This window comes from Microtus pennsylvanicus, chromosome 3, assembly GCF_037038515.1.
Source record: "Microtus pennsylvanicus isolate mMicPen1 chromosome 3, mMicPen1.hap1, whole genome shotgun sequence".
Taxonomy (NCBI): domain Eukaryota; kingdom Metazoa; phylum Chordata; class Mammalia; order Rodentia; family Cricetidae; genus Microtus; species Microtus pennsylvanicus.
Window position 1 is genome coordinate 99,121,634 of NC_134581.1, and position 67,785 is coordinate 99,189,418.

At 51.3% G+C, this 67,785-nt stretch overlaps 5 protein-coding genes, 1 long non-coding RNA gene and 1 pseudogene across 11 annotated transcripts in view; 2 read left to right on the forward strand and 5 right to left on the reverse strand.

Annotated features, from left to right (window-relative positions):
- Positions 1 to 630: 630 nt before the first annotated feature.
- Icam5 (intercellular adhesion molecule 5) lies at positions 631 to 8,030 on the reverse strand. The gene is made up of 11 exons (XM_075966695.1): positions 7,644 to 8,030; positions 6,497 to 6,766; positions 6,037 to 6,357; positions 5,202 to 5,489; positions 4,718 to 4,972; positions 4,370 to 4,618; positions 3,290 to 3,532; positions 2,932 to 3,210; positions 2,598 to 2,837; positions 1,822 to 2,085; positions 631 to 1,023 (listed from the first exon to the last, which is right to left on the reverse strand). Exons 1-11 carry the CDS (start codon positions 7,723 to 7,725, stop codon positions 761 to 763), a joined length of 2,754 nt encoding a protein of 917 aa, XP_075822810.1. The 5' UTR covers positions 7,726 to 8,030; the 3' UTR covers positions 631 to 760.
- Positions 8,031 to 9,304: 1,274 nt separating this feature from the next.
- On the reverse strand, positions 9,305 to 10,447 carry Icam4 (intercellular adhesion molecule 4 (Landsteiner-Wiener blood group)). 2 transcript variants are annotated; one of them, XM_075966705.1, is made up of 3 exons: positions 10,081 to 10,447; positions 9,662 to 9,967; positions 9,305 to 9,518 (listed from the first exon to the last, which is right to left on the reverse strand). In XM_075966705.1, exons 1-3 carry the CDS (start codon positions 10,445 to 10,447, stop codon positions 9,400 to 9,402), a joined length of 792 nt encoding a protein of 263 aa, XP_075822820.1. In that variant the 3' UTR covers positions 9,305 to 9,399. The 2 variants fall into 2 exon arrangements, with proteins under 2 accessions (XP_075822820.1, XP_075822819.1); XM_075966704.1 differs by having other exon boundaries at positions 9,305 to 9,967.
- Positions 9,649 to 12,533, forward strand: LOC142846340 (uncharacterized). Its single transcript, XR_012910060.1, has 2 exons — positions 9,649 to 9,735; positions 9,861 to 12,533. It is a non-coding gene; the product is annotated as an uncharacterized LOC142846340 (long non-coding RNA).
- Positions 10,661 to 20,978, reverse strand: Icam1 (intercellular adhesion molecule 1). Of its 4 annotated transcripts, none has more exons than XM_075966696.1 (7): positions 20,846 to 20,978; positions 19,154 to 19,414; positions 14,056 to 14,370; positions 13,213 to 13,500; positions 12,444 to 12,749; positions 12,101 to 12,346; positions 10,661 to 12,010 (listed from the first exon to the last, which is right to left on the reverse strand). In XM_075966696.1, the coding sequence occupies exons 1-7, from the start codon at positions 20,895 to 20,897 to the stop codon at positions 11,838 to 11,840; spliced, it is 1,641 nt and encodes a 546-aa protein (XP_075822811.1). In that variant the 5' UTR covers positions 20,898 to 20,978; the 3' UTR covers positions 10,661 to 11,837. The 4 variants fall into 4 exon arrangements, with proteins under 4 accessions (XP_075822811.1, XP_075822813.1, XP_075822812.1 ...); XM_075966698.1 differs by having other exon boundaries at positions 11,845 to 12,004; positions 12,105 to 12,346; XM_075966697.1 differs by having other exon boundaries at positions 11,845 to 12,010; positions 12,105 to 12,346.
- Positions 17,337 to 18,057, reverse strand: LOC142846339 (biorientation of chromosomes in cell division protein 1 pseudogene; annotated as a pseudogene).
- A 5,144-nt stretch (positions 20,979 to 26,122) lies between the features above and the next one.
- Positions 26,123 to 33,184, reverse strand: Mrpl4 (mitochondrial ribosomal protein L4). Its single transcript, XM_075966681.1, has 9 exons — positions 33,046 to 33,184; positions 32,891 to 32,957; positions 32,640 to 32,790; positions 29,932 to 29,983; positions 28,727 to 28,844; positions 28,084 to 28,190; positions 27,873 to 27,982; positions 27,705 to 27,781; positions 26,123 to 27,117 (listed from the first exon to the last, which is right to left on the reverse strand). Exons 1-9 carry the CDS (start codon positions 33,100 to 33,102, stop codon positions 26,972 to 26,974), a joined length of 885 nt encoding a protein of 294 aa, XP_075822796.1. The 5' UTR covers positions 33,103 to 33,184; the 3' UTR covers positions 26,123 to 26,971.
- A 25,943-nt stretch (positions 33,185 to 59,127) lies between these two features.
- Positions 59,128 to 67,785, forward strand: part of S1pr2 (sphingosine-1-phosphate receptor 2) — a 10,060-nt gene continuing 1,402 nt past the window's right edge. Inside the window, exons 1-3 of one of the 2 annotated variants that reach the window (XM_075966684.1) lie at positions 59,128 to 59,304; positions 61,114 to 61,176; positions 66,573 to 67,785. The exon at positions 66,573 to 67,785 is cut by the window's right edge and continues 1,402 nt beyond it. In XM_075966684.1, the coding sequence (XP_075822799.1) occupies positions 66,613 to 67,671 (1,059 nt within the window). In that variant the 5' untranslated portion in view covers positions 59,128 to 59,304; positions 61,114 to 61,176; positions 66,573 to 66,612 and the 3' untranslated portion in view covers positions 67,672 to 67,785. The remainder of the gene's footprint in view (positions 59,305 to 61,113; positions 61,177 to 66,572) is intronic. The other variant, XM_075966683.1, reaches the window with a different exon arrangement.

Sequence of the window (67,785 nt, forward strand, 5' to 3'; positions counted from 1 at the left end):
CAGAGATCCCCTGTTTCTGCCTCCAGATGCTGGGATTAAAAGCGTGCGCCACCATGATTAGCTCAATGAATAACTCTTGAGGTCTGACTCAAGAGGTGGAGGCGAGAGAATGGGTTCAAGAGAGGATGGGTCATCCTCACCTACAGAGGGAGTTTCAGTCCAGCCTGGACCACATAGGACCCTGTCTTAAAAAAATACAAAACCTGGGGATGTGGCGGAGCTTGGTTGATAGAGCATGTCGGGAGCTAATGGTTCTGTTCCCAGGACTTCAAAAACCAAGTGTGGTGGTGCTCACTGGAATTACAGTCAGAAGGATCTCACAAAGACCTTCTCAGCCACATGGGAAATTTCAGGCCAACCTCAAAAAAATATACACACAGCCGGGTGATAGTGGTGCATGCCTTTAATCCTAGCACTCGGGAGGCAGAGGCAGGCGGATCTCTGTGAGTTCGAGACCAGCCTGGTCTACAGAGCTAGTTCCAGGACAGGCTCCAAAGCCACAGAGAAACCCTGTCTCGAAAAACCAATATATACACACACACACACACATATATATATAACATACATATATAGTCCCTTGAGATTGGAATTCAACCCCCATTGCTATACATTACAGACAGAGATCCAGAGTCCTTTATAAAAACTTTACTGAGGGGAATGGGTAGAAAATGGAGGTGATGCCCCCGGAGTTGAATAAATAGTTAAAGAGAGCAAACAATACATACGTCCGCCCTGGTGCTTGGGGAGGCCCCCCAGGGGCTCATGAGGCTGTCAGCTGGATGGCAAAGACCTCGCCATCTGCTGGTGACTCCGCAGTGCCTGGAGTCTCAGCTCCGCCTTCAGCTCCCGGTGTCCCGCCCGCGCCATTGAGACAAACTGCCTCGCCAGAGCTCTCGGCCTCCTGGACGTTGTACTCGCCCTTCTTGCAGGCCGTGGATTGCACGTAGAAGGCCAGGCCGGCCCCCACGGCCAGCAGCGCCGCGCCCCCTGCTGCACCGCCCACAGCGACCCACAGCCACGGACCTGTGGGCGCAGACCCTCGCCAGGGTGGGCAAGCCCTTATTCTCCCCCAGCCCCCATGCACCTGCTACTGCAGCCTGACAGAAGGGGCCCAGGAAGGCCTCTCCAGCATCGGGGAACCCCGAAATACCAATGTACACCCCTCTTAAGCCATATGATTATAAGCCCTAGGACCCCCTACACGGTCCTCATGTCCCAGCTCCTCCCATTTCCCTAAGGGGACAGCCTGGAGAGACCAGCTCAGCCTTCCTCTAGCTCTGATAGACCCCAGCCCCAGGACACACATGAATTGGGGTCACCATCAGCTACTCTGAGGACATCTCTGACCCCAGTTCCTCCACAGTGACATGGTGGGGAGTGAATTGGGTCAAGTGTTTCTTAACAACTACTACCCACTCTAAAGCGACTCCCTCCACCCCCAGGTCTGTCCTTAGAAGTCTTTTCTTTTGTGTGTTTGAAAGGTCTTTTGTGGCATAGGTTGACCTTACACTCCCTGTATGGCTAAGGATGACGAACTTAACCTCGGAATCATTCTGTCTCTACTTCCTGTATTTCCCTCCAGTATGGGACAGGACACACAGGTGGGCAGCATTGTCCTGCCTCCTGTCCATTCTCTGTCTCCACTTCTTTCCCCTAACCTGTCACCAACAGCCCCATCCATTAGCACCCTCGGCCTCCACATTTGGCCCCATTTGGTCTTGCATACCGAGAGGTAGAGTCGGAGCCAGCCACCCCAAAGCCTAGGTCACTCCGTGTTGCATGTCCCTTGCCCCACCTCCACCCCAGGAACCCTCCACTCACCGGCCACGCGCACAGTGATGCGTCGCGTGTGGCGCCCATGCGCATTGGTGGCTGCGCACTCATACTCGCCGCCGTGGCTGCCCATGGCGCTTGCCACGCTCAGCGTGCTGTTGTTGCTGGAGAGGCCGAGGTTGAGAGCCCCCGGGGGCGTGCGCCAGCTGATCTGTGCTGGGGGCCAGGCCTCTGCACGGCAGGTCAGAGTGAAGTTACCGCCAGGCCGCACGCTTGGGGGCGAGGCCGCCAGCTCTGCCACTACAGGCCGGTCTGCAGGGGCACAAAGAGACTGCTCAGCACTGGGCGTTAATCAAGCATCCTCGGGATGGGATATCCAGAATCAGTCTGAGACCACCCCTCCTGGGATGGGCGGGCAAAACCGCTGCCTCCTCTGAGAGTCCCACTCCCACCACCTACCTACCCTACTGTGGGACCAGAAGTGCTTGTTTCTTACTGAGGGGTACTGAAAACAGTCCCTCTGAATTCCCCTGGGTTTTGCCATTCTCCCCTCCCACGGCTGATGTGGAGAGGAGAGAGCGAGCTAGAGATAGATAGATAGATAGATAGATAGGGGCGGGGTTGTAGCCTCTACATAGACCAGGCTGTCCTGGAACAGACATCTGCCTCTGCCTCTCAAGTGTTAGAACTAAAGAGTACTGGGAATAGAACGCATAGCTTTGTGCGCGTTAGCTGAGCGTTCCATCCACTGGGCTATATCCCCAGCTCTCCGGGCACCTCGCTAGCGGTCTGAGTCGCCTCCATCCAGCGCTCTCTTCACTCACATTCCACACCCACGGTGACCGTCCGTGAATCCGTGCCATGCGTGTTGGTGGCCACACATTGGTAGGTCCCCGCATCCTCTCGGGACACACGCAGCCTCTCCAGCCTGGCGGCACCCTCCCTGGAGCAGCGCACCCTAGGAGCGGGGCGGCCCTTGGCACTGCAGGTCAGCGAGGTAGCCTCAGCTCCTTCCAGCCAAGTCTGATGACTTGGGCAGCTAGACTCATCCATCTGTGGCGGCGCTGCAGAGCAACCATCAAAAGGAGGGGCGTCAGGGAAGGGAGGGACCCTGGGATACCCCGTACTTCCCGCCCACCTGCCCCCCTCCCTGCTCACACTCCGCGCTCACGACGACAGTTTTGACTGTGGAGCCGTGCCGGTTGGTGGCGTTGCAGAGGTAGATGCCCGGTGACAGGTTACTAGAGGTCATAGAGTTTCTAGGACCGGGATTTGAGGACACCAGGGGTAATGCCACCCCTTCACTAGCACCCTCGGAGCCCAGGCACTCCACGCTTGGTTCTGGCTTCCCATCAACTACACAGGAAAACAGCTTTCCAGATCCTTCTACCCACGTCCAGTTGCTCGGGCAACCGAGCTCCTCAAAACTGGGACCGTCTAGGAAGCAGGGAAATAGGAGTTCACATTGAGGACAGAGGATACCCGTGTGCTCCTCTCTCCTGCCACCCCTACTCACATTCTACCGTAACAACAACATTTTTGGCCGCTGATCCTCTGGCGTTGATGGCTTCGCATCGGTAAATGCCGGCGTGCTCCCGAGCCACACGCAGCGGCCCTTCCATGACTTCCTCATTCTCAGAGCGCACACAACTCACGCTAGGCGGTGGGACCCCGTGTGCCACACAGCTAAGCGATGCCTCTGTTCCCTCCAGCCAAATAATATGTTCTGGGCAGCCAACACTATCCAGCGCTGGGGCATCTGGAAGGGATTTTGTTTTGTAAGGCAGGCTATCCTATAGCACAGGTTGGCCTCGAACTCATGGAACTGAGGACTATATTGAACTCCTGTTCCTCCAGCCTCCGATTTCCAAGTTCTGGGCTTTAATTATGCAATGCAGAGGGTGGAACCTCATACATGCTAAGAAAGCAATCTACCTATTGATTTAGAAACCCATCAAATTCCCCCAATGACCCTTCTTTCTGCCTTCTGCTTCCAGAAAGGATTTGGTAAGCTATATCCTGCATGGGAGATTGATTCCCCCCCCCCCCCCCCCGCCCTTCTCGCTCTCATTTTTGAAGGTAGGGTTTCTTTGTGTAGTCCTGGCTGTTCTGGAGCTCACTGTGTAGACCAGGCTGGCCTCTAACTCACAGAGATCTGTGCTGGGATCTGGGCCACTACTGCCCCCCCCCCCCGCCCGTGTCTCCTTAGTCCTGCCTGAACTGTTTTATTTATTTGTTTACTCTGTGTGATATTTGTATGGGAAAGCATTACCCAGCCATGCATGGAGGTGGGAGGCAGTTCTCTCTTTCCACCTTTACATGGGTTCTGGAGAGAAACTCAGTTGGTCAGGCCCTTTTCCTGAGGTCTCAGGGTGCAGTTGGACTGATTCCCACAAAGCGCCCATGGGACCTTCCCAGGTACACTTCCCAGTTTTGACCGCCAGACTGTGCCCAGACTCCACAACCAAGTTTATGAACATCCTCCCACTTCCCTTCAGTGTCCTCCCAAATCCCTGCTGGAGCTGGGTGGGCCTCTTTCCCTCTCTGTAGGCCAGCTTCCCAAAAGAGATGCAGATGCCAACTTCTCCCCACTCACACTCCACAGTCAGGGTCACATCCTTGACCGCCTGGCCTTGGCCATTCACGGCTGTGCAGCGGTAAGTGCCTGCGAGGGCGCGAGTCACTGGGCCCAGCAGGCCGAGCGCCAGCACGGCCCCGCCATCAGCCCTCGCACAGTGCACCGAGGGCTCTGGGTTCCCACGGGCTTCGCAGCGGAGGGTCTGCTCTGGACCCTCGGGCCATATCCAGCTCCTGGGACAATCCGAGTCATCCAGCCGGGGTGAATCTGCAAGCAGCAAGAGGCAGAGGAAATACAGTATGGTTAAAGATGGGGCCCGCGGTATTGTCCTTGGAGGTCACAAAGAAAGGGCGAATATCCACTCACACAGGACACGAAGCTCAGTGCTCTGGTTCTTTCTTAGGGTCTCCCCATCCACTTCGAGGGCAGCGTCGCAGAAGAAGCTCCGCCTGTCGTCGTTCTCTGTGGCATTTAACTGGAGCTCAGCGGGTTGCCCCGGGACCGCAGCAGAAATTCCCTCCAAGGTGACAAGGGCTCGAGCCCCAGCCCAGCAGCTTATGGTCACCACCTTCCCCTCCGGGATTTCTGGCTCGCTCAAATTCAGAAGTGGAGCAGGGAAGCCTGGGGGGGGGGGGGGGGGGAGGCGTGAAACATTGGGTGGAGTTCGCTGGCCACGCCCCCCTCAGGTAATTCAACACCACCCCATCCATTCCTTTCTAGCTTCCTACAGCTCCTGCCCTGGAACGCCTTGCCAATTCGGGAGTGGAAGCCCCGCCCACTTTAAGGCTCTGCCTTCGTGAGACTCTGGTCCCAGACCCGGTAGTTGAAGCCCATCCTCGACTCTCCTTACTGTAGACAGTCAGATTTTCCTGGGTCTCCCTGCTCTCGCCCCCGAGGGTCACGCTGCACAACAGCTGTGTGATGCCTTCTTGTTCTGCGCTTGGCGTAGCTGTGGCAGTGGCCACGAGGTTGTCGCCATCGAGGGTCACATCGGGATGCAGCCTCTGATCTCCCAGGGAGAGGTAAACCCCAGCCTCTGGGGCAGGAAACAGTCCATCCAAATTGCAGCTCACTGGCCTTTCTGAGCCCACTTCTAAGAATCGGGGAGCAACTAGGCTCGGGGGAATTGGAGGCAGGGCTGGGGGAGACAAAGAACCAGAGCTCGAGTATATATATTAAGCCTTCAGTGTGGACCAAGCAATTTGCATGCATTGTTTGGTTTCATCATAAAATACAAAAGGGCCAGCGATATGGCTCGGCGAATACAGACGCTGGCCGCCAAGCCTAACGACCTGATTAGATTCCTAGGATCCATATTGTGGAAGAGAACCAACTTTCACTAAAGTTGTCCTTTAATTTCCACACCTGCACCATGGGGAGTGCATTCTCTCTCTCTCTCTCTCTCTCTCTCTCTCTCTCTCTCTCTCTCTCTCTCTCTTTCAATAAATAAGTAAATATAAACACAAACGAAAGAGCCCACAGAGGTATACACTTAACCTAGTAATCGTGTTGAAGTAAGGGCTAGGCGCTAAACTTCAGGCAGCCTTGGCTGTGTAGTCCAGGCTGGGCTTAAATTCACAGAGATCCGACTTATCTCTTGTCTCCCAAGTGTTGGGACTGAAGGCATGCGACACTACACCTGGCTGCCCCTAAACTTCTTAAAACCTGTCAGAGTCCACACTCACCAAAGGTGCGGAGCTGTCTGAGGGCGGAGCTGTTTGCGAAGAGTCCCAGGCCGTGTGGTCGCAGGTCCAGCTCGGCGAGGCATGAAAAATTGACCCCGTGGTCCTCCCTGCGCGCCAGGACTGTGGCGGTGAGCACCGCGCCGCGCGCTCGGGGTGACTCGCCCGCGAAACTGCGGCGGGTCAGCTCTTGGGCGCCCCGCAGCAGAGTCAACGTGAGGCTCGCTCGGGGTCCGGCTCCCGGAACCCTGCAGCTCAAGGTGAAGTTCTCGCCCACGGGCTGCCAAGGAGGCAGCGGCACTAGCTCTACCCGATCCGGCCGCTCTGCAAGGGACCGAAACTTCGGCTCTAGTGAGCTGCAACGCTCACCCGGTTGCGCGTGGAAAGGAGGGAGTGAGGGCCGGTGGGCGGAGCTTGAAGGGGAGGTCCAGAGACCTAAGGGGCGTGACCACCCAGAACTCACGGAAAGTTCGAATGAGCCCACGCGCTTGTAGCGTGCGGCGCGCACAGCGGAAGAAGCAGACGGGTTGGGTCTCTGGCTCTCGGATGTCCACCAGCTGTCGAGCCAGCCAGCGAAGACCCCTCTGGGTCCCGTTCCGGCGTAGCGAGGTCTCCAGGCCACCGCGCTCCGGCCGCGGACAGTTAGTGCTGCAGTTGAGCCACAGCGAGCCCCCGCGCTCCACGAGCGCCACACGGGGCTGAAGGTCCGCCCAGAAAGGTTCTAGCGCGACCGCTGACCGGGAAAACGCGGGCTCAGCCTGGGGACCCCCTCTCTGAAATCTTAGCGCCCCTATATCCCAAATCAGGGGTCTCAGCAAAGACGAGGAGAGGCCACCGCCAAGAAACAGCACGGGAGTCCCGCATCCCACTCAAGCTTCGAGGCTGGCACACTCTGAGAGGGGCGTCTCTGGAAGCCTTGCTTTCTAAGGCACAGATGGGGAAACTCGGTGCGGGGAGAATGGGGTCTCGGATGCACACGTCAGTAGTGGGGAGGAGGAGACTCCAGTGGGGGGGGGGATGGGGAATCAAGTGAGTCTCAAGACTTTGGTGGATCGTCAGGAAATGGGGGGGGGGAGACACACTGAGGCTGGGGGCGAAAGCGTGGAGACAAGACTGAGTCAAAGGCTTAAAAGAGACTGTCCCCAAACTTGAGTAACTTGGACAGAAAGCCTCAAGGCTGGACTCCTGGAAGGAACCGCGGGAAAAGCCCCAGAAAAGCTGGTTGCCAGGGCTACAACTGGAGGGGGTACAGAGCCTCTGAGTCATAAGAGTTGAGGAGATGGGGGTCTTTGAGGATCACGAATAGGGATGATGCCAGTCCGTGAACCATAGGGCACGACAGAGCAGGAAAGACTAGGAAAGCCACAATGTCTCCTGAGCGGGGTTAGGTGCAAAACCCCGAATCCAGAAAAGGTGCTGGGTTCAGATCTGAAAGATCGATGTGTGTTGGGGTGGAGGAGGAATGGGGAGAAGCCCCGGGTTCCAGTGGTGGCAGAAGCGTGGGAAGCAAGAAGAGGGCGGAGCCTGGAGGAACACCCGAGCCGCCCTCTCGGGTCCTTCAAAACCGCCCCCGCCTTGTCCACCTGGCTCCGCGGGCCGGCTCTTCTTACCTGAGATGCCGAGGATCCCCAGGCCCAGGGCCGCCCAGAGGCCGAGAAGCGCTTGGCGCAGCCCTGGCGAAGGCCCCGGCATCGCCGCCGCTGCCGGGGAGGGGAGAACGCAGGAGGCAAGGGGAGCGCGAGTGATGGAGAGCCGAGCTGGGAGGACGGCGCAGCGCAGCGGGTGGAGTGTGGGGGTGGCAGAGTTGCGCCCAGGGATTGGTTTAAACGTTGGTAACTTGGTTTCCAAGGAGGGGGCGGTGGCAGAGGCGGTGATGGGGGGCGAACTGCCGGGAGGCGAGCACGCACCGGGCTGCTCTCGGCTTAGAGCAGACTAGCTGACCAGGCAGGAGCGGTCCCCCGTAGGGGGAGGGGGTCTACGTGGAGCGGTCTGATGGTATAAAGCCTTTTGGGGGTGACCACGCTCTCCCGCGTCATCTGTGGCGAAGGAGAGGAGGGATGCTATAAGGCCCTGCCCAAACTCCACCATCCTAGGTATAGATTCTGGGATAACGCTCTAGGGTTCCAGGCCACGCCCATCTTCGGCCTCCCGCTAGCGCCCCTTGGAGTAGGTGGATGGTGGGTTGCTTGTAGAATCTCGGGGAGTCGTAGTATGCTGAAAAGGTGGTTTTAAGAGGAGGGTGTGGGGAAGCCTCCCTTAACTGAGGCTTAGCTTTGACCTCCAGCAGATTGAACATGGGAGCCACGCCCCTAAGACCTCCTCCGTGCACGCGGCGACGGAGGAGGGGGATCAAGTGCCCGCGAATCGCAGACACGTGTGAGTGTGCGTGTGCGCCGCTTTCGCTGGCGTCTAAATTAGAGTCGGTTTCGGCACACGATCTGTATTTACCCAGCGTGCAGCGGGAATGTGTCTACAATGCTGTTGTGAACCGAGTCTCTCAGGAGAGCATCTGTGGGCGCCGCAGCCTCTGCTGGATAACCAGTACGAGATTCTGCAATCCTAGCTGAACCAGAAGATCAACTGGGGACACTTGTGACCTCGCATCTGTCTCGAAGCTTTGACACCCCTCCCCAGATGCAAGCCTGGCTCGGTGACAACAAACGTGTTGCCAGGATGGAAGTCTGTGACAGCCCATGTGGTCTGAGCAATCATCTCAAACTTGTTGCTATGCTAGATTTCCAATCTGGGTATCTGCTTCTACTCCGCGCAGGAGACCCCGCCCAATCATGTTTCCCCTCCCCCTTCATTAATGGTAACCCCGGGGACCGGTTCTAGCTCCACCCACTGGCCTCCGTTACGCGCAAGATCTGCTAGGGAGAAGAAGGTTAGAGAAGGGAAACTTAGCTTCCAATCAGAGCTATGGTGTGTATCCGCAGAGCCAATCAGAAAAGGCCATATTAAGAGCCTATCCTCCCCCAACTCAGGGCCTGGAGAAGAAGCCAGTTTAGCCCTTCTGCCCAGCAGGGATAAATCCAGCAAGACTGAACGCGGAGAGGAACTCGGGTTCTGGGACCTCAAGCCGGTCTTGAAGGAGAAACTTCAGGTGCCTTGAGGCACACGAGATGTTGTTTACTCCGTACCGGGTATTGAAACCAAGGCTAGGCAAACGTACTCCTGAGCTCCAAATCTTCAGCCAATAAACAAGGAGTTTGGAGACGTCAGGGTCCCCTAAAAATGAAACCACTTTCTCCAAGAACCGTAGGACAAAGACTGAGGAAAAAGGCTTTATTGATCCAACAAGAGTATGTAAATTAGTTGTTCTGGGCTTCTTTTTCCTCCCTCTTGTTTGGGGCATCGAACACCCGTCTATAACTGAGTCTGAACGGCCAGGTACTTGCGCACGAAGACAGTCCCCACAGCCAGGAGGATGCCCACCAGGGCTGCGATGGAGGCAGAAGCGAAGGCTTTGGAGACTGGACTCAAAGCTGGGAGCGGGAGTGAAAATCAGGAACGAGGAGGTCTGAGGACCTCCAAGCGTGGATGGAGCCCACCCCTGTTCTGCTGGCCCTCTTGGGGCGGCAACATCCCCTCCCCCTCACCAATTCCCCAAGTTTGCAGGGTGCCTCACCGAGGACCTTCAACATAACAGGTGCAGAACTGCTGCGCACGACTAGCCCGTCGAGATTGAGGCGTGCATGGCAGGTGAGTGGTTGCCAGAGGTCGTTGGGTCCTGCCCGCATCACGTAGGTCAAAGTGACATTAGCCAGACCTGAACCGGTGAAGCGCTCCAGACTTTCAAAATAAACCACCCGGCCACCTCTTCTCAGGCTCACCACCAAGAACCCCACGGGGAACACGTGTATCACATAGCAGCGTAGTGTGTACTTGTGGCCCATTAGGACCGGAGGCTCCATGATCACGCTTCTCGGCCGTTCTAAGGCAAGAAGGGTAAGACCCACAGGCACCTCCTAAAGTAACTGCCAACTATCCCATTCCTCCACCCTTCTCCCCTCTCCCCACCCCGGCCTGAACCCCGGTCTCCCTCACTGTAAGCGGTGATCATGGCGGTGGCCTCGCGCGTTTCTCCAGCGCAAGTGACGACGCAACGCACCTTGGAATTCCAGGCCCTCACATCCAGCAGCTGGTAAGATACCCAACCAGATCCACTGAGTGTCTTTCCCTGCCGCAGCTGCGTGCGCAGGCTGGAACGCACCGGCAGGGGGCAGCTGTGGCTGCAGTTAAGCCACACCGAGCCCCCGGGAGGCACAGCCTCCAGCTCAGGGCTTAAACGCACCAAGAAAGGCGTTGAGGGCCCGGAAGGCGCGGGAGGGCTTTGCCTCCACTCATGGTGGGAGCTCACACCCCTCGGATAGGCGGCCACCAGCAAAAGCGACGGGAGCAGGACAGACTCCATGGCACAAAGCCCGCGGTGCGGTACGGGAGACCAGGGTAGTTTCAGCTGGCCCTGGAGATAAGACTCCCTGGCCACGCCCCAGAGTGGGCCCAGCAGCCCTGTTGAAGACACCTCCTCCCAAATGACACATCAGACCCCACAGTTAACCAGAAGTCATTGCACTTTTCTGAACTGGGGCTTTAGTTTTCACTTAAGCTCTAAAAGGTCATTAAATAGATTTCAGTGGGTGTTGTAATGGCTCAGGCCTTTAATCCCAGCATTCAGGAGACAGGCAGGCAGATCTCTGTGAGTTAGAGGCCAGCACGGTCCACATAGCAGGTTCCAGGACATTCAGGCTACATAGAGATGCTGTCTCAAAAAACAAAAACGAAGAAAAAAAAACGAACAAAAAGCTAGTTTTTAGACTCAGGGTTGGGGTAACAGGTAACACTTTGAAGAAGTGGGGAGTCAGGAATACTTAGAGGGAGCTCAAGGTAACTGAAGTGACACCTGTCCTCAAACTCACAAGTGGCTAAGACCAACATAAAACTTCATCGCCACAAAGGAAAGGCTTCTGAGCTGGGAGGGATGCTTACTGCCCGCCCCAGCTTGCAGGACCCTCCTAAGTGGTTGCAGCATTTTCTTCCAGACTTTCCCTTTGAGATGGAGCCAGGTGGGACACGCAGGGATTGACCACAGTTTCATGAGCATGAGACTCCACTCACTGTTCAGCTGCCAAGGGTAGGCATCCATATTTAGGTATGGAGGCTGACATGGGGAGCAAAGACAGGAATGTATGTGGGTGGGCCTATGAGCAGGGAATCCCTGCTAGTCCACTTAGTATTTTTGTGACCGGTCCTTTGGGAAAAGCATCCTGACCAACAGAGGAGCCCTAGCCCCATGTGAGTCTTTCTCCAGGCTGTTGTGTGCACAGCCCCTGCAACAGGATCCAGACAAGAATCTATGTGATCACCTGCTCACTGCTCTAGTATCTGTGTAGGGTACTCAATAAATAGCAGGTAAAACTTCGAATTAATAAATACACCATCACGAAGAGTTCCTGTGTCAGAGGAAGTATGGTCTTATGTTTCAACTCCTGCTTGTCTATTGGAGATCACTCTTCCTTAGGCAGGGCCCTCAGCGTGGGCAGTAGAGATGAGGTCAGCATTTCCTTACTGGAGGCCTGCAAGGCTGTGGGTGTGTCCAGGTCACAGATCCACGCCCTTGATGTTGCTCCCTCCTCTCCAAGTGTGAGGCCAAGGAGGTCTGATTGGTGCACGTCCAGGCCACCATCTTGTCTTGTCACAACCAGAGGAGGTGGGTAAACACTATCTGTCTACCTTTCTGTTCAAAAGCAGCACCAGCTGCTACCTGCAGAGGGGGCCCAGGGAGGTGTTGGTGTCCTGGAGGCTCAGGGGGGCGGGGCTTGTGCCTTGAGTTTCATGGCCTCTTCCTGCGCCCTCTGTAGCTTGTATATCTTGATCTTTCTCTGGCGGTTATAGAAGTACATGGCTGCTGTGATTATAAGGACAATGACCAGCATTGTCACCAAAATGATGATCAGGGTAAGGTTGGTCTCTGTGTCTGTGTAGTAACAACAGAAGGGGATGATAAGGATTAGGCATCTGGCACCCTGCCCACCACTCACCCAGCCCTGTACCCCGGGACACTCACAGACCATCAGGAACACGTCTCTGGTGACATTTCCATGGGAGCTTTCAGCATGGCACACATAGGTGCCGTTCATTGCCCAAGTGACAGACTTCACCACCCCGATGGGCAGCGGGGCTCCATCTCCTTTCCGGCTGCACTTCAGTGTGGGGGGTGGGTTACCCCTGGCCTCACATTTTAGAGTCTGCTGAGTCCCCACTTCCCAGGGCCAGTTCGTCCGGCAGTCACTCTCGTCCAGGTATGGACCATCTGGAGAAATGATCGTGTGAGGACACAGGCCAGGAAGGGCTCAGAGGGCACCTGGGGCACTAGGGGACCACAGTTACCACCGGGCAGTCCCACTCACACAGCACTTGCAGTTCCAGGGTCCGGGTTTTAAACAGCACCTGCCCAGCCACGTTCAGGGCAGCAGAGCAAGAGAAGAGTCGCTCGTTATCCTCAGCTGTGGCCGTCAGCGTGCACTGGACCTTTGGGGACGGGGGCCTGGGCTGAACATCACTCAGCGGGCACTGGACCTTCGGGGACGAGGACCTGTGCTGAACATCAGTCAGATTCACCACCTGCGCTCCACCTCTGGCTTGACAACTCACAGTCACTTGGCTCCCTTCTGAGACGTTTGGCTGGCTCAGGGTCAAGGCTGGAGCTGGAAAGCCTGTGGGAAGGACACACCGTGAGCCCAATGCAAACCCAGCCCTTGATGGCTCAGCGGCCCCCTCTAGTGTCAGCCCCAACCTCCAGCATTGGACCGGGTTCCTCCTTTTGAAAGGCCTAGCATATTTTTGTTGTTTGTTTTTTGAGATAGGGTCTTACATGGTATAACCCTGGCTGGCCTCGAACTCATAACAATTCCACCTGCCTCTGCTACCCCTGTGCTGGGATTAAAGGAGTGTGTCACTACTCCCTGCCTCAGGTCTTTCTCTTGAAAATGCTTTCACCTGCGTTAGTTGTGCCCCTGGTCCCAGTCCTGGGCTAACCTATGCTAGGCCATGGCCCCTGGAAGTTCCACACCTGGGCACCTACACTGGGTCCGTCTTCTGCACTGGGCCCTACCCTTTGGTACACCTCCTTAGTATCAAGTCTCTAGCTATCTCTGGACTAAGCCCACCCCTTCTTACTGTAGATGCTCAAGATCCTCTCCGCCCTCAGGGTCTGGTCTGCCAGCTTCAAAACACAGAGCAGCTGCTGAGTTCCCTCCAGCTCCGAAGTCACCTCCACCAAGGCCATGGCCGACACCAAGTCTCTGTGGTTTGTGCTCTTGGAGGTCAGTGTATGGCCTCCCAGCTCTAGAGATATCTGGGCTTCAGAGGCAGGAAACAGGCCTTCCAGGGAGCAGTGCACTTTCTGCTTGGTGCCCACCTCCAGGAGGTCAGAGGTGTCGAGCTTCGGGATGGTCACAGGAAGATCTTAAGAGAGAACACAGGCATAAGGAAGAGCAATGGCCACCCACAACCCCATTTTTCTCCTTCCTTCCTTCCTTCCTTTCTTCCTTCCTTCCTTCCTTCCTTCCTTCCTTCCTTCCTTCCTTCCTTCCTTCCTTCAATGAACATTGGTGTGAAGGTGTCAGATCCCCTGGAACCTGAGTTTACAGACAGTTGTGAGCTGCCATGTAGGTGCTGAGAATTGAACCTGGGTCCTCTGGAAGAGCAGTGTTCTTACTGCTGAGCCATGTCTCCAGTTCACCCTTTTTTCTTTACTGTGTATACACGGACACGTCTCACTTGAGGAGGTCAAATGACAACTTTCGGGAGTCGGTTTTCTCCTTTGGAAGCTGGGAATTGAACTCATGTCATCTAGCTTGGATGCAAACCCTTTACCCAATGAGCCATCTCACCAGTCCCAAAACTGCCACTCAAAAGATCACCATTTTCTCAGCACCTCGCCCCTACTGCAGGGGTCGGCTTCTTCCCAAGGTCCCTCCTGCACCTTATGTAGGAATACCCTGGTTCCCAGAGCCTCACCGAAAGCCCGGAGCTGCCTGGTCATGGAGACATTCGTGAACAGTGCTAGTCCTTGTGACCTGAGGTCCAGCTCTGTGCGACATGAGAAATTGGCTTCGTGGTCGTCTCTGCTCACCAGCACCGTGGCTGTGATCTCTTTGGGGTTCTTGGGGTCCACATCCACTGGCTGCCGGTACAGCACCTCCTCCTCTCGGAGCAGCATGACTGAGAGTCGGTGCCGCGGTGTCCCACCATCCACCAAGCAGCGCAGGGTGAGGTTCTTACCCACCTGCTGCCAGGTGGGCAGAGGGTCCAGCTCCACACGCTCTGGGAATGCTGCAGGGAGACAGGGGGTTAGGGATCACCTGTCTGATGACCTCAGTCTCCCCAAAACACACCCTACCATCTAAGCAGCCAGGAATGCAGAGAGCTTTGGGGAAAGCTCGGGAGGAGGCCAGGAGTGTTTGCACAGGGACCATAACCATCCCAGCAATATCTGAGATAAATTCCAGTTTCTAGCATCAGAACCTTGGGCAAATAAATAGAAATCTAAGCACCTGGGTGTGTGATCAGACTCTTGGGGGGGGGGGCAGTGGCTCAGTCTTAGAGGGCTTGCCTACCAGGCAGGAGGCCCTGGGTCCCATGTGGAGGTGAACAGAAAGAATCAACTACACAGAGCTGACCTCTGACATCCACATGTGCACATGGCATACAGGTCTGCACTCACACATCATACGCACGCACGCGATAAGAATAACACGCCTTTAATCCCAGCACTCGGGAGACAGAGTCAGGTGGATCTCTGTGAGTTCCAGGACAGCCAGAGCAGTAACACAGAGAAACCCTGTCTCAAACAAACAAAACAAACAAACAAGAAATACAACAAATAAAAAGTTTAGGTCATCCAGCTACCTGTAAAGCCGGAGCCTAGCCTGGGCTATGTCATGTATTATCTCAAAGAGGAACGAACGGGCCAAGAAATTATTCAGAAGGTAATGGTTTTTTTTCCACCCAAGCGTGACGATTTGAATTCAATCTGAGGGATCCATATGGTGGAAGAGAAAATAGATTCCCAAACGCTGACTCTGAGGGCTGGAGAGGTGGCTCAGTGGTTAAGAGCACACACAGGCAGGCCTTGCAGGGAACCCAGCATCTATATGGTGGCTCACAAGCCCAGGGAATCTGGCAACCTCTTCTGGCCTCCTCAGGCACTCACTTGGTGTACAGACTTCCCTACGGGCAAAACATCCATACACATAAAGTAAAAATAAACCTTTTTGTAAAAGTTGACCTCTGACATCCACACACATACTGTGCCATCCCCTCCTATTCAAAATAAAAATTTAAAAAAAATACAACTTGTAGAATTTGAGTTCCTTGGACTGGTGGATGGCTCAGTGGTTAAGAGCACTGGCTGCTCTTCCTGAGGACCTAGGTTCAATTCCCAGCACCCACATGGCAGCTCACAGCTGTCTGTAACTCTTGTTCCAGGGGATCTGATTCCCGCATACAATCTTTAAGGCCAAGTATATAAAATAAAAATAAGTAAAATAAATAATAAAAAAAGAAGAAGAAGAAAAGAATTTGGGTCCTAAGTACCCAACCAGCGGCGGAGCCTGCTTCCCTGACTTAAAACACAGGCACGTGGGACGGCGTGGTACATTACTTCCTGACTCTGAGCTTTAGTCTCTCACCAAGTCCTAGTTGTTCCATTCTTCAAATATTTGTCTGCCCTTCCCATCTTGGATGCTGCAATCACAAGCAGCAAGAGCAGACGGGCTGAGGCTGGATGCCAACTGCTGCCCAGCTTCCGGTAATCCAGCTTTCCGCTAACCAGACTGCTCCACTCCATGTGGGAGTGCATGCTAGCTCCTGACAGCACCTAACTCCCCAACCCATGCACAGTCTTCTCTCCCCAACTCCAGCCTCGCTCTGGGCTCTTCCCTCTACCTGGTACACCCACCCCCAGTTGTTTGTTAGCGCCCCCACCCTGGCTGACCTGGAAATCACTATATAGACCAGGCTGCCCTTGAACTCTGCCTCCCAAGTACTGGGATTAAAGGTGTGCAACCACCACACTTGGCTCAAATTCATTGTGGTCACAGAGTAGAAATTAAGGCACAGTTGAACAGTCAAAGAAACAGATACAGAAAGGTCGCAGAGACAGAATTCCAGCCCCAGCCTTGGGTTCCCAAGACCAGATACCCTGGAAAAGCTCTTTAGAGGAACCTCCTAATGCCACCACCAGGAATGCCTGGGGACTTCCCCTCTTCCAGGGCAACACTGGCACATAAGCCCCCATCTCCCAAGCCACATGCTAAGATTTCCCAAAGGCTTCTGTCCTGATATTGCTAGGATTATGGCCTTTAGACTTCTTCATGTCAGAGCAATCTGAGGGAAACTGACAGGGTCAACAAATAAACCAAGACGCCAAGTGCCCAGTGGTCACCCAGTTCCTTGGTGCTAATTCCAAAGCCATCTGGGTAGAACTTCTGCCTGGAATTCCCCGGTTTAGGTAAAGAACCCCAGCCTAGAATACTCAGAGAAGCTGGGAGCTGGGTTGGTGGTTAGTGCTAGCCTAGCATGTGAACACTGAGTTCCATGTCTAAATACGGCCTCCGCCATTCTGCCCCCACTGCTCCTGAACACAGAAACCGCCACAGCATTCCTCCTCAGCACCCATTTCCTTCTGAGTTACAACATTCCTTCCAGCAGGAAGGTGCTTATGCATTTTTTTTTTGAAAGATCAAATGACTTTATTGCGAAAAGGTCTGCTATTTATTACTAATGGTTCTTCTGAAAACACAAACACAAGAACTGAGCACCACATCCAGAGTGACTCGCCCTGTAGCTAGGGAGAGGCCAGGACTGAGGCTGTGGGGCTTTCCTCGCTCACTCCAGGGCTCCAAGTTACATCTGATAAGAGAAAGGAAACCAATAAAATCCCCAAGTACAGGAAGTACAGGAAGGTCACAATAACCTTAGGGCTACTGACTGCACATCCCAGCCTATAACTCCAGCAGTGCTATCAAAACCCACTGTCAAAGAGCTGCTCCCATGGCCCTTTGCTGTCCTGACCGGCTAGCCCCAGCCTGGCTTCTGCATACTGCAGAGCACAAGCGTTAACATCCACATGCAGTGTCCAGGTTCAAGTATAAAGGTCTGATCAGGACAGCCCGAGTCACGTAGTGCTTAAACCTCTGTAGTGTCTATACTGGGGTCAGACCCCCGGACAGGCTGGCCAAAGGTGGCACAATTCATGAGGAAGTATGAGTAACGTCCCACCACCAAATTTGCTGTCCATCCAATATGGACACCACCCGAGTCAAGGTCAAAATCTTGACATCAGTAGTGACATCGGCGACTAAAGTTATATCCGTATGAAACTGGAATCTGTTTCATTTCTTCATTAAATGGAGTCTTCCAAAGGTATCAGGTATATTCTTAGGAGGTATCTTGGGATGGCGCTGGAGGATCCTGGCTTTCAGGTTCTAGAGGAGGAGCTGGCACAGCTTCTTTTTTCTGGGCTGCCAGGAACTCGTGGATTGCTCGCTCTATCTGTGGCCTGAAGATGTGATTTAGTTTGGGGTCCACCACCTGAGAAATGACCCTGTCCACTCCTGCTTCCAACATGCCTGACTGAACCACGCTCTGCCTCAGCCCATTTCACAGCTGGTTCTTGTTCATTGCAGGATCCCTTTCCTGTTTGTCCAGGTGTGTTGACACAAAATTATCCACTTTCTGCCTCAGGTTCTGGTAAACTGGCCTGGTGTTCACGTCAGCCAGGCAGTCCCGGCGGAAGCTGTCGAACAGGCCGCGGCTCTTGAGCTGTTCCACTATGAAAGCAATGAGCTGCGGGTCTCCCGGAGGTAGCGAAGCAGGGTTGATCGGGCCCCCTGCCCCACTAGAGCCCGCCGCCTCCCGCGCCTGCGCCGAGCCCCGCGCTCGGATGCTCCTCCGGGAGCCGCGGGCCGCGCTGTGCAGACACGGAGGGCCCCACGGAGGCGGCGGCGGGCCCACCGCTTATGCATTCTTTTATACAGTTGCATACTCTTCCACGGAATGTCTAAACCAAACTTAATCTCACCATCTCTGTGAATGTTTGACCTTCAAATACAGCTGCACTGCAGACTGGGTGTAGAGCTGAGCGACAAAGTGAATACTTGGCCGAGTGCCAAGCCCTGATGATTCCATCCTCAGCCCAAAGGGACAGAACAACCCTAGAGCCTGACTTGTTTGTTCCCTGTAGGAGGGATCCATGCATCAAGGAGTTCCAAGACTGTGGAGGTCACAGGACACATACAGATCTTGTGTAAAGAACTTACATTCAACCTATGATCTGGGTGCCTGGGAGGCACATACATGAAGAGCAAGTGGTTAACAACACTGGCTGCTTTTCCAGAGGACCCGGGTTCAATTCCCAGCACTCACATGACAGCTCACAACTGTCTGTAACTCCAGTTCTAGGGAATCTGACATTCTCACACAGATATACATGCAGGGAAAACACCAATGGACATAAATAATACTGTTTTGTTTTGTTTTTTGAGACAGGATTTCTCTATGTAACAGACCTGACTGTCCTGGAACTCGTTTTGTAGACCAACTGGCCTCGAACTCACAGAGATCAGCCTGTCTCTGCCTCCCTAGTGCTGGGATTAAAGGCATGCACCACCGGCTACCACCACCTGGCTTAAAAAAATATTTTTTAAAACCCAAAATATTAGAAATAATTAAAAATAAAGACAAAACAATAAAGTTTTTTTTGGGGGGTTTTCGAGACAGGGTTTCTCTGTGGCTTTGGAGCCTGTCCTGGAACTAGCTCTGTAGACCAGGCTGGTCTCGAACTCACAGAGATCCGCCTACCTCTGCCTCCCGAGTGCTGGGATTAAAGGCGTGCGCCACCATCGCCCGGCAACAATAAAGTTTTTAAAAAAGCAGAACAATCCAGACATCAAATGGTGGCATTTTGGAATGTGCTAAATTCCTGTGGTACATTCTCCTTGAAGTTTACAAAGGTCTCTAAGTGTCAGTGGGACTTTCCAAGGCTGTCTGCTGGTGCCAGTTGCCATGTCCCCACTGGGTCTCCCTCTACTCCGCCCCGGGCCCTGTCACTCACAGTATAAGTTGATGGTGGCAGAGGCTGAGGACTGGATGGAGCCACAGGTCTCAAAGCACAGGGGCTTGCTGTCTTCTTCAATGTCACTCAGTTCAAACAGCTTCCACCTGGGTCCACTCTCTACCTCTCTTTTGGGCCACTGAGTCTCCAAGCCCAGGTCGAGGTCCTCAGTGCAGGAGGAAGAGCAGTTCACCTGCATGGATGCACCCATCAGCAGGGAGGCTTCTATGGGGTGGATGGATACTTGAGCGCCACCAGGCCCTGGAACAAAAAGGAGAGATGATAGGCTGATTCGGCCGTGTAACTTCAGAGCTAAGGGCTGGGTATGCAGCCTTGAGACAGGCAGGATTTTGCCCTCGATGCAGCCATGCTTGAGTACACAAGGTAACTAATTGTGGGTGTTGAGGGGCTGGGTGCAGTGGGCAGAGGGCCTTCCTGGCATGCCTGAAGCCCGAGTTCCATCCTCAGCACCCATAACATGGGTGTAATTCAGCACTCAGGAAGCAGAGGCAGGAGGATCAGGAGTTGAACACCATCCTGGGCTACAGATGGAGCTCAAGGGTAGCCTTGGCTACAGAAAATCCCCTCTCCCAACACCAAGTACTGGGTTTTCTTTCTTTGAAAAGTGGTGGTATATGCCTTTAATCCTAGTACTTGGGAGGCAGAGGCAGGAAGATCTCTCTGAGTTTGAGGCCAGTCTGGTCTATGGAGTGAGTTCCAGGACAGCCAGTGCTACACAGAGAAACCCTGCCTGGGGGAGGGGAATTAAAACAAAAGTGTCTGAGCTCATGTTTTTCCTCCGCCCCAAAGATTCCAGTGCTGTGATTAGCAGTCTGGGGTGGCGGTAGTCCAGTTGGAGATTCTCTCAGGCACCTCTGGAATTATTCTGGTTCCATGGAGAGTCCTGAGGCTGAAAGGATCCAGCTAGGAGTAACGGATTCTGGGAGTGAGCCGCAGAGCAAGTCTGAATCTTCCTCTCATTGGAGGAGGCAGGTGCTGCCCCCAGGCAGCAGCAGGGGAGGGCAGCAGTGGGGAGTCCTGAGCCACCTCACTTCGCAGTCTCTGCCTCCTGAGTATACAAACCCTGGAATTCCCCAGCGCAGAAGCAGCCTGTACTTCCCCCAGGGGTGAGGATGAGGAACAGAGTATCTGTGGGGAGCAAAACGGGACCTCAAGGCTCAGCTTGGTATCGGTGGTTCCACACACTATTTGTTCCCCACTTGGGCCACATTCTAACTGCCCCATGACAAGGGCGGGGACCACAGTTCCCATTGCACAGATCAGGATCCCAGGTTCTAAAAGGACAAGTTTATGGAGGAGTGGTGTGTCTCGAGCCTGTGATCCCAGAGTGAAGAGGGGAAAACGGGAGGGGGGGGGAGGAGCGTGAAGACTGAGAGTTCAAGGCCAGCCTAGGCTAAGTGTCTTGGCGGCTTTCTCAAAGGAAAGAAGGGAAGGGGAGGGGAGGAGAGGGAGAAGAGAAGAAAGAGACGGAGAGATAGACAGAATTGTGTTCTGTAACCCATTCGCGGGATTCGACTCCAAGCTGTTAGTTTTCAACCCTTCACTTCCACTCCCACTTCCCGTTAATAGCCACCTAATTACTACCAGTTTGCTGTTCCGCTGGCCAGGGAGAGCAGATTCCACCCGGAGTCCAGAGACTTGTCCCTAAAAGCGACCCCACCTTGGACTCACCTGGAATCACAAGGGCTACCAGGGCCAGGAGCAGAGGCAGGGTGGGAGCCATAGCAAGGCCAAGGCAGAGCAGATAGCAGCGTCTGGGTCACAAGCACTGGGTGCAGACTGAGGCTCTGCATCGCGTCCGGTCCTTTATAGTCGCTGGCCACGGGGGACCGAGGGGCGGTGCTGGCGGGGCCACTTTCCCGGAAACCTCGCGCCTTCCCCTCTTGAACGAGGACTTCGGTATTTCCGGATGGAGACAGTGCCCTGGCCGAGAGGGGTGGTCCTGCCTCGCTGGCTCTCGTGGCTCAGGAATTTCCAAACTGAAGCAATAGACATGTTGGGGGCGGGGTGTGTGAGAGAGAGGGTGTCAGCGAACTGAAGGTGCGTTCAGAAGAGAAGGCTCCGGGCCTCCTGGAGTCATGCCTCCAGGTTAACTGGTTAACTAATGTGTAATTCCTTGGACGACTATCCCCTCGAGGGGTAAACTGAGGCTCGGTGCCGGGCAGGTAAACGAAATCAAATCCCTAACCTCCAGCTCCTACAGGTCCCTTTAACCCATCAGACATCCTTAGCCAAGGGTAAGAGCTTCCTGGAATCACACCGTCTACCCAGAGGCGCCCCTCTCCTTAGGGCCACGCCCCACCTAGTTGGCACTAGAGATTTTCGGAGCAACGGTCCAAGCAGGACCGGACAGATCCGGCGTGGTGAGTCCTGCCAGAGAGGCGGAGTGCAGTCCTCGCGTCCCTCCTCCCACCCACGGGCGCTCCCGCCCCCAAGGCCTCGCTTCCCCTTTCTACTTTGACCTCTGAGGCGTCTTGACAGCTCCCCAAGAAGGAAGGAAGAAGTCTGGTCCTGTGGCTTAGAGCCCTGCGCCGCCCTTTCCCAGGCTGGATGAGAAACTGATAGCAACTGAAGGGGAGAGGTGGCCCCTCCCAGAGAGAAGGACCTGGCCTCCCCTTCATCCCTGACCCCCAAACCCCCACTGAGTCTTCTCTCCCCTCTTCCTCTCCCCCTCCTTTTCTCTTCAATCTCTCTCTCTTTCTCTCTCTCCCTCTCCTCTTTCTCTCTCCCTCCTCCCCTCTCATCTCTCCCCCACAAAACCATTTCTTTTCTTGAGGCTGGGCGTCAAATAGCCCAGGCTGGCCTCAAACACTCCGTGGCTGAGAATGACCTTGAACTCCGGATCCTGCCTCGTGCTTCACCACGCTTGGTTATTTTAACTTTTGTTTTCTTCAGCGAAACTGAGACGGACCCTGAACTCCAAGGCTGACAAAGAGAGGCCTCTTGAACCCCAGTCTTCCAACTCAGGGGCTTGCGTTGGACCTCAGGCGCCCAAGGAGGCTTCCTGTTGTGGGACTCCGGTACAGTTGCCGTGGAGACCTGCGCTAGGCCAGGAGGTCGTGCTGCAGATGCGGAAGGGAGAGGTCTAGATGAGCGTGCTCTTCCTCCCGCGCCACAGCTCCCGGGACACTCCGCAACCCACGCCCCGCTGCCTGGGCATTCCTAAGGAATTTCCACGGGGATCTTTTGATCTTAGGGGGCTGGAGAGGAGGCATTCAGTCTCCGCCCCGGAACAACCGTGGCAGAGTTGCCAGGGTGACCTCAGGGAGGTCTGGGAAAAACCCTCGGAGTGGATCTTTCTCTGGGTATCACTAAAGTCTTTTGGCCCCTACTTCATGTGCATGAGCCTCCAGCTCCCTACGGTACCATCTGCAGCCCTAAGAGTATGGTTGTTTAAGTGATGCCTATTGTGTGCAGGACACCATTGTTCCCTGAGCAGAATATTGGAAAATCCTGCTGGGATGCTCAGCTGAGCGGTAACAAGCAGAACACAACTCTACTGTGACAGAAACGTTCAACAGTGTAGAGCAGCCTGTAACTGTGATACTCAGGGGCAAGAAAGCTGATTGAGGTCAGCCTCAATCATGAGCTCAAGGCCAGTTCCACAGAGTCTGTTTTTTAAACGTCATCACCTGGGGACTGGAGTGGTGGTTTAGCAGTTAAGAGCAAGTGCTCTTGTAGAGCACCCTAGTTCAATTCCTATCACCCATACAGCAGCTTACAACCATCTGTAATGCCAGCTGTAGGGGTCCATCTGATGTTCTCATCTGACCGCCCCGGGCACTGGCAGGAACACACACACACACACACACACACACACACACACACACACACACACACATCTTAGGGCTGAAGAGATGGCTCAACAGTTGATGATCTAAGCTCAGTTCCCAGTGCGTCAAGCAGCAAGCATGCATGTGGCACACATGCAGGCAAAGCATTCACATATGAAATACAATTAATCAAATACAATAATCTTCCTGGGGCTGTAGCTCAGTAGAGTGACTGTTTAACCATCACAAAGCCTTGGGTCTGTGTGGTGGCACAGACATATCAGTCCCAGCACTCAAGAGGCAGAGGCAGGCAGACCTCTGAATTTGAGACCAGCCTGGTCTATAAAGCAAGTTCCAGAATATCCAGGGCTACACAGAGAAACCCTGTAATGAAAAAAGAAAAACAGGTGTGAGTGTGGAGAGACAGTGCAGCTGTTAAGAGCACTGGCTGCTCTTCCAGAGGTCCTATGTTCAATTCCCTGCAACCACACAGTAGCTCACAACCATGTATGAAATCTGGTGCCCTCTTTTGGTAGGTCTGTGCACATGCAGACAAGAGCACTCATTAAAGAAAAACAAAAAAATCCAGGGCGATAGTGGCATATGCCTTTAATCCCAGCACTGGGGAGGCAGAGACAGGCGGATTTCTATGACTTCAAAGTCAGCCTGGTCTACAAGAGTGAGTACCAGGATAGCCGAGGCTAAAAGAAACCCTATCTCGGTGTAGGGGGCACGGTTAGAGGCTAATCTGGTATATATGTGACCTTGCCTGTGTGGTCCACTGAACATCTCTTGGGTTTAGATCTATTCCCAGGCTAGACCCATTGGATTTGTTGAGGCTTGTGGGTAGGGCCAAGGGCAATTCCTGGGTCCTGGTCTGAAATCCTGGGAGGGCCATTTGCCGAGGTGGGGACGGGAACGTACTTCAGAGTAGCGCATTCTACAATTACATTCTTTTGTAGTTTCCTTCCCTGTGCTGTGCCTCAGTCTGCAGGAAGGGCATGACTTCCTCCCTGGTGCCAATGGTCTCGCACAAACTAAGGAATGTACTGAAGCTTCCAGCCTTAGTCGAGTTCTGCTGGGGACACCTTGCAGTTCCCTCAGCCTGCCGTGCTTTCCCAGTCACCCCAACTCAGCTTGTCCTCCTACCTGGAGCCTGAGCCACCCCAGCTTCTTTTCCCCAGCTCTGGTGCTTGTTTTTTTTAAGACAGTCTCATGTAGCTCCTGCTAGACTCAGACTATGTAGTACATGGTGACCTTAAACTCCTGGTCCTCCTGCCTTAGCTTCCCAAGGGCATCCAGCAGCTTGTCTGGCTCCATCCTAATGACTTGAAAGTACATTCTAGGGACAGCACTGCTTTCTTAGGATGCCTTTTGTCTCCAGTGTGGCGTGACTGGTTCTGGCCTTGTGGAAACCCTGTGGGTGGTGGTGGGTTTTACTGCTTCCTTAAAGTTCTAACATAGGAACTGCATCTGTGTCAAAGTAAAACTGTCCCCTTAGGCTGGAACACTCCAGCTCAGACCCTCTAACTGTAGTAGTGGCCAGTACACACTGGGTGAACATCAGCACACCTATAACTTATTCCAGTGGCTTGTTCAGTGGGATTGGGGCACGTGATGTTGTTTGAGACATAGTTTCTCTGTGTAACAAGCCCTGGCTGTCCTAGAACTTGCTCTGTAGACCAGGCTGTCTCTGTGTCCTGAGTGCTGGGATTAAAGGCGTGTACCACCACGTCCCAGCATTGTTTAGTGTTTTTGAAATAGGGTCTGTGGTAGCCCTTCAAGTTATGTAGCCAAGGGTGACTTTTCCAACCTTCCCTCCTGTTTCTGCCTCAAGTGCTGGACACTTAACAGGTGTGTGCCACCATGTCTGCCTGCCCTTACTATGTAGCCCAAGCTATCCTTAAAATTGTAGTCCTCAACCCTCAGCCTCTCAAAAGTGCTACACTGCAGCATACCACACAGGCTTCTATTTTTCTAGTAACATCAACACATCCCATGGTTACTTTCAGCCAGAAAAGGGCTGGCAGTCTCAGTGTGTACATACACCAACAGAAAGAAGTCCTAGTCAACGTTGGTCCTAGTTTAGAGACAGTGCTGACCATTCTTTGTGGGAACCTGCTCACTCTCTGGGAGTTCTCATTTTTCCTTTTTAGATGATTTGTGTGAACTGGTGTTTTGCCTGCATGTGTGTGAGGGTGTGTGACCCCTTGCAACTCGAGTTATCATGTCATGTGGGTGCTGAGAATTGAACCCGGTCCTCTGCAAGAACAGCCAGTGCTGTTAACAGCTGAACCACCTCTCCAGTCCTCATTTTTCCTTTATAAACCTATGTTCAGGGGCTGGAGAGATGGCTGCTCTTCCAGAGGTCCCAAGTTCAATTCCCAGCAACCACATGGTGGCTCACAACCATCTATAATGAGACCTGGTGTCTTCCTTGCCAGCAGTACATTGTATGCTTAATAAATAAATATTTTAAAAAATAAACCTGTTTATTGGGTGGTGGCACACGGCTTTAATCCCAGCACTTGGGAGGCAGAGGCAGGCAGATCTCTGTGAGTTTGAGGCCAGCCTGGTCTACAGAGCTAGTTCCAGGACAGCCAGGTCTGTTACACAGAGAAACCCCGTCTTGAAAACCAAAAAATAAAAAAATAAACCTATGTTCTCTGCTAAAAATAAGTAAAAAACAAAATAATCAGGCATAGTCATGTGTACCTGGAGTCTTTATACTTGGGATATACAGCCCTGCCTGGAAACTCAGTGAGGGGCCGAGGGTTAGCTTAGAGCACCCATCTAGACACAAGACCATAGGGAAAATTTTTTTTCAAGCCCTTTTAATTTTTCTTAACTTACTTTATGTCCTCTGTCTACATGTCTATGTATTGTTTGTGCCTTGTGCCAGCTCCTTCTGGAACTGGAGTTGAAGATGGCTGTGAGCTGCCACGTGGGTATTAGGACTCCAAGTCTGGTCTTCTGGGAGAGCAGCCAGTGCTCCTCACTGCCAAGCCACTGATCTCTTCAGCCCACAATTTTTAAACAAAAACAAAAAACTGAGAATATATCCGAGTGGTGGCACATGCCTTTAATCCCAGCACTTGGAAGGCAGAGGCAGGAAGATCTCTGAATTCAAGGTCAGCCTGATCTAGAGCCAGGGTTTATACAGAGAAACGCTGTCTTTTTTTTTTAAGATTTATTTATTAGATATACTGTATTCTGCACCAGATCTCATTACATATGGTTGTGAGCCACCATATGGTTGCTGGGAATTGAACTCAGGACCTTCGGAAGAACAGGCAGTGCTCCTAACCTCTGAGCCATCTCTCCAGCCTCCAAGAGAAACCCTGTCTTGACAAACAAAAATAAAAAGCAAAACTGGGAATACCGGCGTGTTGTCTTTAAACAGATTTTTTGTTTTATCACAAGAACACACGACACTGGTTTGTCTGATTCTGTGCCTGAGGAAAGCTGTCAGAGGAAGCCCGCATGGCACACAGCTGGCAGACCCTCCAGAGGTGAATGCAGGCTGCTGGCTTGGCACCCATGCATGTTCCCAGCATCTGCCTCAGCAGGAAGAAGCTCCTCCTGACATTGTACTGTAATATACTGGCAGCAGGAAGAAGCTCCTTCTGACATTGTACTGTAATATACGGGCAGCAGGAAGAAGCTCCTCCTGACATTGTACTGTAATATACATTACATAGGATGTATCCATATATGCTGGGCATCCATAGGAGCAGGTTGTGAGCCCTGGAGGAGGCTCCTAGGATGCCCAGCACTGGATTAACAGCCTAAGCGCTGACAGACCCCACACGCAGTGACAGCTCCATTCCCAAGTCTTGTCAACAATAGAGTTTACTTTTAATGTGGCAAGAGATCCCCAGGAGGCACTCGTCTTGGCTTCTGGCACCAGGACCCAGCAGCTTCCAGGGACCCAGCAGCTTCCAGGGAACAGCCTTTTTGCAGGACAGATGATGCGCTGACCTGGTCCCCAAGTAGGGTGGGCCTCTAGGTGCCCAGGGCAGGGTCAGGGGAAGTCATTGTAGGGCAAGCGGAAGGGGTAGAGCGGAGTGTATCTTGAATCCTGCCAGAGTAGCTTGTCCTCCAGAAAGGCGATGGAAGGCAGGGTAAGGACCAGAGTCTGGTGTTTGAGCATGCTGTACACATTCAGGCCTGGGATGTGAGCACACAGTCAGGGTGTGGCTGTCCTCTAGTTCAGACCAAGTTCCTCTTCTCTGAAGCCTGAGCCCCTGCCCTCCTCTAGGGTATACTGCTAGTCTTTAGGTCCCACTGAAAAAGGAACTGAGGAACTACCTGCCTTTACATCAGCCCAGTATTTGACTGTGACCCCCCCCCCCATGCCACATTCCAATGAGGAGGACCCAGGAAGTGGATGAACATACTGTATCACTGGAAGACCAGGATGAGGAAAAGAAAAGGACAGGGGAAACCAGCTCTCACCCAGGTGCTCATGCTTGCCCCCTGCAGGCTATGTGTGGAAGAGACTTTAGCAGATAATGACCTCCCAGGGCTTCTTTCAGTTGGGGCAGCTGAAGGATGGAGGAGTGGCACAGGAGGCCCTGGGCCCTGGCTTCCACCCCAGCACCAAAGCTAAATGGTAAATTCTTAGGCATGACACTCGGTCATGGTGTGACTGTACAGGGTTTGAACTGCCCAAGAATAACAGTGGAATCTGTGCTAGTTTGCTCCAAGGTTCCCAGGTGAGGGCTTGTGGGGTGAGGGCTGGGCCCATCACTCACCAACTGCAGGGATCAAGTTGAAGCTCTTGAGCCTGGAGGTGGCTGCCACAACATTCTTGGGCATCTCTTCATGTGTCCTGGAACACATGGATGCTAAGAAGGTAAGTCTGGCAAGGCAGAACACAAGAGACTTGGCCCCTACTTCCCCACCCTGCCCTGTGCCCTCACAAGTCTACAAGGAGCACGGAACTCCCCCAGTGGCGGTACTGGGCCAGCTCTGTCAGGTACTGAGGGTCTGCAGTGGGCAGTTCCAGAGAATCCACGATGTGAAGGTCATCCTATGGAGAGAGAGAGAGAGAGAGAGAGAGAGAGAATCTTGGGCTCTGTCCTAGGACCGCCAGGCGCAGCTGTTTTCCTGCCCAGCTGTACTGGATCATACCTGCATCAGCTTGACAGTCAAGGCCACCTTGAGGCCCAGTGCCCTCACTTTCATGGGCAACATGTAGTAGTAACTTGTAGGGCCCCGGGGACCATGGGCTACGCCTCCTGCAGGGACAGTGTGGCATGTGAACAGGTGCTGGTCACTGCTGGGCTGGGAGGTCAGAAATCAGCCTGATGCTTGAGACAGAGTGGTGGAGTGGGCAATAAACAGGAGCTGGAGGAGCTGGGAAGGACAAGAAAGACTGGAGAGTGGGGAGGAGGCCTGTGGATATGCACGAAGATAGTCATCCAACTCTAGTACAAGAAACTGAAGGAGAGTAAGAGTTCAATACCAGGACCAGCTTGGGATACACAGCAAGACCCAGCCTCAAAAGAAAAAAATACACAACCACATTATCAAAGGAGGTGAGGGCTGTAGCTCAGAGAGGGCCTGCCTAGTGTGCACACAACCTTGGGTTCCACCCCCAGCACTGCATCAACAGGCTTGGTGGTGCAGGGCTCTCAGATCTCTGTGCCTCATGCTCAGCATGCCTGAGTCCAGTGTCACCTGTCCCAGTGGGCTAAGAAGCTGGGGACTCAGGTGTCCCTTGTCATGGGAGTTGTGGGCATCTGGGACTCCCTCCCAACTGGGTTCCACTCACCTCCCCGCCATATGGGGGAACGGATGCTGCCATGCCGGGCACGGCCACTGCCTTTCTGCTGCCAGGGCTTGCGGCCACCACCACTCACCTCAGCCCTGGTCTTGGTCTTAGCATAGCTCTGTGAGTATAAGAGTGGGTGAGGTTCAGACAAACGGCAGCAAATACTGTCTCAGGGAGGCAACGGGGGACGTTCAGACAAACGGCAGCAAAGACTGTCTCAGGGAGGCAACAGGGGGGGGGGTTCAGACAAACGGCAGCAAAGACTGTCTCAGGGAGGCAAGGGGGGGGGTTCAGACAAACGGCAGCAAAGACTGTCTCAGGGAGGCAAGGGGGGGGGGTTCAGACAAATGGCAGCAAAGACTGTCTCAGGGAGGCAACGGGGGGGGTTCAGACAAATGGCAGCAAAGACTGTCTCAGGGAGGCAACGGGGGGGGGGTCAGACAAACGGCAGCAGAGACTGTCTCAGGGAGGCAGCGGGGGAGGAGAGGGACTTGTTCACAGAGCACCTGACGTTTCTGTGTGTCCCCACACAGCCCAGACTCTGTATGTTCAATTTCCCTCCTCGGCTGCGGCAGTGCTGCAATTACAGGCTCGGGCCATCACATCTGACTCCCTGTTGACTCCTGAATGTTCTCGGCACAAAACTCTTTCCTCTCACCGACAAAGTGGTAATACTAGGCTGTGTGGTTCTTTCCAGAGTATTCAGGCATGCCGTCCCCACTAACCTCGCTCCAGCTGCACTGCCTGTCAGGTTAGTCAGACTATAGGTAGAGTACATAAATGTCCCTTTATGGCTGGAGCATGGCTCAGCAGGAGAGTACCTGTCTAGAAACTCTAATGAGGGGCTGGTGACGTAGCAAATGAGGCGGTGGTGGCTTATTAACAGAGAAACTGCCCACCCAACCTTTGAGGCTCTAGGTCCATCACCCAGTACACAGCACCTCTCTCTAGAGAGGTGATGTGCACCCAGTCTAACTAATGATTCTGTTCACCTCTCCCACTAGCCTGAGTCCTCAGGGCAGGAGTCTGCTGCGCTGCAGACCCGCTAACGTAACACCCACAATGATGGGTACTGAGATATGACCTGAGAAGTGACCTCCTCTGAATGGCACAGGCAGACAAGGCCTGAGCCAGGCTGTTTCCAGAGTTCACACTCGCACACCTCTGAGTCCAGTGGGCTCTGCCCAGCTACTCAGGACACTTACGATTCTCTTGAAGTTCTTCTGCCAGATGGCAACCTGGTGCAGAACATCCAGCCTGGAAAAAGGGAAGGGAGACCTAAGAGGGACACCCCAATTGAGACTCTCCCACACCTGCACCCCAGTAAAGGAATCCTAGGTGTTCCTTTGGGTGTTCAGGACTTTATGTCTTCTACTCTGTGATAACCACAGCTGACACCGCCTCAACTCAAGCCCATCTATGTACCATGGAGCCCAGTCAGGCTTGGTGGCTATGCCTTACCTCCTGGTACTCAAGAGGCTAAGGCAACAAGATGGAAAGCTAAAGGCCTGGCTGTGCTTGATGGTAAGACTCCATCTCCCGCCGGGCAGTGGTGGCGCATGCCTTTAATCCCAGCACTCGGGAGGCAGAGGCAGGCGGCTCTCTGTGGGTTCGAAACCAGCCTGGTCTACAAGAGCTAGTTCAGGACAGGCTCCAAAGCTACAGAGAAACCCTGTCTCAAAAAAACAAAAAACAAAAAAAAGACAGTAGAGTTGAGGGCAGGGTGGTGGCGCACACCTTGAATCTCAGCACTCGGGAAGCAGAGGCAGGTGGATCTCTGTGAGTTCGAGGCCAGCCTGGTGCACAGAGCAAGTTCCAGGAAAGCTAAGGCTACAAAAACAAACAAAAAGAGTGGAGCTGAACATCAGAACCTCTGTACCTGCTCTCTCACTCCAGCAGGCTCAAGCTCAAGGTATCCAACCTTGTGAGGGGAGGGAGGCTGGAGAGATGGCTCAGTGGTTAAGAGTACTTGCTGCACTTGTAGAGACCCAGGTCCAATTCCCAGCACCCAAAACAGCCCACAACTGATTTTAACTCCAGTCCTGACCCCTTCCTTCTTTGGGCTTCTGAGGGCACTGCACACATGTGGTCCACATACACATTCAGAGAAACACTATATATAAAATAAAAATCTCAATTTTTTTTCCCTTCAAGACGGTGTCTCTGTGTAGTCCTGGCTGTCTTGAAACTCCCTTTGTAGACCAGGCTGGCCTCCCCAACTCAGAGATCCACCTGCCGCTGCCTCCTGAGTGCTGAGATTAAAGGCATGCACTACTACCACCCGACTCAAATATTTTTTAAGCAAACAAAACCAACATATAATACAGAAACCTGAAATACAGGTGAGATTTACTGGCATTATATATAGACGTCTCTGTGTGTGTGCACGCGTGCGCGCACACGCATAGTAAGAGGACAATCCTAGGTATTGGTCTCCTTGTTTGCTGATGTTAATGCCAGGCTACTGGCCTTGGAGCTTCCGGGCACACTCCTGTGTCCACCTTCCATATGCGAGCAGGAGTGCTGGATTACACACATATTCCACCACACTTGACTTTGAGTGGGTTCTAAGGGTTAAACTCGGACTCCTGTGCAGGCGCTCTGCCTACTGACCCGGCTCCCCAGCCCTGTAGTAAGCCTGGTAAGTCACTAAGCATCCATCACTGACTGTGCTTCCAGCCACATGCTACTAGTGTCCACTGAGGGCAATGTGGTGGGAAGAGCAATCTGTGGGCAACTGATCCGGCTCAGTGGACAGAGGCACTTGCAGCGAAGCCAGACACACGATGAAAAGAGAAAATCAATTCCCGTAAGTTGTCCCCTCAGTGCCACACATGCACTGTGGCACACGTCTGTCGTCCCCCCAAAAAGGGAAAAAAATGAAAAGCCCCAAGTTCATCATGGAGATGGTAGGAAGTTGCAGCCTGGCCTGACAGTACACACCTTTAATCCCAGCACGAGGGAGGCAGACAGGAGGGTCTCCGGGTTCACAGTCATCTTGGTCTACCTGGTAAATTCCAGGACAGCCAGAATATACAGACCCAGGAAAACAACAATAGGAGAAGCCAGTGGTGGGGGAGGCAGCTCTTCCTACAGCATCTCACCTAGATATCTCTCTATGATCTTAAGATTTACTTTATACATGCGTCTCCTGCCTGCATATATAAGTATATATGTACATCACATGATTGTCTGCCTGACGCGCACATATCCAGGAGTGAGCACTGCTTCAAACTACAGTTAGACGGTGCAAAAATTCTGTTTCAGCCTTTCCCATACTGGTATTACAGGCACATGCCAACAAATCCGGCCTTTTTTCGGGACATGGATCCTCTGTAGTATTAGCTGTCCTGGAGCTCGATCTGTTGAGCAGGCTGGCCTCAAACTCACAGAGATCCCCTTGCCTCTGCCTCCCGAATGCTGGATTAAAGGCGTGCACCACCACCCGGCTAAGTCTGGCCTCCTTCTCAGCCATTTTTAAAACGTTAATTCATGTCAACGATACTTAGCATTTTTATTTTTACTTATGGTGTCACATAGCTCAGGCTGGCCCGGGACTCATCCTGACTATTAATTTCTCTATGCTCCTATCTCCACCTCCACAGTGCTGGGATTAGAGGTGTGGGTTCCTATGACGGCTGTGTAGAATAGTGGAAGAGAGCCCAGGGCCTTGTGCCCAGCTGGAGCACTTGCTGCTCTAAAGTCAACGTTTCTAGAGAACTTCGTGTGTGCAAAATTAATCTACCCAGTCATCACCCCACTTCCTGAGTTCTGAGAAATGGGGGACCCAGCACCAGAGAGTACGGCAGGATGTAACAGCCCAAGGTGTTGGTTGGGTTATGTACGTCCTTTGTCCTCCCGCCCTGTGGCAGTTAAACCGAGGCAAAACCCTCCCACGGCAGCCCGCACTCACCGGGGCGCCGTGGCAAACACATCCGGGTGCAGCTCCGCCAGGCCGACCCGCTCCTGCTCGAAGCCACGCAGGGACTCGACCCAGGCCTGCACGGGGCGCTGGTGCGCGGGGATCCGGAGCTCGCACTTGCGCAACACGGGACTTAGGAGACCTAGGGGTCGGGGAATGAGTGAACACGGGTCAGGAACAAAAATCAACACTTCCGCTGCATCCTCCCAACTACAGCCAAGCTGTGATCCCGGCCGCCTCACCCGCGCTATCCCCCGGCTCCGAGCTCTCGGCTGGCCGTGCCGAGTGCTCCGCTAGCGAGGTGAGGACCTGGAAAACAAGGGGCGTTTATTTAGAGATGCTCCCTGAGAGTTCACAACCTTGCACCTCCGACCCTGACCTCAGCTGGGCGCCCTACCCGAGAGCCAGAGGGTCGATGCCAGGCCTGCGAAACGGCCCGAAACAATCGCAGCATCGCGGCTCAAATCGCAGAGCGGAGATCCCGAACCCCCGGAGGCTCGCGGCCAGTATTGATGACGTCAGGCCGCGCCGCCAGACGTCACGAGTGCGACTCCGCGGCCCTCGGCTCTAGAACGCGCAGTTTTGCTGATGCCCGCGAGCGCCACTGACGCCAGAAGCCCCGCCCCTCCGGAGCTCAGCGCCCGGAGTTAGTTAATGAGGTTCACTTGAATGTTAATCTTTTGACTGACTTTGGACTTTTCCTGCCACGCTCCTTATTTTTTGACTACAACTTTTTCAGCGTCTAACTTAACCCCGTCTTACCGTTACCGTTGTTGGTATAAACTGATGTTTGTCTTTCAGAGTAAGGCTCACTACGTAGCCCAGGGTGGCCTCGAACGCAGAGAGCCACCTGATTTTGCTTCCTAAACGCTAAGATTAAAGATGTGTGCCAGACTGGGTGTAGTGTTGCACGCCTTTAATCCAGGCAGATTTTTGTGAGTTCGAGGCCAGCCGGTCTGTGTCGTGAATTCCAGGACCGTGAGAATGAGAAAATTAGACAAAATAAAATTTCTGGAAAATTAGACAAAATAAAACAAACAAAAAGAGCGTGTGCCTCAACGTCTACGTCTATTATTTCCTTTTCCGAGTACATTTTAACTTTTTAAATTTCTTTTTTGGGGAGTATATGTGTGTAGGTCAGGATTACTAAGAGAGTTGGAGCTTTCCTTCTACCTTGTGGATTGAATTTAGGTCCTTGGCAGCAAGACATCTAACCTGTTGAGCTATCTGAAAAGCATCTTTTTTCCTCCCTTAAACAAGGCTCCTCTGTGTAGCCCAGGCCGACCTTGAGTTGAGAGTCTAGCTCTCTCACTCTCTGTAGCGCTGGATTGCCAATGCTAATGCTAATTTTATATGTCCACCCCGCACCTTTTGGGTGTGATAGGGTCTGACGTTGCCCAGGCTGGCTTTGAATTCTGGGTAGTCAAGGATAACCTGGAGCTCCTGATTCTCTTGCCTCCACCTCCAGTGTCTCCTCTTTCCAAACTGAAAGACTCCAGGCAGAAAGCTTTCAGTATTTCTTTTTCTTCCTCTTTCTTTAGTTTTTATTTTATGTGTGTGGGTGTTTTGCTTGCAAGTATGTCAGTATTTGTTTGGTTATTACCCTTGAAGGCTAGAAGAAGGTATCAGATCCCCTGGATCTGAAGCTATGATATGGACATCTCTGTCATGTGGGTGCTGGGAACTGAACCCAGGTCCTCTAAAAGAAGCCAGTGCTCTTAACTGCTGAGCCAGCCCTTCCGCCCACTTTCAGTATTTCTTAGGCCTACTTAGATTCCAGGGCTCCCCCGATATCTAATCCTGCCCCTCCACCTTCCAGGACTCTCCCACGACAGAAACGAGTCACTGGATGAACAGATCTGAATCGCTTCACTAAGGTCCTCTCCAAGCTTACGTATTGGCTCTGTTCCGCACTTGACCTGCAGAGGGCGCTAAGAGCTCACACATGGCTCACTGCCAGCCACTGTGAGGTCTGGACGGAATTTAGAAGTGGAACAAGTGATCTCTGGGCCAAACACCTTTCCATCTCCTGAATAATGGGGAAATGCTGAGACTTTAGTGAAATGAGGGATACCAAGGGTGGAATCCTTTTTTTTTTATCTTTTTATCTTTTTTTTTTGCTTTTTTTTCCATGATATTTATTGAGCTCTACATTTTTCTCTGCTACCCTCCTTGCCTCTCCCCTCCTCCCTTCAGCATTCCCCCAAGGTCCCCATGCTCCCAATTTACTCAGGAGATCTTGTCTTTTTATACTTAGTGTCCGCATGGTTGTCTAAGTTCTCTGGGATTGTGATTTGTAGGCTGGCTTTCTTTGCTTTATGTTTAAAAACCACCTATGAGTGAGTACATGTGATAACTGTCTTTCTGTGTCTGGCTTACCTCACTCAATGTTTTCAAGTTCCATCCATTTTCCTGCAAAATTCAAGCTGTCATTATTTTTTTCTGCTGTGTAGTACTCCATTGTGTACCACATTTTCCTTATCCAGTCTTCGCTCGGGGGGCATTTAGGTTGTTTCCAGGTTCTGGCTATGACAAACAAAGCTGCTATGAACATAGTTGAGCACATGTCCTTGTGGCACGATTGAGCATCCTTTGGATATATACCCAAAAGTGGTATTACTGGGTCTTGAGGAAGGTTGTTTTCTAATTTTCTGAGAAATCGCCACACTGACATCCAGAGGGGTTGTACCAGCTTACATTCCCACCAGCAATGCAGAAGTGTTCCCTTTTCCCCACAACCTCTCCAGCATAAGTTGTCATCAGTGTTTTTGATCTTGGCCATTCTTGCAGATACAAGATGAAATCTCAGAGTTGTTTTGATTTGCATTTCTCTGATGAGTAAGGATGTTGAACATTTCCTTAAGTGTCTTTCAGCCATTTTAGATTCCTCTATTGAGAGTTCTCTGTTTAGGTCTGTACCCCATTTTTTTAAATTGGATTATGTGATCTTTTGGTGTCCAATTTCTTGAGTTCTTTATATATTTTGGAGATCAGACCTCTGTCTGATGTCGGGTTAGTGAAGATCTTTTCCCATTCTGTAGGCTGTCGTTTTGTCTTGCTGACCGTGTCCTTTGCTTTACAGAAGATTTTCAGTTTCAGGAGGTCCCATTTATTAATTGTTTCTCTCAGTGTCTGTGCTGCTGGGATTATATCTAGGAAATAGTTCCCTGTGCCAAAGCGTTCAAGTGTGCTTCCCAAGGGTGGAATTCTTGGGATGAGATGAAAACTCAGTAACCAGCATTAGTGATTCTAATACTTAGAGGCCTTGTGATCAGAGACAAAAGATCAAGGCAGAGGCAGGTGGATCTCAGTGTGTTCAAGCCACCTTGGTCTACTTAGCGAATTCCAGGCCAGTCAGGGCTACACACAGAGACTCTGTCTCAAACAATACAAATCAAAGCAAAATCCCAAATCCGACCACCCACATAACAAAACAAACAAATATCAACAAACGAGAGCCAGGACACATTGGTGGGGAAGCCTTTGGAGAACTTAATTATTGAGCTAAATATGTGGTGGTTTGTGGTTGCTCTTTCTGCATCTATTATTAATTTATTTCTTAGGAGACTGGTTTCATGTAGCCCAGGCTGGCCTGGAACTCACTATGTAGCTGAGAACAACTGTGAACTGATCTGTCTCCACCTCCCCAGGACTGGAAGGGCTGTCTTGGGTTACTGTGCCCTGTGTATGTGGTGCTGAGGCTGGACTCTAGGGTCCCCTGCTTGTTAGGCAAGCACCCTACCCAGGCTCACTAATATATTTAATGGACATTCCTAGGATATACTATTAAATTTCCTAATTGACTATTACGCAGTGGTGAGTTAGTATGCATGGGGTCCTTGACTCAAACCCTAGCACTACAAAGAGAAGAATGATTGGTTCTAGCCAGGAAGTTTGGTGTGTGTGTGTGCCAAACAACACATATGGAGGTAGGAGGACAACTTTGGTTTTTAGTTCTTTCCTTTCACCATGTAGGTTCTAGGGATCAAACTCAGGCTGTGAGATTTGGCAGCAAGCTCCTTCATCCATTGAGCCATCTCATTGGCCCCGGAACCCAGTGTTTTGGGGGTTTGCTTTTATTGTTATTTATTTGAGTTTGGGACATACGTGTGGGTGGAAGTCAAAACACAACTGTGAGAATTGGTTCTCTCCCTCTATCACGGCGGGGGTCCTAGGTCTTGAACTCAGATGTCAAACTTGGCAGTAAGCACCTTTATTTGTGGAGCCCTCTTGACAGCCTGAATCCAGGTTTTTGCATGTGCAAAAACTGAGTATCACTATGTAAGATCTGGCTGTCCTAGAACTCACTATGTAGAACAGGCTGGCCTCGCACTCACAGAGATCCGCCTGTCTCTGGCTCCCAAGTGCTGGGATTAAAGGTGTGAGCCACCACCGCCCAACTCTTGACCTTAGTTTTTTTTTTTTTTTTTTTTTTTTTTTTTGTTTCTCGTGACAGGGTTTCTCTGTGGCTTTGGAGCCTGTCCTGGAACTAGTTCTTGTAGACCAGGCTGGTCTTGAACTCACAGAGATCCGCCTGTCTCTGGCTCCCAAATGCTGGGATTAAAGGCGTGCGCCACCATCACCGGGCTCCTTCACCTTAGTTTTTTTTTTTTTTTTTTTTTTTTTTTTTTTTTTTAGTTTTTCGAGACAGGGTTTCTCTGTAGTTTTGGAGCCTGTCCTGGCACTAGTAGACCAGGCTGGCCTCGAACTCACAGAGATCCGCCTGCCGCTGCCTCCCGAGTGCTGGGATTAAAGGCGTGCGCCACCACCGCCCGGCTTCACCTTAGTTTTTGAGACATGATTTGAGGCTGACTGGCCAGTGCGCCTGAGGCTCTCCTTGTCTCAGCCTGCCCAATGCTGGGACTACAAGCATTACCACTGTACCTGGCTTTTATTATTATTATTATTTATTCTTTATTGAGCTATGCATTTTTCTCCACTCCACTCCCTTCCTCCCCCATCTCCTTCTACCCTCTCCTGTGACCCCAACGCTCCCAATTTACTCAGAAGATCTTGTCTTTTTCTCCTTCTTATGTAGATACATGTATGTCTCTCTTAGGGTCCTCTTTGTTATCTAGGTTCTCTGGGATTGTGAACTGTAGGTTGGCTTTTCTTTGCTTTATGTATAGAAGCCACTTATGAGTGAGTTCATAGTATATTTGTCTTTCTGGGTCTGGATTACCTCACTTAATATGTTTTTTTTTCTAGATCCATCTATTTGTCTGCAAATTTCAAGATGCCATTTTTTTTTAACCGCTGTAGTACTCTTATGTAAATGTACCACATCTTCTTTATGCACCTGTCTTTTTTTTTTTTTCGAGACAGAGTTTCTCTGTGGTTTTGGAGCCTGTCCTGGAACTAGCTCTTGTAGACCAGGCTGGTCTCGAACTCCCAGAGATCCGCCTGCCTCTGCCTCCCGAGTGCTGGGATTAAAGGCGTGCACCACCACCGCCCGGCTTGCACCTGTCTTCTTATGTGGGTGTTGGGATCTGAACTCAGGTCCTCACGCCTGCACAGCAAGCATTTTACTGCCTGAACCACCTCCCAGTTTCTCAGTCCTTTTTACTGTCTACTTTGAGAAGAGCTTTGCAAAGTTTAAGTCTCTCAGGCTGGCCTTGTGCTTACTATACAGCCCAGGCTGGCCTCCTGGTTGTATTGCTCCTGTGTCACCTGCTGGCATAACTGAGACTGCAGGCTTGTGCCACCATACCCTATGCCCACATTTTCTTTATTCATTCATCTGTCAAAGGAAGAAACAGGGGGCTGGAGAGATGGCTCAGTGGTTAAGAGCATTGCCTGCTCTTCCAAAGGTCCTGAGTTCAATTCCCAGCAACCACATGGTGGCTCACAACCATCTGTAATGAGATCTGGTGCCCTCTTCTGGCCAGCAGGCATACACACAGACAGAATATTGTATACATAATAAATAAATATTAAAAAAAATAAATAAAAACAAAAAAGAAAAAAGGGAAGAAACAGCTCAGTTGGCACAGTGCTTGTGGGTCAGTTGGTAGAGTACTTGTGGGTCAGTTGATGTAGCGCTCATAGCTCAGTTGGCATAGTGCTTATAGTTCGTTGCTACAGTGCCTACCTAGCATACACGAAGGGAAGGCTCTGGGTTCAATGCCCAGCACTGCATAAACTGGGTGAAATGCAAGCCTGATAATTCCAGAGGTGGAGGAAAGATGACCAGACTTGGCTGCATAGTGAATCCCGGGCCAGGCTTGGCTACATGACACCTTGTTCCCCCATCCCCAGAAAAAAAGAGGACACCAGCAAATGGCTCAGGGGGTAAAGGCACTTGCTATACCAGCCTGACAAACAGCCATCAGAAAGCACATAAAAATGGAAGGAGAAGCTGGGAGGTGGTGGCTCATGCCTTTATCCCAGCACTCTGAAGGCAGAGGCAGGAGAATCTCTGTGAGTTTGAGGTCAGCCTGGGCTACAAAGTGAGTTCCAGGACAGGTTCCAAAGCTACATAGAGAAATCCTGTCTTGAAAAAAAAAAGCATTTTAGGATAAGGAATAAGGATAAATAGACGTCGAAGTTCGGAGATCTCCTTGACACAGCCAGCTGTCTTTGGTTGCTCATGTACCCAGTGTGAGATAGCACAGTCATATGTTAATGCTATTTTTAGTGTTTTGAGGAACCTTCCCTCTGTTTTCCATAGAAGCCCTGCTCCTTTGCATTTTCCCCACTGGTGAGTTCCCCTTTCTCTGCATCCTCAGCAGCTCCCTTGATCTCTAAAGTCTTCTCCTCCAGCCCCGCTATCTGAGCAGTGATGCTTTCCGCTTGTGGTTTAGATTTGCATCTGACTACCAACAGTGAGCACACTTTCAGATAGTTTTTTTGCCAGCTTATCTTGTGGTTTTTATTTTGTTTTATGTATTTTTAGTTTCTTTTCTTCTTTTCTTCCTGTGTAGACCAGTCTGGTCTCAGACTCAGTAATCTGTCTGCCTCTGCCTCCCAAGTGCTGGGATTAAAGGTGTGCACTACCAACACCCAGCTCTAAAAATGTTTTTCAAAAAGCCTTTAATTCTTCATTTTGTGGGATTTCACTTGTTTTGTCTGTTTCTCTCTGTCTCTCTGTCCCTCGGTCTATCTCTCTCACTCTCTCTCTGTCTCTCTCTCTCTGTAGTTATCTGTTTGTCTGTTTGGACAGTCTCTTGTTAAGCTCAGGTTGGCTATGAACTCCAAAGGCTCCTGCCTTTGCTTCCCTAGTCCTGGAATACAGTCATGTACTAGCATGCCTTGCTTGTTTTGTGTGTTCATTGGTTATTTCCACACCTTGTTATAATTTAGAAAAAGTGAGAGAGAGAAGATGCCATGCGACAGAACTCACATGGAGGGGATTTTTTATTGGGGGAAAGGAAATGAAAAAAAAAGTGAAGGGGAGGTGCTTCTGGGGACAGGAGAGGCAGAAGAGAAGAAAAGAGAGAGAGACAGACAGACAGACCGAGAATGGGAGAGCAATGGGAGATGGGCAGGGTCCTTTTAGAAGTGAGCACAGTGAATGTGCACAGGAGGTGCTCTTAGCGGCTATAACTGAGGATGTAGCCTGTTAGAACCACAACGGCGGGCCAGTGCAGATGCCTGAATACTAACACACCTGATAAAGAACACTACTGACAAGTACAAAAAGAACTGTCTGCGACGGTGCCCACCTGTCACCCCACCACTTGGTAGACAGAGGCAGGAGCATTGCCTCAAGTTCGAGGCCAGCACGGTGTCAATAATAAGTACTATGTCCACCTGACCTGCAGCCTGAAAACCTGTCTCAAAAATCAGAAGCAAGGGCAGGTAAGAAGGCTCAGCAGGTCCAGGAACTAGCTGCTAAGCCTGATGATCTGAGCTTGATCCCTTAGACTCATAGGAAGGAAAGAACCGACTCCTGCAGGTTGTCCTCTGACCTCCTTGTGTGGACTTTCCCATACATAAATAAATAAAGAACAGACACAAAAAAACATAGAAAGGACATGAGTTGGGCTGGAGAGATGGCTCAGAGGTTAAGAGCACTGGCTGCACTTCCAAAGGTCCTGAGTTCAATTCCCAGCAGCCACATGGTGGCTCACAACCATCTATAATGAGATATGGTGCCCTCTTCTGGCCTGCAGGGACATATGCAGGCAGACCACTGTAAATTTAATAAAAATAAAAAAAGAAAAAAGAAAAAACAAACAAAGATTTAAAAAACAAAAAAAGAAAGAAAGAACATGAGTTCAGAATGCGGGAAGCCCTGGCCCTGGGGTTCAAGCCCAGCACCACAGACATAAAATGAAAACTCTCTCTTTTTTCTAGTATGCTCGTGATTGCACTACAAACAGCCACAAGTCTTTCCTCCCAACCACTGTATGAACCATGTATGTGGTTGTGTAGGTGTGTACCTTCAGATGCACTTGTGTGTTTAGAGGTGTGCACACACAGCGGTGTGTGGAGGCAGAGGTTGACATCCAGTATCTTCCTCAGTCACCCTCCAGCTATTTTGTTTATATTTGAGACAGGATTTCACATGAATGCTCATGTGCGTACATCAAGTCAGACCACATACACACATATACAGATAGACACACATAAACACATACACACACATATACACACATACATACACATATACACACACATACACGCATATACACACACATACACACACATATACATATACACACATACACACACCATACAGATAAATGTATGGAATGAAATAAAGACAGGTGTGGTGACACAGGTCTGCATGGCATTTCCCTCAAAGGCAAAAGGCAGACCAATTTCTTTTTCTTTTTTTTTTTGGTTTTTAAGACAGGGTTTCTCTGTAGCTTTGGAGCCTGTCCTGGAACTCACTCTGTAGACCAGGCTGGCCTCAAATTCAGAGATCTGCCTGTCTCTGCCTCCTGAGTGCTGGGATTAAAGGAGTGTGTCACCACCGCCCCGCCGGCAGGCTAATTTCTATGAGCCAGAGGACAGCTTGCAGGAGACAGTTCTTTCCTTCCACCATGTTGGTCTGGGACTCTAACTCAGGTCGTGCTTTGGTGACAAGCACCTCACTCAAATGAACTTTGACACAACTCTAAAGTTTTTCAAAACCATTCTTTTTTTCTGTATAGCCCTGGCTCTCACTCTTTAGACCAGGCTGCCCTAGAACTCACAGAAATCTGTCTGCCTCTGCTTTACAAGTCCTGGGATTAAAGCTGTGCCCTACCATGTCCAGCCTGATGTCCTATACAAAGAGACAAATGGGGCTGGGGAGGGCGGAAGCTGTCACTTGTTGGCTGGGGGCCTCTACAAAACTGGCAAGCTTGAGCTTGTTTTTTTTTTTATTTTAATGTGTTTATGCATGGTGACATGTGTGTGGGTACTTGAAAGTATGTGTGGGTGGGTGGGCGGGGTGTATGTCTGTGGATGCAGAGTTGGCTCTTCTACCTTAGAGAGGCAGGATCTGTCCTTCAAGGCCAGAGCTCCTGGATAGGTCTAATCTCCCGGGCCAGCTTGCTCTGGGAATGCTCTGTCGCTGCTTTCTGAGGTCTCCATGCCCACTTCACGTTCAGGTGGGTCCTGGGGGTTCAAATCAGGTCCTCACCTTTGCTTGGCACTCTACTCTGAGCCATAGCCCCAGCCCCTGGCTTCCTAATCTACACCAGGTGCCCTCACAAAGCCTCCCCTGCTGAGCCTCGCTGAGACCAGAGTCCTCCCTCCCCCTCTCTCCCCACTCTGAACCTCCCTTTCCCTCAAGGACTCCACAAAAGCTCAAGATCACTCAGGGCTCCTTGCTGCAACCCCAGGGCTCTGCCCTCACCTCTTCCCACTTTCTAGCCCATTATCCAGTGCTGAAGCCGCACCTTCCTCTGCCATTAACATTCCGACCTCACTGTTTACACTGGTCATGAGTTCCTTCCACCTGGAGCAGTTCCACGCCAAATCTCACTAATGGACAGAAATCCCTTCTCTTCCTGCTACGCCCTCATTGGCATCCATACTTCATTTCTCTCTGGGATTTCCATTACGTTTTATCCAATGATGTCTTGAATTTCTTTTTTTCTTTTTGGCCGATTTGATGGTTTTTTGTTTGTTTGTTTGTTTGTTTGTTTTTGTTTTTGGTCTTTCAAGGCAGAGTTTGGTACCTGTCCTGGAACTCCCTCTGTAGACCAAGCTGGCCTCAAACTCACAGAGATCCGCCTGTCTCTGTCTCCTGAGTGCTGGGATTAAAGGTGTGCACCACCACTGCCTGGCTGATTTTAATATTAAATTTGCTTAGTTGTTGTTTTTGTTGTTGTTTTTGTTTCTGTTTTTTGTTTGTTTTGTTTTGAGACAGTGGTCTCTATTCCTGTCTGTTCTGGAACTTTCTATGTAGACCAGGCCTCCTTAGAACTCACAGAGGTTCTCCTACCTCTGTCTCCTGAGTGGTGGGATTAGAGGTGTGTGCCAGGAGAACAGACAGGAATTTTCTGTGTAAAATTCCTAGAACTCAGAGATCTGCCTTCCTCTGTGTCCCAGCGCAGGGATTAAAGGCATGCACCACCACTGGCTCCACTGCCCCATTCCTTGTTCCTTTTTCTGTTTTTTTATGGGGTTTTTTTCGTGTCGCTAGGGAATTAGCTTCTCCAAGATGGGACTTTTGTTTCTTCTAAGACTGTGCCCGTTGGTGGGTAAGGCAGGTGCATGGCATCCACTGGTGCTCAGTACAGAACAAGGGTGTTGATGCACACCTGTAACCACAAGCTTGTGGCTTAGGAGATGAAGACAGGAGGATGAGAAGTTCCAGGCCTGGCCTAGAACCCTGGCTACCCAGTGAGTTTGAGGCCAGCCAGGACTACCTGAGACATCTCAAAACACCAAAATAAGGACCAGAAGATGGCTTGGAGTGTTAGGGAGCCTAGCGAGCAAGTTAGGTGACCGGAGTTTGATCCCTGTGACCCACGGAGAAGGGAAGGAGCAGCACTGCCAGGCATCCTCTGAGCTCTGTACCTGCACAGTGACGCACACATCAAGTGATAAATACATTCAGAACAGAACAAGATGAGAAATGCCACTTAAAAATACATTGGTAAGGGCTGGAGAGATGGCTCAGAGGTTAAGAGCATTGCCTGCTCTACTAAAGGTCCTGAGTTCAATTCCCAGCAACCACATGGTGGCTCGCAACCATCTGTAATGGGGTCTGGTGCCTTCTGCAGGCATAGACACAGACAGAATATTGTATACATAATAAATAAACATAAAAGAATACATTGATAATGCTGGTCAAGAGTGGTTCCCACCTTTAATTCCATCTCTCAGGAGGCTGAGTTCTGGAGTCTGTGAGTTCTCCGTGAGTTCAAGGCCAGCCTGGTCTACAAAGCGAGCGACTGGACAGCCAGGACTGTTACGCAGAGAAACCCTGTCTCGGAAAACCAAAGCAAACCAGATAAAGATGCGATGATAACAGTGAGTGTTGCGGATGTGTCCTAGCTGACAGAGTGCAGGCCTTGTGGCATGAGTGAGCACTGAGCTCATCCTCAGCCACAGCCTTATAACCCCAGCACATGGGAGTGGAGGCAGGAAGACCAAGAGCTCCAAGCTCTCCTTGGCTATAGTGATTTTTGTGGCCAACCTGGGCTGCACAAGACCCTGTCTCAAAAATATATAAATATGGCTAGGTGTGGTGGCTTATGCCCTTCACACCAGCACTTGGGAGCCAGAGGCGGGTGGATCTCCATAAGTTTGAGGCCAGCCTCATCATATAAAGTTCTAGCACAGGTAGGAAACAAAACAGAACAACAACAAAACCACGAAGTATTAAATAGGGGCAGAGGCAATGGTTCTGCAGGTAAAATGCCTGGTCCCAAGCATGAGGACCTGAGTTTTGATCCCCGGAATCCGCATAAAAAGCCTGGTGTGTTAGTACATGATTGGAATCCCAATGTTGGTAAAGAGTGGAGACAGGAAGATCCCAGGACTCACTAACCAGTCGGCCTAGCAGAATGGATAGATGGATGGATCAATAGATAAACACACAAAAAACAAGAGGTGGTGAGAGAGAGACTTTCTCAAAGTTTGACCACTTTGTTCCAAGCCTGGTAGAGCAGAAGGGGGTTAAAGGTAGCGGCAAGCAGACCCGTCCTGCAGGTGAAAGGCTCAAACACAGATGGCCTCTGTTCAGTGGGTGTGAGCCAAGAACCTACTTGACTTCACAAAAAGTGTCCATCTGTGTTGTCTGGGGGCATCACAGCAATCTAGGGGTGCTAGGTGGAAGCTTGAGGCACCCCCTTCCCCAGGTCTGGTCTCTCCCAGCTCCCTGTATCCTGCCTTCAAGAAAACCAGAGATCAGAAATGAGACCCTGGGGAGTTAGGATTAGATAGGAGGGGTGAGTCTGATGGATGGGAGGCAGTTTAGCCTGAAAGCTCCCCTCCCCCATCAACCACAGGGAACACCTGCTGCGGGTTTGATCTGGGCTCCTCTGTGGGTGACTTGCCAAACCTGGGGAGGAGGAGCTCCCTCAGACCAAGAAGCGAAGATGGTGGAGAGGGTACTTATTTGCATAATCGTTTCCATTAGCTGCGGTTGTCTGAGCAACTGGCAAGGTTGCTTAAAAGGCTCTGAGCTTTCGGGAAGCCAGGTGTTCCTGTGATGGCAAGATGATGCTGCGGGTAAAGGCGCTTGCCTGCCAGCCCGGTGACCCATTGGTGGAAAGAGAACCAACTCCAGCCAAGTTGTTCTGTGGTACGAGTGCCCACACACATAGGAAAACCACATAAATAAAATTTGAAAATGCATTAACTTTTTTTATTTTTTTTTTTTTGAGACAGGGTCTCATTGTGTAGTTCTGGCTGGTTTTGAAGTCACTATATAGCCATAGCCCAGGCTGGCCTCGAACCCACAGAGATAACTCTGCTTCTGTTTCCTAAGTGTAGGAATTAAAGGTGTATACCAGCAAGCTCAATTTCTGCCTTTTTTTTTTCCTCTTCAATTTTTGAGGCAAGGTCTGAACGTGAACTCTGTAGGTAGCTCAGGCTGGCCTCAGCCTCACAACCCTTCTTCCTCAGTCTCCTCAGTCCTGGGATCACAGAGTGCCAGCTATTCTCAGTTCCCACTGTTTTTGTGTAATGACAGCGGGGCCTTACTGGGAACCATGTCCCTGCTTTCCCCACTGCCCACGCCTCGCTGGGATTGAACACAAAATCCCACCCTTTCTAGTCTCCCGGGTCCAAGAACACATCTGGTGCAGACGTGGCAGACAGCTCCCCACCCAGACCTTCCCCTCCATCCACTCTTCAGTTGAAAATGGGCACTAAGCCCATGGCTGGATGAGAGAGGCGTCTTCAGCCCTGGAGCCGCCAAGACTGACATCTGGAAGGTTTCTCTGCAGCTCTGGGCCTGTCTCCCCAAGCTGGGACTGGGATGACCCAGTAGAGAGTCATCTCCAGCCAATTCCTCCCACCGAAAAAACAGAAAGCAGGGGCAGGAGGGCTGGGCGCTGCACAAAAGATGGAAAACAGGCTCAGGCCTCATGATTTGGAGGAGTTTGTGATAGCTGAGCCTGGGATGGGACTTTAGAAGTCACGTGATTCCCAACATGTGGCCTACTGGGAGAATGCCCAACAAAAGTGACTTAAGGAAGCCTTTGTCTTGGATCCCAGCAGGAGGGTACATCTGTAGTGGTGGATAAGGTACTGTGGCAGGGGCTTGAGGAAGCCACAGTCAGGGAGCAAAGACAGGAGAGCTACGTGCTCAGCTTGGTTTCTTTTCATTCAGCTCAGGATCTTAGCCAAATGATGGCGACACCAACATTTAGAGCAGGTCTTCCCGCCTCAATTAATCCAGCCTAGAAACCTCACAGCCAAGCCCAAAGGTTTGTCTCCTGAGTGATCCTAGGTTCCTGTCAAACTGACAATCAAGATTAACCACCAGCTGGGGGGTAGGCACCTTAAACCCCAGCGCTGAGAAGCAGAGGCAGGCCCATCTCTAGGAGTTCAAGCCCAACTTGGTCTCCACATACTTTGTAACAGTTTCCTCTGAGATTGAAACAGTCTGTCTTGTAGGAAGCACAGTAAGTGGGGAGGTAAACAACTCACAACAGCTTCAGGAAGTCCCTGAAACTGACCAGATTCACCAGGCCCCTCCTTTCCAGGTAATAAAAGCTCAGCCAAAGTGAAACTGACCTGCAAAGATTTGAGGTCAGAACAGCCGCAGGGGAGACAGAGAAACCATCCCAGCTGCCTGGAAGAGGTTTAGGTCACCTGGGCACCCAGAAAAGACGCTCTCCAGCCTGTGCAGCTGCCTGCCGGCTGTGCAGTGTGCTCCAGGTTCCCAGCTGTGTGTGCTGGGGTGGGCCTTGATGATGCAGCTGTCATTTGGAGTCATTTGTGTTCCTGTAAGTAACCCCTCACCCATATGCCTCTAAATATCAGCAATAAAACTCACTGGTGCACGAAGTTGGATTTTGGTGGTATCTATTTTTGGTCTGTTTTGTACTCCCTGTCTGGGGTGAGTGATGTGTGTGTTGCATTTCCCAGGGGATTTTTCACTAAGCAACATAGTGTCGGGACAGCCAAAGCTACCTAAGACCCTGTCTCTTAATACATATGTTTATTAGCCATAAAACTTAGTTTATGAAGAACATCCCATAGTTTCTTTGTGACCTCATGTGGTCCTGAATATTAACCCTTGCCCTCCTGTTACATCTCCCGGGAGAGAGGGACAGGAGCCACCAAATGAGACCTGGGTGGGGAAGGAAAGTAAACGGGAGGACAGCCAGTTAGCCAGGGATGGTGAGTTAGAGAGAATCTGGTGGCTCTCCTAATCCAACACCTCTGTGTAACCCAGTGTATTATTCTGTGTGGGGTTAGTGTAACAGATTATCTAGGGCAGGATGACTTTTCTTTTCAGTGCTAGAGACCAAACATAGGGCCTTGTTCATTCAATGCAGATGCTCTTCCATATAAGAAAGGAGTTCATTCTGGCTCATGGTCAGGGTGAAAGCCAGGCTCTCCATGGGATAATGGCCTTCTCTTCTTCTTTCTATTGTTTCTAAAGATTCATTTTATGAGTATCTGCCTGCATGTCTCTGTGTGCGCCGTGTGTGTGCCTGGTTCCTAGAGAGGCCAAAAGACAGAATCAGATCTCCTGGATCTGGAGTTACAGATGAACCTGGGTCTTCTACAAAACCAGAATTTTTTTTTTTTGTGTGTGTGTGTGTGTGTGTGTGTTTATGCCACAACGTATGGCAGTAGTAAGTTCTGTCATTCCCCTTATCAGGGTCTTGAGTTAGCTGTCTGACTTGGCCACAAACTCCATACCTGCTGAACCATCTTGGCAGCCCCTTATTGTTTTACTTTTCTGAGATAGGATCTCCTATGGAGCTAGCCTGAGATCCACCTCACAGTCATTCTTCAACCTCCCAAGTACAGGGATTGCAGAATGATGGAGACCTAGCATATGGGGACCCGGCTATGAGAGATGGGAGTGTGCGCCCTTCTACTGGTTGCTCTTCTTCCTCCTCTTGCTTCATTTTTTTAAACCTTCCTATGGCAGGTAAGTCCCAGGCATTAACACAAGTTAGGCTTTCGCTCACAGCTAAGCCACACACAAGGGGCTGGAGAGATGGCTCAGAGGTTAAGAGCACTGATAGCTAAGCCACACCCCAGCCTCTCACTGGGGGATTCTAGGCAGGTGCTATACCCCTGAGCCACACCCCAGCCCCTCACTAGGGGATTCTAGGCAGGGGCTCTACCACTGAGCCACACCCCAGCCTCTCACTGGGGGATTCTAGGCAGGTGCTATACCCCTGAGCCACACCCCAGCCCCTCACTGGGGATTCTAGGCAGGTGCTATACCCCTGAGCCACACCCCAGCCCCTCACTAGGGGATTCTAGGCAGGTGCTATACCCCTGAGCCACACCCCAGCCCCTCACTAGGGGATTCTAGGCAAGGGCTCTACCCCTGAGCCACGCTCCAACCCCTCACTGGGGGATTCTAGGCAGGGGCTCTACCACTGAGCTCCTCACTGGGGGACTCTAGGCAGGTGCTCTACCCCTAAGCCACGCCCCAGCCCCTCACTGGAGATTCTAGGCAGGTGCTCTACCTGAGCCACACCCCAGCCCCTCACTGGGGGATTCTAGGTAGTTCTGCTGCTGAGATATTTGCTCTGTTTCTCTCCTTTCCTAAAGCCACTCCAGTTCACTCACGGAGACTCTACCCTAACATAATCTATAATCCTAGTCACCACCCATCAGTCACACCTATACCTCAGTAGGATTGTCTACTCTTTTGACACATTCCCAAAAGTTTTCACAATGAACCCCTGAAAGATTCACCCAAACATATCCGAACCACAAAACTCAAATTTTCATTTTATTTATTATTATTTTCATTGTGTGCATGTGAGCCACATGCAGGCACACGCCTATCCCAGGGCACATGTGGGTCAGTGCACAGTTTGTCTTTCTCTCCTTCCACCATCTTGGTTTTGGGAATGAAGCCAGGCCCTCAGGCTTCCTGAGGATTAAATGCTTTACCAAGTGCTGCGCCATGTTGCTAGCTCAGTTTTCCTCATCTTTAAAGGGAGTGATAACCAAAAATGGGGGAGAGCTGGGCAGTGGTGGCACATACCTTTAATCCCAGTACCTCAGAGGTATAGACAGGCGGATCTGTGAGTTCAAGGCCAGCCTGGTGTACAGCGTGAGTTCCAGGACATCTAGGGCTGTTAAACCGAGAAACCCTGTCTTGAAAAACAAAAAACAAAAAAAAGTAGGTGGGGATGGGGTGGATGGGGTATGACAGCTGAGTGAGCTGGCTCAGGCCTACCTACCTTTGGGGAGGCAAAGGCAGGTGGATCTCTGTGAGTTCAATGTCAGCCTGATCTACATAGAGAGTTCCAGAATAGCCAGGGTTATGTAGAGAGACCCTGTCTCAAAAATAAAATTAGGGGCCAGGAGGTGGTGGTGCATGCTTTTAATACCAGCACTTGGAGGCAGGAGCAGGTGGATCTCTGTGAGTTTGAGGTCAGCCTGATCTACAGCATGAGTAGCAGGACAGGATCCAAAGCTACACAGAGAAACCGCGTCTCGAAAAATCAAAAAAGAAAAATACAATACAATTAGGGAAAGACAAAAATAAGACCCCCTTATCTGGGCACTCGACCTGCCTTCCCAGCACTTGGGAAGCTGAAGCAGGAGGATTGTGAGCCTAGGAAGACAAAGGGCTGGAGAGATGCTCAGGGGTTAAGGGTACTGGCTACTCTCAGAGAGCACCAGGGTTCAGGCTGCAGTACCCACAAGGTGGCTCAAAGTCACCTGTAATTCCAGTTCTGGGGATCCCCCCCCCCCCCCCGTCTTCTGGTCTCAGTGGGCAACAAACACTAAGATGATACATAGACATGCGAACAGGCAAGTATTTATAGCGGGCAGACTAGGGATATGGCACCGTGGGTGAGTGCTTGAACCTGTGGGTTCAATACTCAGCTCCCCATAAACAGGGCTTGGTGGAGCGCACCTGTGATCCCAGCACTCAGGAGGTGGAGGCAGGAGGATCAGGAATTGAATGTCATCCTTCGATACCTAACAACCTACCTCCTAATACTGTTAGTGCCGGCTTAGTTAGTAGAAGCTTCTGGAAGCTCTTCTTGGTTTCTGTTTCCCGTCTGAAAGGTCTCCATGGACAGAGTCCCGCTTACTTCCTTTTCCTTCACCCTGGCCCCTGGAAAAGGCCCAGCTCCCTCTTTGACCTTCTTAAACTACCCGGAAGTTCAGTCCTCAAGTCTCTTCCTGATGACCTGTGTGAGACCTTTGAGTTACCCACAGGTCGTGTGGAAGATGGGTAAGGTGACCGGAGAAACTTCTGCCTTTCCCTGGGAATATCACCTTTGTCTGAAAGTCTACACCTAGCCAGCCAGATACATCCTCTGCCCTGAAACCCCCCCAACACTCCCTACCCCCCCTCACCACGTCTCTAGGGAGTTGGTAAATTGCTGAGCCAGCGGAGGCGAGTATGGTGGGGGGGTACTTCCTCCCTGCTGTAGGTTTTTGCAGAGTATGACATATCGGTTCAAATTGCTTTCTCCAAGGACAGAGAAACTTATTTTTTATTTCTTGCATAACTCTCCGCTCTGGTTAACACCTGGATTCTAGACCCTGTCCTGGCAACATGTCTGTCTGCATTGGTAGAAGGACATGTGCACAGTTGTCGCCTGACCTTCATGCATGTCATAGCACATGCTCGCTAGAGCACATCTACCCACATCTACACACACAACAAAAGATAGATAAAATTTAAAAACAGAGTTTAACTTTTCTTGTTTTATTTTTCTTAATCCCTGTTAGTTAGTTAGTTAGTTTGTTTGTTTGTTTGAGACACGTTTTTCTTTGTAGCCATGGCTGTCCTGGAACTCACTCTGTAGACCAGGCTGTTCTCAGACTCACAGAGATCCACTTGCCTCTGTCTCCTGAGTTCTGAGATTAAAGGCGTGCACCCCCACCTCCTGGATCATCTTGTTTTCTTTTTTTTTTCCAATGTTTATGAATGTTTTTATTAATGTTTTGCCCACATGTTTGTCTGTGTATTGCATACATTCTTGGTGCCAGCAGAGGCCAGAAAAAATTATCAAATCTAGAACTGGAGTTATGGAAAGTTGTGAGCTGCTAAGTGGGTGCTGGGAACTGAACCTGTTTTCTTTATACAACCAGCAAGTTTTCTTAACCCCTGAGCCATCTTCCCAGTCCCCTGTTTTTGTTTTCTTGAGACAGGGTCTTTTGTATCCCAGGCTGGCCTGGAATGATTCTTCTACCCCCATCTCCTGAGTACTGCCCCACGACTGGCTTTTACACACACACACACACACACACACACACACACACACTTTCATGATCTTGCTGTGTATCACAAGCTGACCTCAAATCCATGATCCTTCTGCTTCTGCCTCCTTGAATGTTGGGGTTTCTGGGATAAGATAACACATTAGGCTTGGAACTCTCACTCAGGGCAAGGATTAAAGTCTAGAACCTTCCAGGACAGCCAGGGTTACATAGAAAAGCCCTGTCTCAAAAAAACCAATAAATAAATAAAAATAAAGTCTAGAAGCACTAACTTTTACCTTTTTTTCTCTCAACTGGAAGGTTCTAGGCAGGTGCTCCCCCACTGAGCCTTGATCCTAGCACCTTACTGGAGGGTCCCTACTATCATCTGGGGTTGTCCTTGTGTGGTTAGCAACCTATGACTGAGATCTCGTGAGTGCAGCTTCCCTGGCATATATGGGTGACACTATCTCTCAGTAGATGCCCTGGTTTTCTGGCTCTCACAGTCTTCCCACTCCCTCTTTACAGTGTTCCAGAGCTTTGGAGGTGAGGATTGTGCTGTAGATACCTGAATTGGGGCTGGCACTCTGAGGGCAGCTGTTCTCTGCATTTGGACCAGTTGTGGTTCTTTGTGACAGTCTCTGCCAGCGACAAGAAGCAGCTTCTTCGGAAAGAGGTGAGGTATTCTCTGTGGGTAAAAGGCCAAGTGTTTAGAAAGCTGTTAGGGCTGGGCGGTGGTGGTGCACTCCTTTAGTCCCGGAACTCGGGAGGCAGAGGCAGGTGGGTCTCTGTGAGTTCAAGGCCAGCTCTGGTGTAAAGAACGAGTTCCAAGACAACTGGGGCCACACAGAGACATCTGTCTCAAACAAACAGAAACAAAACAAACCATAAAAGAAAGTAGTTAGAAATGATACTGAATTAGGAGAGTGGCAGCAATCGGTCCTCTAGGGTCTGTGACCTCACCAAACCCAGGTGATAGGCTAGGTTTTATACCAGGTGAATTTTCTCCTGTTGAGTGATCCTTAAATCCGATTAGATGGCTACTGTTTACCCGCAGGGTGGACCTGCCACTACCGCACCTACAGGAATATCTTGAGAATCTGTTCATTGCTGTGGCTCAGAGGCTTCGCTGGTGGGGAAGACTCTTGGTTGTGCGTCAATTCCTGCACTATGAGAGCCAGCCCCCGGGGAGGAGGCTTTTAGGTCAGTTCCAGCTTGATTCCTTCAAGTGCTGTTTGAAAGGTAGCTTGCAATAGGGACTTATCTTCATGATCTTGGCAGCAAGCAAAGGCCATGACAGTAGCCTGTAGAGTTTTGGGTGTCTTGGACTCCCCTGACCAACAGTTTGAAGGAAGATTTCCCACACCTGGCGCTATTTATTTATTTTTTATTATTTAATTAAAAATTTCCACCTCTTCCCCTCCTCCCATTTCCCTCCCACTCTCCCCTCATCCCCCTCCCTCTCCAATCCAAAGAGCAGTCAGGGTTCCCTGCCCTGTGGGAAGTCCAAGGTCCTACCCCCTCCATCCAGGACTAGGAAGGTGAGCATCCAAACAGACTAGACTCCCACAAAGTCATTACATGCAGTAGGATCAAAACCCAGTGCCAGTGTCCTTGGCTTCTCAGTCAGCCCTCCTTGTCAGCTGCGTTCAGGGAGTCCGGTTTGATCACATGCTCCATCATCCAGCTGGCCTTGGTGAGCTCCCAATAGATCAGCCCCACTGTCTCAGTGAGTGGGCACACCCCTCGCGGTCCTATCTTCCTTGTTCATGTTCTCCCTCCTTCTGCTCCTCATTTGGACCTTAGGAGCTCAGTCCTGTGTTCCAATGTGGGTCTCTGTCTCTAGCTTCATCCATCGCCAGATGAAGTTTCTATGGTGATATGCAAGATATTCATCAGTATGGCTATAGGATAGGGCCCTTTCAGGCTCCCTCTCCTCAGCTGCCCAAGGATCTAGCTGGGGACATCTCCATGGACACCTGGGAACACCTCTAGAGTCAAGTCTCTCGCCCTAAAATGGCTCCCTTAATTAAGATATATACTTCCCTACTCCCATATCCACCCTGCCTCCATCCCAAATGTCCCATTCCCCCAAGCTCTCCCCATCCTCCCCTTCTCACTCTTTTCTCCCCATTTCCCCTTACCCCCACCCCATCTCTACCCCCAAGTTTCCAATTTTTGGCACTATTTTTTAAATTTAATTTAATTTAAATTTTAGTCTATGACTTTGGGGGGGAACATTGTAATTACATTTAAACCATATACATACATATATAAACACACATAATTGTAAGTAAACATAAAATAGTATGATTCTCTGTGGCTTTTTCAAACATTCTTAGGGTATTATCCTCCTCCACCCTCTTCTGTGTTGTCCTCTCTCCCATTCCCTTGGTAAGTATCTCCCAATACTGTTTTTCTTAATATCCAGTTCTTTATTGTTTATTTTTGTGATGCTTTGGATAGAACTCAGGGCTTCTCATATCCTAAGTCACCTTTACCCCAGCTCTTTCATTGTCAATTAAAACATTCTTACTATAGCAAGACCCTGTGTCAAAACCTTACATAAAATGGGTACTCAATTTTTTTAAAAACATTCATGTGTATGTGAGCACGTGTGGTGCCCTCTGACGTCAAAAGAGGGCACTGAGTTCCCTGGAATTAGAATCATAGGTGGCTATGTCTTCCTGGTATAAGTACTGAGCACTGAACTGAGGTCTTCTGTTTTTTTTTTTTTTTTTTTAAATCAAAGGTGCATTCCTTTAATATTTATTTATTTATTTATTTGCTATGTATACAGCTAGCCAGAAGAGGGTACCAGATCTCATTACAGATGGTTGTGAGCCACCATGTGGTTGCTGGGAATCGAACTCAGGACCTTTGGAAGAGCAGGCAATGCTCTTAACCACTGAGCCATCTCTCCAGCCCCCAACTGAGGTCTTCTGTAAGAGCAGCAAGTGTTCTTAAGCACCAAGCCATCTCTTCAGTTTTAGGATGCTCAGTTTGTTAAATGACTAAAATGAACACTGTTACTAGGCCTGGTGGGTTGCTCCGTGGGTCCTGCGTTCCATTCCCATCACGGCAGAAAAGCTATTGATTAATGTTTGTTTTTAATCATGATTGCTGCAAATATTTTGCAGCTAGGAGTCTGATAAGTACTTGCTTTTTGTCTTTTATGATTTCATAATTTTATTTGTCTTCGTAATTAATTAATTTTTTTTTTCCGAGACAGGGTTTCTCTGTAGCTTTGGTGCCTGTCCCGGAACTAGCTCTTGTAGACCAGGCTGGTCTCGAACTGTAATTAAGTTTTTTACATTCACTTATTTATGCACGGTGTGATTGTGTAGGTCAGAGGATGGCTTCCAGGAGCTGGTTCTTTTCTTCAACCACTTGGGTCCTGGGGATCAAACTCAGGTCGTCTGGTTTGGTCACAAGCACCTTTACCTTTGAGCCATCTTGTCAGCCCATGTGTAAAGTTTGGAGTTATTGTACAGAAGTGGCCTTGGAAGGGTCCTCTAGTGTCCTCAGGTGAAGTGGCTCCTTCTCTGCTGGTTTCCCTGTCCTTAGCTTCCGTCCAGGGGTAACAAGTGTGACAAGTGTCTGCTGCATTTTCCCTTGCATGAGTTCACAGGCAAATGTGGGTGTATTTATACCGTCCTTGTAAGTCCCCTCAGGGGTGAGGAGAAACAATGCGGATTAGTCTGCAGTCGTCCCCCCCCCATCGTCCCCTGGGCCAGTTTCACTTCACTATTTATGTGCCAGTCTCTGTGAGGCTGGAAGCGAGGCCCCCTTCCTGCACGTGCCAAGCTCCCTGCTGAGTTACACTTTACCTGCCTCCTGATAAAAAAAACAAAAAACATTTTAATTGATTGACTGTTTTGAAAGATTTGGTTTTTATTCTGTGTATAAATGTCTTGCATGCATGTATGTGTATGTGCCATGTATGTGCAAATGTCCTTGCAGGCCAGAAGAGGGCATGGGTTTCTGTGGAATGGGAGTTGTAGACAGTTGTGAGCTGTCATGTGGATGCTGGGAATTGAACTAAGTTCATCAGCCAGTGCTTTTAATGGCTGAGCGATCTCTCCAGCCCTTCTTTTTTTCTCCTTCTTTCTCTCTCTCCCCTTAGTGTGTGTGGAGGTCAGAGAATAACTTGGAGGAGTGGTTCTCTCCTTCTACCATGTGGGGCCTGGGGCTAGAACTCAGGTTGTCAAGATCGGCAGCCATCAAGGCGAGACAGGGACTGATGGTGCCCGACTGGCTTCTGATGGGTTTGCAGCCTAGGATGAACTCCTGACCCTCCTCTCTGCTTCCTGAGTGCTGGGATGATGGGCAGCCAAGTCCAGCTTCAGATCCTTTCTACTAAAGTTTGGGAGTGGAACTTCCCATCCTCGCCTGGGTCCCAGGCTGCCTTCAATTCTTTAGTTTAATCTGTTGCTGGAATATAACATGTGTGCACTTGTCAGCAGGGCCAGAAGCACAAAGGATTTCCATAATGCAGGCAGAATTGACTTCTTCCCCTCCTAGCTCCAGTCTCTCAGTTCCTCTTCCAGGAAGTTGAATACTATCTTTTTCCTGTACACTTGTGGACTCTTCCCACTTACACTCTTGCACAAATCGCAGGTCCATAGGCACAAGGAGTACCACACTGTTCACCGACCTGCAGGTCCATGGGCACAGGGAGTACCACACTGTTCACCGACCTGCAGGTCTGTGAGGACAGGGAGTACCACACTCCTCACCGACCTGCAGGTCCGTGGGCACAGGGAGTACCACACTGTTCACCGACCTGCAGGTCCGTGGGCACAGGGAGTACCACACTGCTCACTGACCTGTGGGTCCTTGAGGATGGGGAGTACCACACTGCTCACTGACCTGCAGATCCATGGGCACAGGGAGTACCACACTGTTCACCGACCTGCAGGTCCGTGGGCACAGGGAGTACCACACTGTTCACCGACCTGCAGGTCCGTGGGCACAGGGAGTACCACACTGTTCACCGACCTGCAGGTCCGTGGGCACAGGGAGTACCACACTGTTCACCGACCTGCAGGTCCATAGGCACAGGGAGTACCACACTGCTCACCAACCTGCAGGTCCATAGGCACAGGGAGTACCACACTCCTCACCGACCTGCAGGTCCATAGGCACAGGGAGTACCACACTCCTCACCGACCTGCAGGTCCGTGAGCACAGGGAGTACCACACTGCTCACTGACCTGTGGGTCCTTGAGGACAGGGAGTACCACACTGCTCACCGACCTGCAGGTCCGTGGGCACAGGGAGTACCACACTGCTCACCGACCTGCAGGTCTGTGAGGACAGGGAGTACCACACTGCTCACTGACCTGCAGGTCCATGGGCACAGGGAGTACCACACTGCTCACCGACCTGCAGGTCTGTGAGGACAGGGAGTACCACACTGCTCACCGGCCTGCAGGTCTGTGGGCACAGGGAGTACCACACTGCTCACTGACCTGTGGGTCCTTGAGGATGGGGAGTACCACACTGTTCACCGACCTGCTTCCAGCCTTTAGTTTCTGAAGCACTGGAGTGTTCGGATGGCAACTGCACAGACTCTTTCACTTGTGCAAGTTGGTACCTCTTTATTTTATTTCATTTTGTCATATTTTCCATGCTGGGGACATAATCCAGGGTCTTATGCATTACAGGGAGGGCTCTAGCCCTGAGCCACACCTCCACATCTATTATCCGATTGAAAGTCTTAATCAATCTATCAAATCGTGAAACCTACAACTTCCCAGGAACAGAAGATGACCTTGAACTCCTGATCCTCCCACCTCCACCTGCTGATGCGCTGAGATGATTATAGACTTGCACACAGGCCGCCGCTTATTTATTTTTTGCGGTACTGGAGATGGAACACAGGGTCCTGTGTATGAGAGGCAAGACTGTAACACTGAGCCACATGCCTCCACAGTGGTTGGGTTTTTGTTCTTGTTTGTTTGTTTGTTTTGGTTTAGGGCTTTTTTGCTTTTTTGGTTTTTCAAGACTGGGTTTCTCTGTGTAACAGCCCATGCTGTCCTGGCTGGAACTTGCTTTGGAGACTGGGCTGACTTCAAACTCCCAGAGAGCCACCTACCTCTGCCTTCTGAGTGCTGGGATTAAAAGTGTGTGCCACAGCCAGGCAGTGCTCAGGTGCCTTTAGTCCCAGCACTCGGGAGGCAGAAGCAGGTGGATCTCTGTGAGTTCAAGGCCAACCTGGTCTACAAAGTGAGTTCCAGGTCAGCCAAGACTGTTACACAGAGAAACCCTGTCTCAATAAACCAAAAAAAAAAGAAAAGAAAAAAAGTGTGCCACCATGCCTAGCCACAAGACAGATGCAGTTATGGGTCACGGTATTGAACAAGTCAAGGGGGGAAATATTCTCTGCTCTTTTGGAGCGTATGTTTGGGTGGGCAATTTGCCCTTTTGTTTCGTTGTACTTATTTTGTAATTATGTGCAAATGTGTGTACGCATGTGCATCGGGTATGTGCAAGTGAGTGCAGGTGCCCGTGAGGCTGGAGGCGTTGGATCCCTCAGGGCTGTGGGTGCTCACTGAACCGTCTCTCGTGTGTCATTTAAAAATTTATTAATTTTAACTTTGTTATTTTTGTGTGTGTATGCATGTGGGTCTGTGCAGGTGCCACAGCTGACCTTGGAGGTCAAGGACAACTTGCTGGAGTTGGTCACCACCTTCCACGTTGTGGGTCCCAGGCCTGTTGGCAAGCGAGAGTCTTTACTCCCTGACAGCTCAGCTGCCTGTTATTGTTTTAAAAGTGTGTTTATTGTTATCGTACATATAGCAGTGTGTGAATGAAGGTGCAGCAATGCCACCATGTCCTGTGGAGGTCAGAGGTCAACTTTGCTTCCAGGGACTGAACTGAGGTCAGGCTTCCGGCAAGCACTTTCCCCTGCTTAGTGAGCTATATAGCTGACCTGCTGTTACTCTTAATTTTGGATTTTTTTTTTCACTCTGAGTTGTTTGGAGGGAAGGAGACAACAGAGAACAGGATCAAGTAATGTAATCAAGACTGGCCTTGAACTCCAAAACAAACCTACTTCTACTTCCAAGCACTGGGATTAGAGGCCCAAGCCACCATGCCCTGCTTAGGCAGTGCTGAGGACTGAACCCAGGGCTTTGTGCATGGTAGGCAAGCACTCTACCACCTGAATCCACATCGCAGCCTGTCGTTTTCCAGAAAGGCTGTCCTGGCTAAGGCGTCGAGGTCAAGCCTGAACTTCCAGATCCTCTACCTCCCACCTTCCAGGTGCCACCGTACGGCACGGTTGGGGTTTGGGGTTCTTACCAAGCCAATGGAACAATTCTTTTTGGGGGGCTGCGCATGGCACAAAGTAGGAATTTGTTTCTTGTAGGAACACATAGTAGGTGCTTAATCCTGAACTGCCCAGTTCGCACAGTAAGCACGATTTCCTCCATTTCCAGGTCCCAGGCATGAGCCTGGAGCAAAGCCTTGAGTGACTTCCAAATGGAACACAGTTGTTTCAGGTCTAGGTCACCTGAGTTAAGGGAGCTGTGACGTCACGCGCCCGTGACATCATGTAGCGGCGGTTCTCACGGGTGGGGGCTGGGAGGGGCGGGGGGGGGGTGCGGACAAAGGGGCCCTGCGCTTCCCTAGCGCGCCCTGGCTGACTGGCGGGCCACATCTGGAATTCATTGCAAGTCGCCGCCGGAAAGAGGAGGAGAGAAGGGCGGGGCGAGCAGGGAGTGGGGGCCGGAGGCGGCGGCTCTGCCCGCCTCCCTCTTGTCCTGGGTCCCCAACTACGGGACGTAGACCGAGCCCAGCCAGCAGCCTCCAAATCCAGCCACTGGCTGTCCCGGGGCGCAGACGCCAAGGCCACTCAGGCCAGGGCAGGGACCCCGGCCGGCCTAGCCAGGTGAGCTCGCGGGGCAAGCGGAGGTTGCGATCTGGGCGGGCCGCGGTCCACTGAGACTGCGGGGATTCGAGCTGGGGGCCCAGCCCGGGGTCAGGCGTTCATGCCGGCGTTGCACGCGCTGCTCAGGCTCTGTTGCACCGAGGGGACCGATCACCCACTGTGCGCCCGTGTCCATCCACCACTCAAGGCAGCCTCCCACCTACTCAGTGACGCACCCCCAGACCGAGCTCCCTGCCTTCCTGGGGCAGGAAGTTGGTGCTGAAGAGAAAGGCGGAATCCGAGTGCTTTGGGTTGGCGACTTTGCAAGACAGGATGGGGTTCTCAGGAGGCAGGTTTTGGGGCAGTGGGATTGTTGGGGAGAGGTACAGCATCCTTCTCGTCTCCGGCTTGAGCTAGGTCTAAAGGTGCTACGTACGAGCGGCGGACGCTCGGAGTTCATGGGCGGGGTCCCCAGGGTAGGCCGTCGCCCCACCACCTGTGAGGTTAGTTTATTGCCTCAGTTTCCCTGAGTTGCCCCTCTCCTCTGGTCTCCCTTTCCGGAGCATTGTTTTGTTTCAGAAGGAAAGGAACAGTAGTAAATAGTCCAGGCGCCTCCTCTTCTATCCTAGCCCAGGAATGGGGCGTGGGATAAAGGAAGGCACGCGTGGTGTGGAGTCCACATTGTCGCCGGCTACACAGCATTGGGACCTCGCCCCCTTCTCGGGCACCGGTTGACTCATCCGGGGATTTCCACCTCCCCTATTCACCCCTATTTCTATCCTTGTTAGGTGCCCAAGGCGACACTCTCTGAGCCCATGGTCTCCTGTGGCGGGGACGCGAAGCATCACTGCGGGGGGTGGTGGTGGTGGTTGTGGCCGGGAATGCAGCTGCTGCAGCTTGGGTCTTCCCCTCTCCCAGTGCCCGGGGAATCTAGGTGTGGGGGCCCTCTGCTGGGATGCAGAGGTGTCGCCTCCCCCTGTTGCCTGGTGCGGGGAAGGGAGCATCCTGCAGCGCGTGTGGGGGTCTCGGGAGAGAGATGGCGCCGCCCCAGCGCGAGAGAGTGTGGATACCGCGCATTCCTCGGCCTGATAAGGAGCTGGAGAGGGCTGCCTGGGCCGGGCGGGTCTTACCACCGTCGCTATGGAGACGGGCCTGGCTTCTTCGCCTAGTGGTTGAGTTGGGGTGCTGCTAGGGGACTAAGATGTCCCCAAGCTCTCATGGGAGCCCTCCAACTTGCGGCCCTTTCATTCATTCTTGCGCCTGCCTACTTTGCATCTGGAGAAGAGGCTGAGCGCGAACTTGATAGCTAGCCTCATGGGGTACAGAAAACAAGATAATTTCTGATGATAAAGTCAGATGCTCTAATAGAAAGGATTCGGAGGTGGGCTGGGCTGGGCACGATGCCCCATGCCTTTAATCCCAACATTCTGGAGACTGAGGTAGGAAGATTCTTGCTAGTTTGAGGCCAGACTGATCTACATAGTGAGTTCCTGGTCAGTCTGGGATACGCAGTTAAGACTCTGTCTTAAAAACAAAACCAAAAGAGAAGTTCCTGAAGACCTAGAAAGTGACTTTCAAATGAAATCTAAAGATGAGATAGTTTGCCGGAAAAAGTGTGTGTGTGTGTGTGTGTGTGTGTATGTGTACGTGTGTACGAGGGTGGTGTCTGTGGGATATACCAATGGAAACTACCAAATTACGGGAAGGGCGTGAGGTACAGACTCAAATGGTCCTTGGGAGGCTAGTGAGGCATATCCCTGGGGGCAGGAGCTACATCACTGGGGCCTCAGGGAAGATGAAGGTCTCAGTTCAGCCAGTTCTCCCCTGCAGGCATGGTGGGCAGCAGCAGTGTGCAAGGGGCTACAACCACACAGCAACCAAGAGAAAGAAAAGGTGAGTGCCTGCTGGGGAGGAATGGAGATGGGAGGGAGAGGAGCAGAGCCGCAGAGCCACCAGGCCTTCCTCTAGCCTTCCTTTCCCCTAATCTGTAGCTAAGCAGTCGTGTCCGTGTCCGGACAGCCCTCTTCCCTCTCTCCAAAGCCTCTCGCTTGCCCCTCTTCCTTGTGTGTTCTTTGTTCTTGTGTGAACTCAGGGCTTCAAAATGAGGTTGTGCCCCTGGCTTACACAGAGCTCCCTTTCTTAATTTTATTTATTTATAGACAGAGTCTCACTATGTAGTCTTGGCTGTCTTGAAACTCACTCTGTAGATCATGCTGGCCTCACAGAAATCCACCTGCCTCTTTCTCCCAAATCCTAGGATTAAAAATGCCACACCAGGCTTTTTAATATGCGTACATTTTAAAGGTTACATGTATTTATTTGGTGGGTGTGTCTATATGGGCATGTATGCTTCATGGCATGAGTGTGGAGGCAGAAGATAACTTTTGGGAGGCAGTCCTTTCTCCCACTTTGTGGGTCCTGGGGCTGGATCAAGTCTTCAAGCTTGGTGACAGGTACCTTTAGCCAATGAGCCATCTCAGCATCTCCCAGTCCTCTCTCCCTATGCTACCCAAGCTAATCTTCAACGCATTATGTAGCCCAGGCTGGTCTTGAACTCTCCAGCTTCCTTCCTCAGCTTCCTGTGTGGCTGGGATTATAGGTGTGAACCACCTGGTCAGGTTCATTTTCAGTTCAGAGACTAGTGGCATCTTCCCCTGTTCCTGAGAAGCAGTCTGGACCGCTGTGGTGGAGGGGGACAGGAGAATAGACTTGAGGGTTTAGCTGGTTTGTGGAGTTTGAACAAAGGGAGGAGGCCAAGCCAACTTCTATCCGCCTGGAGAGTGACTCTTCCTCCAAGGCTCCAGCCCTTGAACCCAGCTTCCTCTTTCAGGGAGTCCTTAAACCGCTTAAACTCTTTGGTTAGAAAGGTTCTAGAAGGGAAGAGGACACTGGGGAGACAGCCTGGACCCCTTTTCCCCCTCCTTACTAGGACAGTGCATGTGTGTGTGTGTCTCTGTGTGTATGTGTATTCGTGTGTGCAGTCTTAGCCTCTGCACAGCTGCGAGTCTAGCACTCAGTGTCTTCCGCCCCCGGGAAGATAGACTTTCTGGTCAGTCCCTGGGGTGTTCGGGCGGGGCTGGTCACATTTATTTCTGCAGGAAATGGCCGTAATTCTTTCTCTTCTACACCGCCAGACTGGAGAAGTGGTGGTAGCCATCCTTGGGAGTCTGAAAGGGGGGATAAGGGGCACACCCTGGGCTTCTCGCCCACTAGCCTGGCAATTGGAAGGGGGCTTGATTCTCAATGATGAACCCCAAGAGGGGCCCAGATGATCAGGGCAGCCCGGAGGCGTCTGAGGGAGGGTGACCCAGCGGTTAGGCTTTGGTTCAAATTAGCCCCACAGGGACTATCACTCTGGAAGAGCAAGTCCTAGTAGCTTTTAAAAGGGAATCACTGTAAGATTCTTCCCAGAGCGCCCCCAGCTGGACCAATCGGATGCCGAGGATGCACCCTGGGATTGAAAATGAGCCAATCAGGTTCCGGGTTGCCTTGGCCTGAAGACCTGGCTCTGTAAAAAGGCTGTGGCCTGGGCCAAACTGGCTTGGGACCGGCTGCGACGAGCTGAGGGCATTGGGGCACCCGGGGCTCTGTCCAGGCAGGGGAAACAAGGGGCCTCTGTGTGAAGATCAGGGTGGGGCAGCTGTCCCCGAGGACACGTACAAGCTCTTCTCTGTTCCCAAAGTAGGACGGATGTCCCCTCGCCTTAGGGGGTGGGGAGCAGCTGTGTCTGTAAACCCCCTTCACAGGCCAGGGTGTCCCACCGAGGGGGCATCCGGGAGACCCCGGAAGACCCTCATCATCCTCAGAGCTCACTAGGAACCGGCTCTACCAGCCAGCTTCTGGAACGGTGCTCTTTCTGGGAAACACGTGGCCCTTGTCAGGCCTCTTTCCAAGCCTAGACTTGGGAGAGTTCTTAGCATGTGGCCCCTCCCTGTAACCAAGGAAGGGAGCCTTCTCTGTACGCTGAGCCAGCCCCTCCTAGATTTCCCCTACCCCTCTCAACTGGCCACGGTGTGCTCAGCATCTCATGTTCTCTGCCCACACAGGTCCCCTCCCCTATCCCTTCCCCGGCTCAGCTCAATTTTCCTTGCAGAGGAGGGGTGGGTGACTCAGACTTTCATGGAAACAAATTTCTAACCCCCCTCCCGGCCCCTCTGCACAGGCTGCTGCGGGGCGGGGGGTGGGGGCTTTTCACAGTTCACGTGACTTCAGCAGCTGCCTCATCTTGGCCAGGACCTCCGAGACCCTCCTCATTCTCTCCATTCCCACCCCCAGACTTGTCCACAGCGGATATGATAGGGCTCCTCAATGTTTGTTCCCGGGGCTTGACACATCTGGATTGCATCTTGGCACTGGAGGGAGTGCCAGCGCTCTGCCCGCCCCCCTGGGACCTAGTGTCCTTGGGTAGTGTGAGTTGGGGATGGGAACCGGCTGTTGGAGTGGGGCTTTTGGTGGGGGGCGGGGCTAAGTCAGCATCCTTTTTCAGAATATGGAGTAGAGGGAGGCAGCCCCAAAGCTTGTGTGTGCTGGGAAAGGGGCCGCTGAAGACATTAGCCAAAGCTTGTTTGATATTTCCTATATGTGTTGTGTGTGTAGGTACATGTACACCTATGCACGGGGGAGCATAGGACGAGTTCACCTATTGCTCCTCAGATTACATACCACCCTGTTTTCTTTGTTTTTAAGAGAGATCTCTCAATGGCTTGAAACTCTCTGGGTAGTTTAGGCTGAATGACCAACCAGTGGACCCCCGGGGATCTTCCTGTCTGCTTGCCCAGTGCTGCTGGGGTTACAAGTCTGAGCCATTGCCCTTGGCTTTTTTTTTTTTTTTTTTTTTTTTTTTGTGGATGCTGGAGTTTCTTTGAGCTTTCAGGGGAATCCACCTGTCCTGCTGCTGTCTTTATTTAACGAGATCAAGCTCAGGTCTTCATGGTTAGGAGGCATGCGCTTTACCCACCAGCCCCTGTGCAACTTTCACTTTTTTCTCCTTTTTTTTACCCTCTTGCCTTTTCTTTTTAAAGTTTCTTATGTTTATTATTATGGGGGGGGCATAATGTATATGTGTGTGGGCACACCCATGCCGCAGGCACCCAAGAAGGAGGTCAGAGTATAATTTTGGGGAGTCAGTTCTCTTCTTCTACCATGACTTTGGGGAATCCAACTTAGGGTGTCAGGCTTGCTCAGCAAGTGTCTCTACCCATTCAGCCATTTCGCATGTCCCCAGCGTCCTGTCTGATCTTGCTCTTGCCCAGGCTGGTGGTGAACTCTTAGGCTCTAAGCCATTCCCCCACCTTAGCCCCTAGGTGCTGTGATTAACAGGTGCACATCACCACCCAGGTCTCACACACCCTTGAAAAGGATTTCCCCATCCCTTATGAAAGGGTCCTTTTGGCATCCATTGCTGATATGTAGAGATCAAGAGGCTGAGCCTTCAGCTGCTCAGTCTCAACAGTCAGAATTGGAGTGGGAACAGATGAACTCTGTTTTGCCATTGAAGTCTATGTCCTTCAAGACAGTGCAGCTCTGGGAGGCTTGGACTTCAGGGTGTCTCCCCAAGTCCTTATCTCTGGGTGTGCCCATGGCTTCAAGGCTTAGAGCCATCCTGGAATCAGGCAGTGGGTGGTAATGGCCAGGGATTGGTGCTGCTGGTAGTAAGAATCTCGCTGACCCAGGTCAGTAGGTGGCAAGAAGCCTGAGGCGCCTGTGTGTAGGACAGAAGCACACAGAAGTGACAAGCTGCCCAAGCCCTACCTCAGGCTTGCTCTATAGAAGGCAGAGAGGTTGCTAGAAGTCCCCAGAATCTTCTATCGGTTCCTTTCTTTCTTCTTGAGATAAGGTCTTGTAATATACCCCAGGCTGGCTGTCTCTGCCTCCTGAGCGCACCACTATGCCTGACTTTTTAAAAAGTTTTTAAAATAAGTTTTTATTAATTTAAATAAAAAGTTGTATCATTTTCCCCCTTCCCATCATCCCTCCATCCCTTGCAACCACCCTCTTCTCTTTCAAATTCATGGCCTCTATTTCTTTTTCTCTTCTCTCTCTCTATATTCCTAAATATATAAACACCACCTGTTCAGTCCAGATAATGTTACTTGTATGAATATGATTTCAGGCCATACATGGTGGCGCATACCTTTAATCCTAGCACTTGGGAGGCAGAGGCAGGCGAGTCTTTGAATTCAAGGCTAACCTGATCCAGGACAGTCAGGGCTACACAGAGAAACCCTGTCTCAAAAAGAGAAAAAGAAAGAAAAAAAAGGAAAATAATGAATATGATATCATGATTGACCACTTGGTATTGGCTGGCTTCCTTCCTTCCTTCCTTCCTTCCTTCCTTCCTTCCTTCCTTCCTTCCTTCCTTTCTTTCTTTCTTTCTTTCTTTCTTTTAGTATTTTACTGTGTATCTCTGGCCAACTGGCCTGGAACTCACTATGTAGACCAGACTGGCCTCAAACTCAGAGATCTGTGCTTAAAGATGTGCATACCCACACCAATCCTACTTGTGGGGTTGTTTTCGAGATACAACTTGTAACCCAGACTGTCTTTCCGAACTGGCTTCATTATGTAGTCAAAGATGACCTATGCCTCAGTCCTGCCTCTATCTCCTACTCGATGGAATTGCAGGTGTGAACCACCATGTTTTGTGTATGCCCTGCTGGGGACAGAACCCTGGGTTTCATTCACATTAGGTAAGTGAGCTACAACTCTAGCTCTTGGTTTTTTGTTTTGAGACAGAATCTCACTATGTAGACCTTGCATGGTATAACAGACCTTTGATCCCAGGCTGGGAGACAGAGGCAGGTAGAGCAGAGCTCTGTGAGTTCCAGGCCAGCTAGACGATACAGTGAAACCCTGTCTTAAAGCAAAACAGCAAAGACAACAACAGAAGCAGGGAAACATTGCTCAGGACTTACTGGCTGTGGACCTAATACTTGCAAGCTTGGTGACCTTGAAAAAAATCAATTGATTGGCATTGGTGGTAAGTGCCTTCTTTAATCCCAGAATTTGGGAGGCAGAGGTGGGTGGATCTCTGTGAGTTCAAGGCCAGCCTGGTCTACAACCAGGGCTACACAGAGAAACCCTGTCTCGAAAGGAAAGCAACAACAAAACACACAAAAAGAAAAAATGAACTAACTTCTCTAAGCATCCTATCTGTCACATGGAGGCGGGGGACAGTAACGAATGCAGCTTTCCTGGCGTCACTCTGAGGACTCAGCTAGACCCTGAGCCTCTGTAGTCCAAGCCACAGCTCTAACCTGTTATCCCTTTTCTGTCCCTCTTCTCTGCAGTTCTCATCCCCATGGCCCCAGCCGGCCACTGAGCCCCACCATGGGTGGCTTATACTCAGAGTACCTCAATTCTGAGAAGGTTGTGGAACACTACAATTACACCAAAGAGACGCTGGACATGCAGGAGACATCCTCCCGCAAGGTGGCCTCGGCCTTCATCATCCTCCTCTGCTGTGCCATCGTGGTGGAGAACCTTCTGGTGCTGATTGCAGTGGCAAGGAACAGCAAGTTACACTCAGCAATGTACCTGTTTCTTGGCAACCTGGCAGCCTCCGACCTGCTGGCAGGTGTGGCCTTCGTGGCCAACACCTTGCTCTCGGGCCCTGTCACTCTGTCACTGACTCCTTTGCAGTGGTTCGCCCGAGAGGGTTCAGCCTTCATCACTCTCTCTGCCTCGGTCTTCAGCCTCCTGGCTATTGCCATCGAGAGACACGTGGCCATCGCCAAGGTCAAGCTTTACGGCAGTGACAAAAGCTGTCGAATGTTGATGCTCATTGGGGCCTCTTGGCTGATGTCGCTGATTCTGGGTGGCTTGCCCATCCTGGGCTGGAATTGTCTGGACCATCTGGAGGCCTGCTCCACTGTCCTGCCTCTCTATGCCAAGCAGTATGTGCTCTGTGTGGTCACCATCTTTTCGGTCATCTTATTGGCTATCGTGGCACTGTATGTTCGAATCTACTTTGTCGTCCGTTCCAGCCATGCCGATATTGCTGGTCCCCAGACACTGGCCCTGCTCAAGACGGTCACCATCGTACTAGGTGTTTTCATCATCTGCTGGCTCCCAGCCTTTAGCATCCTTCTTTTAGACTTCACCTGTCCCGTCCGGGCCTGTCCAATCCTCTACAAAGCCCATTATTTTTTTGCCTTTGCCACCCTCAACTCGCTACTCAACCCTGTCATCTATACGTGGTGTAGCCGGGACCTTCGGAGGGAGGTGCTGAGGCCCCTGCAGTGCTGGCGGCGGGGGAAGGGGGTGACAGGTCGTCGAGGTGGGACCCCAGGTCACCGGCTCCTGCCCCTCCGCAGCTCCAGCTCCCTGGAGAGGGGCTTGCACATGCCTACGTCACCCACGTTTCTGGAGGGCAACACAGTGGTCTGAAGGGAAGGGGTAAACTGACAGATAAGCAAGCTACAGAGAGCTCTGTGAGGAGAGACCAGGTGACCTCGTGTGTCCCTCAGCGCCACAGGCCTAGTGCAACTGACCACGGCTCAT

What these genes read in the sequence shown, in the direction of transcription:
- Mrpl4 (XM_075966681.1), bottom strand. Translation starts at nt 33,102, where the DNA reads ATGCTGCGATTGTTTCGGGCCGTTTCGCAGGCCTGGCATCGACCCTCT. An exon ending in ATCGACCCTCTGGCTCTCGG is followed by an intron (nt 32,958 to 33,045) that starts GTAGGGCGCCCA and finishes CTTGTTTTCCAG; the next exon opens with GTCCTCACCTCGCTAGCGGA. An exon ending in GTGTTTGCCACGGCGCCCCG is followed by an intron (nt 29,984 to 32,639) that starts GTGAGTGCGGGC and finishes CCCTTTTTCCAG; the next exon opens with GCTGGATGTTCTGCACCAGG.
- Icam4 (XM_075966704.1), bottom strand. Translation starts at nt 10,447, where the DNA reads ATGGAGTCTGTCCTGCTCCCGTCGCTTTTGCTGGTGGCCGCCTATCCG. An exon ending in CGCCATGATCACCGCTTACA is followed by an intron (nt 9,968 to 10,080) that starts GTGAGGGAGACC and finishes TTCTTGCCTTAG; the next exon opens with AACGGCCGAGAAGCGTGATC.
- Icam5 (XM_075966695.1), bottom strand. Translation starts at nt 7,725, where the DNA reads ATGCCGGGGCCTTCGCCAGGGCTGCGCCAAGCGCTTCTCGGCCTCTGG. An exon ending in CACTGAGCTTCGTGTCCTGT is followed by an intron (nt 4,619 to 4,717) that starts GTGAGTGGATAT and finishes TGCTGCTTGCAG; the next exon opens with ATTCACCCCGGCTGGATGAC. An exon ending in CATCACTGTGCGCGTGGCCG is followed by an intron (nt 1,024 to 1,821) that starts GTGAGTGGAGGG and finishes CTGCGCCCACAG; the next exon opens with GTCCGTGGCTGTGGGTCGCT.
- Icam1 (XM_075966696.1), bottom strand. Translation starts at nt 20,897, where the DNA reads ATGGCTCCCACCCTGCCTCTGCTCCTGGCCCTGGTAGCCCTTGTGATT. An exon ending in TGCCACCATCAACTTATACT is followed by an intron (nt 14,371 to 19,153) that starts GTGAGTGACAGG and finishes GTCTCCCTGCAG; the next exon opens with CATTCCCAGAGCGTGTGGAG. An exon ending in GAGGATCTTGAGCATCTACA is followed by an intron (nt 12,750 to 13,212) that starts GTAAGAAGGGGT and finishes TCCTTCCCACAG; the next exon opens with GCTTTCCAGCTCCAGCCTTG.